At 33.4% G+C, this 72,089-nt stretch overlaps 2 protein-coding genes and 1 non-coding gene across 6 annotated transcripts; 1 reads left to right on the forward strand and 2 right to left on the reverse strand.

Moving 5' to 3' along the window:
- Positions 1–4,690: 4,690 nt before the first annotated feature.
- LOC120073704 (receptor-like protein EIX1) lies at positions 4,691–7,834 on the forward strand. The gene has a single exon (XM_039026502.1). The coding sequence runs from the start codon at positions 4,691–4,693 to the stop codon at positions 7,832–7,834; it is 3,144 nt and encodes a 1,047-aa protein (XP_038882430.1).
- Positions 7,835–18,079: 10,245 nt separating this feature from the next.
- On the reverse strand, positions 18,080–27,721 carry LOC120073807. Of its 4 annotated transcripts, none has more exons than XM_039026660.1 (4): positions 27,312–27,721; positions 24,428–24,499; positions 22,962–23,033; positions 18,080–20,483 (listed from the first exon to the last, which is right to left on the reverse strand). In XM_039026660.1, the coding sequence occupies exons 1-4, from the start codon at positions 27,319–27,321 to the stop codon at positions 18,331–18,333; spliced, it is 2,307 nt and encodes a 768-aa protein (XP_038882588.1). In that variant the 5' UTR covers positions 27,322–27,721; the 3' UTR covers positions 18,080–18,330. The 4 variants fall into 4 exon arrangements, with proteins under 4 accessions (XP_038882588.1, XP_038882590.1, XP_038882591.1 ...); XM_039026662.1 differs by lacking the exon at positions 27,312–27,721 and having other exon boundaries at positions 18,080–20,358; positions 20,445–20,483; positions 24,428–24,497; XM_039026663.1 differs by lacking the exons at positions 24,428–24,499; positions 27,312–27,721 and adding an exon at positions 21,270–21,345 and having other exon boundaries at positions 18,080–20,358; positions 20,445–20,483; positions 22,962–22,977.
- Positions 27,722–61,460: 33,739 nt separating this feature from the next.
- Positions 61,461–61,565, reverse strand: LOC120074846. The gene has a single exon (XR_005481124.1). It is a non-coding gene; the product is annotated as a U6 spliceosomal RNA (small nuclear RNA).
- Between the last annotated feature and the right edge of the window lie 10,524 nt (positions 61,566–72,089).

The raw sequence follows: 72,089 nt of genomic DNA on the forward strand, positions 1-72,089 counted from the left end.
TCAGATACAATAAATCTCCTTTTATTATGTAGGTTTAAATTTGGATCTTATTCAAAATTAACTGTATACTATGATATATCTATATACATTATCTTAATTGTATCATATACATTCATTGAATATTCTCTTAATAAATTTGAACATTTCAAATTCTTTTAAAACTAATGGTCCTTGCTTACCCGTTATGAGCTAGCAAGGGGACATAATGGAACTACATATTTGAAACTCTAATGATCTGAGGTTAATCAATTAAACTTTGTAATTAAATTAACCAGCATTCATTAACAATGGGTCACTCAACTAAAAACCTATAGTTACACTCTTCACACTATAGAATATGTTGCATCTATGGTTTTAACCATTACAAGTAAGTTGTTCCTTCGTGAATTCTTCGTAATTACAGTTGGGTCAAATTATCGTTTTGCCCATGTAATTACCCTCGCTCCTTAAGTACCACTAATCCCTATAATGAACAATTTGTTTTTGGTCATACCATAAATCAAGTCTTTCTCGAGCCAATAACAGAGCAAGTACCCTTTGTTCAAGACCCGGAATCAGAATTTAAGGGAACTACTCATCTACTCACCCTAAAGGCGGGAATGAGTGAATTTCATCTTGTGTAGTTATCTTTCCAACTTCCCATTCGGTCTCGTCCCCAAAAGGATGGGCTTATTAAGTCATAACTCGGACACTCTCATCCATACAAATTGAAAGACAAGCCCTCATAGGTAGGAGTTCATAACTCACTCAAGATTGAGATTAAGTTAAATATGGTTATCCTATTAAATATTAATTTTTTCAGTTAACATTGTTACAAAGAGAGATTAATGATTTCGCAACCCAGTCTTATACAAACTCATTATATAGGATACCCCCACTCATATGTCTTCGCATGAACAAATTGGATCACATCATATTTGTAACACTTACAAAGTGGGTCATATACATATTATTACAAGGATAAGGACCTAACTTTATTCATATACTATAGACCCTTTATGTTATTATTTGAACATGATCCACTTGTATGTCTACTATTCAAGTCTCATAAAATAACATTCGATTTTTTCATAATGAATAACTAATTATTACATATTTAAAATAATCAATTATTATATCAAATAACTAATTAACTACAAGGCTTTAGAGCATAAATCACAACAATAATATTGTGCATGTTTTCTATATTTCTTTTTGTATTTTAATTCCAAACAAAATCGAAGTAAAATGATCACTTGTTTCCGCTGCAAAAATTTGATCCGTTCAAGGTCAATAGATATAGATGAGTCATCTTCTGGTATAAGTATGGTGTATTTGAGTTTGTAGCTTTACATTTTACAGAAAATGAATCTGCTAAATTATTAAACACAATGTAATTATTGTTTATTCTTTTAGAATTAGGGGTATTTTTTCCTTCCATAATTACTAATTAATAATCGATTAATCGATTCTATCATTTTCCTAATTTACAAACATTTTTGCTATATTTACAAATCAACTTTAAATTTTCTTATTCCTCAAGTTGACCATTTGGCTTATTTGGACTTTGGCCCAAATATTATGGCCGAATTGACTAGCTTATAAATGATTGTAATATAAACATGTGACATTATTTAGATCCCGTTTAATAACTATTTGATTATTTATTTTTAGTTTTTAAAAATTAAGCCTACGAGGATCCCTTCCACCTCTCACTTATCTTTTTGTTATTTATTTTTTGTCCATGTTTTTTAAAACTAAACCATAATTTGAAAACTAAGGCCCTATTTCATAATCATATGATTTGTTTTTTTTATTATTTTTATTTTTATTTTTTAAAAATTAAATTTATAGACATTACTCTCACCTCCAAATTTCTTTCTTTGTTATCTACTTTTATCAATGGTTTAAAAAATGAAGCAAACTAAAAAAATAAATCTTAGAAACTTATTTTTGTTTTTGAAATTTAGTTAAGAATTCAACCGTTGTACTTCAAGAATATGAAAATCATTGTAAGAAATGGAAAGAAAATAGACTTAATTTTCAAAAATAAAAAACCAAAATTGAAATGGTTACCGAGCCAAAAAATAGTTTTTAAAAACTTGTGTTTCTTTTTAAATTTTGGCTAAGAATTCAACTCATGTACTTAAGAAAGATGTAAATCATGATAAGAAAATGAGAGAATATAGACTTAATTTTCAAAAATCAATAACAAAAAATGAAACGATTACCAAACGGTGTCTTAGAGTTTATTATTTTCTTGTCATCAATTTTAATTTAAGACACACGTAAATTTATAATTAATCTCAAATTTAATAATTTTAATTTTATCATTAATTTAAAAAATGACACGAAAATTTGTAATAAACTAAAATTTCTCATTCACCAATCTTAATATTAATTTATTTGACGGAATGCCACCTCTATGATTTGGACTGATTTTCTAAATATTTTTAATCCATAAAATCGTATAAGTTTATTTTTCTTAAATAATATTTCATTAACAAAAATTATATATGCAGCTTTTGAGTTTCTGTCCTATATGAACTCTTTTATTTTCAATTTTTTATTTAACTTTTAATTTGCTCAATAATTAGTCAAAAGTCTTGCATCAACATATGAAGTCTTTTGGTAATTGTCATGCCACCTGTTAATTGTGCCAATTATTATTATTATTATTATTTTTCCATTTTTCTGTTAACAATGATGGTGCTCAAGTCCACGCAAAGGCAAGAGAAAAATTAATAATTGTTTATTGGTTGTCTATTTGACGATAGAGATAAAGAGATAAGGAAACAGAATTTCGATCTCATTCAAGAGGTAAGGAATCGAAATTTCGATCTCTAACAAATAAGTTCATACTAATTACTGTTGAGTTAACTTTCATTTTGATTGATTAATGATTTGATGTAATTTACTTTAATTTTTAACTATTTAAGTTAAATTTGAAGGTTATTATCTTTTTGGTATTAAACATATGCATATTACAATAAACAATTTTCAACTAATTTTTATGCAAATATTTTTTTTATTTTCTTGAATTTTGTAATTAATTACTAATATTTTATATTATTATGTTGTTATTTTCCATTTCTTTTTTTCATTTATGTTCTTGCATTGAAATTTACACACTCATAGGCTATGTACATTAGATGTTGTTTTACTTTAAAGAAATGATTATTAAAAATGGTCATATATAGTCTAATTAAGTTATTTAATTGAAGTTTCGTTAACTAAATACAATAATTTCTATCAATTTCTTTAAAGTTTCTGAAATTTTCATCGACATTGATATTTTCATAGAATCAAGACTTAAATGTTTTCATTGACATCAATATTTTGAACTTTGTATTTGATGTTGCTTTTAATACATTAATTTAAAGGTATATGTGATGCGTGTGGTTAAAATCTTTAGAACATAAATTTTTAAAGGAATATATTTTTAATTATAAATAGTGAATATATGACATGAAATATTAAAATCATAAAAAAACATAATCGATAAGACTATATATATGGGTGTTTTATTTGGTTAATTTATAGTAAATATGAAATGTGTTTGGAAACTGTTTGAAAATATTTTTAATATTATTTTCTAAAGTGAAATATAAATGATTGAACAGATGAAATTTCTATTGATTTTGTGTCCACTATGTCCACGAAATTCAAATTATGTATATAATTAGTCATTCGATTATTTACCATTTTTAAAATTCAATAACCTACTAAACATAATTGAAAGTTTAAGGTCTTATAAAACATAAGAGTTAATTTTATATCTAACATATCAATTAAGATTTAAAAATTTGAGTAGGTTAGGAACTTATTAGTCCAAATATTGAATATTTTTAGAACTTATTAGAATATTTTAAAAGTTTGTAGACATTTTAATACAAACTAAAAGTTCAAGAATCTAATAGATATTTCTAAAATGTTTAAGGACTCTTTAGACACAATCTTAAAAGTAGAAGGTCTAAACTTATAGTTTAAGCCATTTTTTTAACAAAAGAAATTGTTTTAAAAGGCAAAATCACTAAAAATATTTTCAAATATAACAAAAAAAAAACAAAAGAACAGAAAGCTTATCTAATGAGCTGAGGAAACTTTATAATAATTTGCTATATTTGTAGATAAATTGGTCATTTAAGTCTTGTTTAGTAATCATTTTATTTTTCGTTTTTGATAATTCAACTTTCTTATACTTATAAAAAAACTTCATTTTCATAAACCTAAATTCAAGACCAAACGATTACCAAATAAGGCGGATAGTGTGTAAAAAAAATTTTATGAATAATAATAATAACCAACCAGGGCAGGGTCATGGCCATAGGTCTTTTTTATTTCTTTATTTTTAAGTACAACTCAAAAAAATTCAACCATTCATTCCTTGAAAAAGACTTATTTAATTTTCTTGTCAATACTTGATTGACAAATATATTTAAATTTATGAAAGTAGGGGCATGGATTAGTACAACATAAACTTATTTATAAATTATAACTATTGTGTGACTTTGCTTTGCAATAATCAAATAATTTTCTTTCACCAGAAATTTCGTAGATGATTGATAGTGATAATTTGTTTGACCAACTTGATTGGGCTTCTTATTAATAACAAGTCGTTCAATCTGTATTGGAATTGGTACATGAAATCAATATGGATAGACTCAAATTTGCAGTAGGCTTTGAAATCCTTGTCCTCATTTCATGTCTCATGGCAACCAAAGGCATGGGTAAGAGAAATGCATCACATGCAGCTTGTATTGAAATCGAGCGAGAAGCACTTTTGAAATTCAAAGAAGTGCTTGTTGACCCATCAAACCGTCTCTCATCATGGCTCGTTGGGACAGATTGTTGTAAATGGGCTGCAATTCGTTGCGACAGCTTAACTGGACATGTCAAACAACTCAACCTTGGAAATAGGTTTGTTAATTGGAATACTTTGAAGGAGATGAATTCTTTTCTCAATGATAAGTTGAAGGGAAGTTTAAGTGACTCGATCTTAAATTTGAGCCATATAAGTCGTATCGATCTCAGTTATAATGATTTCGGAGGGATTCCGATCCCAAGCTTCTTTGGTTCACTAACAAGTTTGAATTATCTTAACCTCACAAGTTCAGGGTTTCAAGGATTGGTACCTTATCAGCTTGGAAATTTATCTAACTTGCAATATTTGAGTTTGCGAGGTAATTTTCGATTTCTCGATGACGCTAAATTATTGTATAGTGAAAACCTTCAATGGCTTCAAGGTCTTCGTTCATTGTTGAGTTTGGATTTGAGCCAAGTAAACCTTAGTAAAGTGTCTAATTGGTTGTTAGAGATCAATAAGCTTCCTTATCTAGTAGAACTTCACATGTCTGGCTGTGAGCTCAATCATATTACACCTTTGAGCCAGGTGAATTTCACTTCACTCTCAATTTTTGATATTTCATATAACAACTTCGGTTTGTTCTCTATTCCAAAATGGATGTCAACTGTTGGTAGCCTTGTTTCAATTGATCTATCTGGATGTGATTTTCTTGGTTCTTTTCCTAAAGGCTTTTCAAATTTAACATCCCTTGAGAGTCTCATCTTACAATATAATAACTTAAATTCCACACTACCAGAATGGTTGTTTAGTCTTCCAAAAATTTCTTATTTAGACCTAAGGTCAAATAATTTTGAAGGCCCAATTCCAAATAATTTTCAAACCTTATCGACTGTTACATATCTTGATCTTTCATTCAACAATTTCACTTCAACCTCCATTCCCACTTCTTTCTATTCTTTCCATAATCTTCAATATTTGTACCTTATCTCTCTTGACTTACAAGGGGAGATCTCACCCCACATTGCCAACCTCACTAACTTAGTGCTTATTGACCTTTCAAACAATAAACTTGAAGGGAGTACACCAAAATCAATGGGATCTCTTTGCAACTTGAACACCATTTATTTGTACCAAAATAATTTTAATCGAAAATTATCTGAATTTTTTGACAGCTTTTCTGGGTGTCTCGCAAATAGTTTGATGAACTTAGATTTAAGTAGGAATAATATTTCAGGTCATTTGACAAATAATCTTCCAAAGTTAAGAAGTTTGAGATACCTCGATCTTTCAAATAACTTCATTTCTGGTCCAATTCCAGAGTCGATACAAAATTTAGGTTCAATGAGTTTTTTGGATCTTGCTGAAAATAAATTAAATGGAAGTCTTCCAAAAAGCTTAGGATCTATGTCGAGATTACAAACACTAAGCATTTCAAATAATTGCATGGAAGGCATGGTATCTGAAGTTAGCTTTGCCAATCTCGTGAACTTGATAGACTTAGATCTATCAGGGAATAATTTAACTTTGAATTTCTCTAATGGATGGTCTCCTCCTTTTAAGCTTTATCGATTACATTTACGTTCTTGCAACTTAGGTCCCCAATTTCCCATATGGATCAAACCACAAAATATGGTTTTTTCTATTGATTTGTCTAATACCGGAATTTCGGGCATGGTTCCACATATGTTTTGGAGCTTTCCTAATCCAAATTTTTCTTCTTCGTACTTAAATCTCTCTCACAACCAATTGTCAGGTCGAGTCCCTAGTTTTGTTCTTACCTTCAGCAACATATACCTCGCTTCCAATAAATTTCATGGCAGCTTGCCTCGCATATCCTCCAACGTTTTGGAGTTTGATCTTTCCAATAACTCGTTCTCAGGAAACCTTGATCACTTCCTTTGTCATTCAAGAGAAACCAATCAATTAAACCTTCTTTTTCTTGGACACAATCGTTTATCTGGAAGAATTCCTGATTGTTGGTCAAAATGGACATCCTTAATGTTAGTGAAGTTGAATAACAATGATTTGTCTGGCAATTTACCAAACTCTATGGGTAGTCTAACCCAACTAATGTCATTGAACCTACGCAACAACAATCTTATTGGAGAAATTTCATCTCACTCACCTCTACAAAAGTGCTTTCAATTGATGTCATTAGATCTTGGTTTCAATGCATTTCGTGGAAGCATACCACCTTGGATTGGTACAAATTTGTCAAACCTCGTGCTTCTTGGCCTTCGATCCAATCAATTTAGTGGTCTAATCCCACACCAACTTTGCAATCTCTCATCGCTTCAAATCTTGGACATTGGGAATAACAATTTAACTGGCCAGATACCACATTGCTTTGGTAATTTTCCAGTTATGGCTACAGAATGGCGTTTTTCAAGTCAAATTTTTTACTACGTTAGTGGTTCTAGTTTTGAAGTTTTTGAGCAAGCATTTGTCACCACCAAAGGAAAAGAATTCGAGTACCAAAAAATACTTGGCCTTATGACTAGCATGGACCTTTCATACAATAATTTATCCGGAGAAATCCCTGAAGAAATTACAGCTCTCTTTGGCTTGATATCTTTAAATCTCTCCGGGAATAATTTAAGAGGAAATATTCCACAACACATTGGAACGATGAAAAGCATAGAGTCTCTTGACTTGTCAAGGAACCAACTTTGGGGGCAAATACCCCAAAGCATGTCCAACTTGACATTCTTGAGTTACTTGAATTTGTCTTACAACAACTTGTCAGGTCAAATTCCAAGCAGCACACAACTCCAACGCTTAGATCCATCCAGCTTTCTTGGAAACCATTTATGCGGGCCTCCACTAATCAACAGTTGCCAAATGGAAGGGAACACTCCAAATGTAGAAACGGGAGAACCAAAAGACGAAGGTGATGAAAATCATATAATTGATGAGTGGTTTTATTTAAGCATAGCACTTGGTTTCATTTTTGGGTTTTGGGGGATTTGGGTTCCTCTTTTGATTAGTAAAACTTGGAGGCATGCCTATTTTAGGCACCTTACTTTCATATGCCACAGGTTGAACTAATGATGTATTATATATGTTCTTCTCAGTAATTTCCAAGCATTCAACATACTATGATGTTTTTGTGTATTTGTGTGCATTTGTGTATGTTTGTGTGATGGTGTAAAATATGAGGAATTAAATGTTGGTTTGTTATATTTTACTATTATGGTTATCTCTTTTATTTCCATCTTCTTTTTAGAACATTACAATATATATGTTGGGTTTTTCAACTTATTTTCTTTATATGAAAGTAGGATTTTAACTTATAAGAAATGTGGATGATATAGGCTTAATTTTAAAAAACAAAAGTGAAAAACCAAATGATTACTAAATGGAGCCTAAAAATTAACTGCTTATCAAATGACCCCTTAATAATTCAACAATTCAAGTGATGAAATAAATGTAAAATAAATAAATAGAAGACATTTGCGAAATTAGTTTGTTAAAATTAAGGGTGAAATTGGATCGAGTCGGGTCGATTTTCAAGGGAAACCGACCTGAAACAAGNCCTTCATCTTTCTTTGCTTTTAAGTTATTACTCCTATTATTAACTTGGAACAATTTTCAATAGTCAACAACTTGGATAACTCATCACAAAATTTCCATCTAAAAATTAATTCATCAATAAATAACAAACATACATGACAACATAAATTGCATATATAATTTTAGGTATAAATCCGAAAATGGTCAACAACAAACAAATCCAAAACTCCACCTGCACTTACAAATTAAAAGAGCACAAAAAATGATCAACAAAAATTGAAAGAGAGGAAATACAAGTTTTGTAAAATGAAAACAAAGTTTTTTAAAGGGGGAAAGGAAAATTCATCAACATTCTATACAATTATTCCCAAAACCCTTCGTCAAGTATTTTATCTTCATCTTCATCACGTACTCTAATTCGATCATCATACTTCAAGATTCTATGGAAAAAAAAAAAGTTGAATACTTAACAAGTTTAGTTTTAATACAAATAAAAAAAAACATATGTAAATAAAATTTAAGAGTAAAAACTTAGAACCATAGAATCATAATTCAAATTCTCAAAGGAAGCTTTCATCTCCATTCATATGTTTATGAATTTTAGATCAAAATGGAAAACAATTAGCTCATAAATGAAAATTGCCAAATAATGAAATAAATAAAATTTGTAGTCATTACGATAACATTATTTATTACCCTCGTCAATTTCTTTAGCCCATCAATTTCTTCAGTCATATCATCCAAATGTTTAGATTGAAGCCAATTTTTAGCACAAATGAGTGTCTCTATAGTTTGAGGAGTTAATGAACTTCGAAAAGAATCTAACACTCATCCTCCAGCATTAAAGGCCGACTCAAATGGCACAGTAGATATAGGAATATTGTAGTTATCCTTGGCTACTAGGCTAATAATCTTAAATCGAGAAGAATTCAACTTCCACCAATTTAGCATATCTAAATTTTCATCTTCTATACGAGTCTCACCTAGATAACGAGTCACCTCTGTTTTAGCATCATCTGGACCTATTTTATTACTTTGTTTAAATCTATCATGAACCGCAGCACGTACCTTATAAGATCCAGTTACACTCAATCCACTAGATGAGATAGAAGGTATTTCACTTTGACTTTGAAAGCTAAATCCTTCAATAGGTGTAGATGATTGTGTTTGTGGATATTGTTCTTTTGGCATTGACATCTTATACAATAATCATCACACAAGCGACTAAATGCTTCTTCAACCTTATTCGTCCATTTTTTTTTTTGCACTTTCTTCCTCCAAAAATTCATTAAAACAATAACTAAAAGAAGTCAACTTGTATCTAGGGTCAAGAGCTACAGCAACATATAACAGTAAATTGGTCTTCTCACTTGTAGTTATACCCCATTACTTGTTGAATTTTGTTTGCATGCGTAATATCATCTGACTCAATAATGCATTCTCATACAACAAGTATTCACGTATTATTTCTTGGATCAAACATAGTTCATGAAAAAATATGTTTGAAGTCACAGAGATAGATGTTGAAAACTTTATCGTTACCTCTGAGAAAGTATTTAGGAACTCTATAAACACTTTTGCATTATCCCAAACTTCAATAGTAAGCATATCATCATTTGGCAAATAACTGGGATCATGCTCTTTGAATCTTTCAAATGTCTTTTCACACTTAATCGCTTTGTCCAACATAGTGAAATTTGGATTCCATTGTGTTGGAACATCTATTGTAAGACATCTTTTCTTCTTTAGCAAAATCATTATATATTTGCAATCTTGCAGGAGATGGCCTAACATACTTCACAGCATTTCTAATTCACACGATAGACATGTGCAAATCTTTTAAAGCATCATTAACTGTTAAATTAAGGATATGAGCACAACATCCCTGAAAAAATTCACCATCTAACACCATTCCATTTCAGCCTCTAAACTTTTTAACCAAATATGCAATAGCTCTATCATTTGAACTTACATTATTGACCGTTATGGTAAAAAGCCCATCAATACCCCAACTTTCTAAGCATTTTCCAATTGCTCTACCTATTGTATCTCCTCTATGATTAGCTATTTGACAAAAGTTAAGAATACTTTTGTGCAAATTCCAATCACAATCAATGAAATAAACCATTATAATCATATAATTAATATTCTACACGGAAGTCCATGTATCAGTTGTTAAACAAACTCTTTGACTACTTTGAGTCAACTCTTTAACTTTTTTTGCTCCCCCACGTACATTTGAAAACAATTCTTTGCAATAGCTACTCTTGATGGAATTAAAAAAAACTTCAAATTTAATACCTAACAAAATTTACAAAATCCTTCACTTTCTACAACTTAAATGAAAATTCATCTAATATGACCATACAAGCAAGCATTGTTCTACAATTTTCTTAAGTGAAGGATGTAGCCATCAAACTACTTTCAAAATCTCCCTCTCCTTCAACATAATCTTTGGATTATTTATCTTCTTCTTACATTTCTCTATATGTCTTTTTAGATTTGTTGTACCATTTCTCTTGGAATCACAGGCATACGTAACCCCACAGTACTTACAAGCAACCTTAGAATATTCATGATCACATCCTTCTACTTTAATAAAATGTTCCCATGCTGATGAAACTAATTTAATAGGTTTTCTTTTCCCTAATAATCTTACTAGACTAGAACGAATTTGATTTGAAGTCTCATTCATAAACAATGAAGTTATCCTATGAAAAATAAAATTTAAGTTAAACACACTACTATTTTATTCTTACTGGACTAGAACGCTTGCACACACATCCATTTTATTCACTAAACAAAAGCCCCCACCTTCATCACACATCCCTAAAACAAGAAGGAAAATAAAAAAGAGGTCATCAAATGAATTGGATTCATAGTTGTTAAATTTAATATAAATATGATTTATATTAAATGTCATATAAAAGAGAAAAAAAATTATAGTTTATATTGTATGTGATACAATATTAAAACTATAGGTTATATGTTATATTTGATATCACATATAATTTAATATATATAATATGATAAGTTAGTTATCATATTTGTATTTATATTATTATTATTTTATAATAAGGAAGAGAGTTACAACTCCCTTCCACTCCTTTTCTCTCCACCCACGTGAGTGGGTAGTGGTTATTTTTGGCAAGGAGAATAAAAGAAAAATATTTTCTTCTTTTTTAAAAAAAAAAAGTTGGTTGGACGATTGAGAAAGAAAAATACAGAAGTGTTCTGTTTGTTTTGTCTTAGTTTTTTTAGAGTTCTCAATCTTCCTCCTTTACATTAAGTTTTCCTTCTTAACCAAAATAGTCAGAGCCCACCACTCCTGGGTTCTCACCTTGAGAATACCAAGGTAACTATTGTGGTAGTGTCTGATTTTGTTCGAGGTTAATCTTGAAGAAGGTCTTGAAGGAGCTCGTGATTTATTCGAGGGAAAACGTGAAGAAAAGTACTTCAAAGGCGAGGTTTCTTGAAGCCCTTTAATTCTTTCTAAAGCATATTGTAATTTAGAAACAAATGCATATCTTGTTTAATTGTTTACTATAAACTATATATTCGATGAAAATGGAATTTGGTCAATCCACTTCTGCCCAAGGTTTTCTCCCATTAGAGTTCCTTCACTTTGTGCATCTTTTTTTGAAGTGCTAATAATTGTTTTTATACAAGAGAGAAAGGCTCCTATTTATAAAGTTTTATTACAAGTGGAGTAAAAAGGGAATTAACTTAGAATGTTATCCAATTAACCTTATACTTCTTACATCAAAGAAATTACTAAAATGTAAAATAAATCTTTCTCATTTCATATACTACATAGTCAGACCTGAAATAAAGAAGAATGAATCACAATGATGTTGTAAGCTAGAAAAGATGTCAGACAAAAACAAAAACAACTGGAAGAGATAAGAGAGAAATAGAAAACATAGATTTCTTAACTCAGTTCGATGTAATTATACCAACGTCTAGGAGGCTCTATGCCTAGGTGAAAAGAAACCCACTAGTATGTAATTAGTTCTACAGCATATACTTTAACTAAAGTTAAATAAAGTTAGCTTACACTGAGTCAAGACGTGATATTTAGTGGTGAACGTATTGAAGATGGTGAAAAACCAATTAGGGCCGATAATGGTGAACAACAAAACATAAGTCAGGTCGTGATATCTATAAGTATAAAAGACGTCCGATCAATCTTCCATAACAAGTGATTTTTTCATCTCTCAGCAAAGTACCAATGTCCTTTGAAAGCTTAATGTTAGGATTCATAGGCAACAGGGTTAGCTTAGCATCAAGGTAATCAGTGTCTTCAAAGATTTATAAGCAATATTCCCTCTGGGAAAGGAAAAGACCTTGGTGGGAACGAGATAACTCTAAACCCAAGAAATATTTGGCTTGTCCCAAATCCTTAAGCTTAAAAAGATCCTTAAGAAACTTTTTAACAAAAGTAGTCTTATGAAATGAGAGTTCTGTCACCAATATATCATCAACATACACCAATAATGCAATAAAGGTTATACCTCTACCACGTGTAAAAGGTGAGTAATCAGACTTGGATTGTACAAAATAACATTAAGTCTAGATATTCTCAAAATCAAAAGAAACACTTGATGTGCCACCAACTGTGCCAACTTCTCTTTAGGAGATTGAAAGAAGTCCGCCACATCCATATTTGTCATTTGAGATGGGTCAAATATGTCATTATCTTGGTATGAAAAATTTGCTTTTACATTTTTATCTTTTTCCTTCAAGGAAGCTTTGATAGAGGTCAACTAAGTGTTTTGACGTACAACAGGTACGTGACCAATGCCCAGTCATTCCACATCGGAAGCATTTATTTTCAACACTCTTTGAACTTTTATCTTGTGGAGTTTTTCCTTTGTGATCATCATTTTGTGTGGTTCTTTTGAAATTTAAATGATTAGAACGACCACCACAAAAATAATAATTATTTCTTCCTTTGCCACGGTCACAACCTCGACCTCGATTATTATTAAAATTCACGGCATTCACTTCAGGGAATGGTATCGTTCCAGTTGGTCGAGATTCATGATTTTTCATCAATAACTCGTTATTTTGTTTGGTCACGAGAAAACATAAAATTAATTCAAAATACTGTTTAAAACCTTTATCTCGATATTGCTGCTATAGGAGTATATTCGAGACATGAAATATAGAAAATGTCTTCTCTAACATATCAGCATCAGTAATGTTTTTCTCCACATAACAACAATTTTGAACTTATTTTAAATAATGCAGAGTTGTACTCACTTACTGATTTGAAATCTTGTAGCCTCAAATGCATCCATTTATAACGAGCTCTAGGAAGAATAACTTTTTTAAAAAAAAATTATGATACCTCTCTTTCAAATTTTTCCACAAGATACGAAGATTTTTTATTGTAAATTACTCCATTTTCAATCTCTCGTGGATATGATGAAAAAGGAAAATCATAGCTTTTGCTTTGTCATGACTAAATGTCGTATTTCCTTCTTTAATTATTTCTCCCAAGTTTATAGCATCCAGGTGAATTTCGGCATCAAGTACCCATGAAAAATAATTATTGTCGTTAATATCAAGGGTGACAAATTCTAATTTTGTGAGATTTGTCATGGCAACACTATTATAAAATATTGTACTTATGTTAAAAATTTAATAAATATTGAATATGCAAAATAACATTAAATTTATTAATTATAACGATGGAAAAACTGACATACTCTTAAAACCTACCTTTAGCGAGAAAAACGACAGGAGCTCATGCTGATAACGTGTTATGAAATTAAAGAACACAACGAGAATACGGATATGAAAAAAATATAATATAATAATATATTTATATAATAATATTAAATATATAAAATAAAATAACTAAAATTATAAATTGGATAATATGTAAATTAGTGGAGAGCCGTGGCTGCCTTGCCTCGCCCCCTGTTTTTTGCTTCATCTTCCGAGACGACAAAGGTCAGATTCGAGTATAGTTAGGGTTTGTGTAGACTTTCTTCTTCTTTGAAATTGCTCTGTTACAGTTTGGTAGTAGGATGGGATTAAGATGGAGAAGAAGAGTAGCAACACAAATTTAGAGATTCCACTCGATATTCTTCATCAATTAATATTCTCCAAACTCAGCATCTTCGATTTACAAGCTTGCCTTCAGGTATGTAAATCATGGAAGAATACTGTGAAGGTTCAGTTTGATTCCGATCTTTTTTCTTTGGGTTGCTCAAACTTCTACTTCTCCTGGCCCCAAAAACATCCAATGTATGGATTTTGACCCTAAATATGTACACATGGGAGTGATGAACAGCAGCCTTGCCGCCATTTACCTTCAATCCTATATATTCTTCTGCATTTTCCAAAATTCTCTGTTGTGTTCTTTTCGCTTTGAACAAATAGAATATTTAGTAATTTGCATATTAAATCCATCACAAATGAGTATCTCCATGTTTCCTCCTATTCTATTACTAACAATAGATTTTTAAAAAATACTATTACGGCTTCGGATTTAGTCTTAACACAAAGTACTTCAAACTCCTTAGATTTACATATAATGACTCTTCTGATGAATCTTCAATCTTTATGGAGATTTCTACATTTGGGACTACTCTTCGTCTTCGTCCTCATCCTCTCGGTTTTCTTCCTATTTTCATTCATACCAAGGGCGCTTATTACTTCAATGGCGCCCTTTATTGGGTTGGAACCGATGACCTACACAAACTATAAACACACCATAACGACGTCATATACCGTTTGGATTTAGAAGATTACAAGTTGGATCAATTTTCTCTTCCCCACAACCAATTCTATTCTGCATATGTCTTCGGATCCCTTAACGATGCTTTGTATCTAACCACTTTTGGCGCTAAAGCTCAGTACCAAATGTGGAAGATGGAACAAGATGATGAATCCTTCTCGTGGATTATACTATTTGCCTGGATGATACAAAATTTCATAGTCATAATCTTTCACTAATTCCAATCATTGGTGCTGTCTCATATTTAACTCCTTCGGAGTGAAAAAGTATTTTAAGCTCTTGTAGTCTGCGAAACTCTGTATTTTCTCTTCATACAAGTAATGTCTCCAAATTTTCAAGGGAAAACTACTGTTGCCAACTCTAAGTCATGAGTAGGATAATTTCGTTCATGGTTCTTCAACTGGCCAGAGGCATAAGCAACCAGTTTACCGTGTTGCATAAGCATGAAAGAATACGCGAATACCCATTACGGAAGTGATCATGTTCGAATTCTAATTTTACAGAACATACAGAAAATATAGAGATGGAAACCGTATATACATAATCTAATAAGCATGCTTTTGTATAGAAATTAATGAGGAAGAAAAGATCCAGATCACATACCCTTGTAGTCCAAAAAAATACTTCACATTCTTCTCGAAATCGCGAATTCTTCAAATTCCTTTCGAACTCACAAGCAACCAGAAAATGGAGCAAATTTTCTAATCAATCGGACACCACCATGTGGAAACCTTGGTATTCTCGGGGTAGAGAATCGTTGAGAGTATGTGAGCTTCAAGATTAATTTAGAATGTGACGAATGTTCTCGATTTTTGAGAAAGTGTTAAGGATCTCATCACATCACCTATATTTATACTAGAATGGAAGGAAAAGATGAAAATTCAATCCTTCCCACTTCTAATACTAGTTAATGAGAGAATAACGGGGAAGGGTATATTTTATCAAATAACTCCCTTCCCTAATAACAAAATTATTTAATTAAACAGAAATTATTTTTTCTTTCATGATATATATATATATATATATATATATAAACTAATTTAATATCATATATTAAAAGAAACATACCTTATATCTAATATAAGGTTGGGTTTTATGTCATAAAACTCATAGATAGAAAATGTAAATAATGAACTATCATCAATAAAGAGTTATCAATGTTATTTCAATAAGTTTCATTGATTGTATTGTATTTGTTTTGTCTTAATAACCCTAAATCCAATAAACTAACATCTTAGGTTGTCTTATGAGTCTTGAACTATATGTGGAGACATACATGATCAATGTTCAAGATATAGCCTAAAGGGTCTATAGTATAGGGATAGGGATGGGTGTCTTATCCTCGTAACACTATGGATATAGCTCACTGTGTATTTGATACAAATGCAATGATCTAGCACGTTCGTATAGGTGACATGCGAGTGGGGTATCTTATGCAATGAGTTTGCTAAGACCGAACTGCGAAAGAGTAACCACTAGATATAACTCCATTGACTAGTTAGATTTCTATTTCAATAGGATGACCTAGGCAATTTAGTATTAATCCTTAGTGTATTATGAACTTTTGTTCACGAGTGATTGTCCTTTGATTTGTATGGTGAGAGTGGTTAGTTCACCGACTCAATATGCCTACCATTTTGGGGACAAGATTGAGTGGGGGTTGGGAACATAATAATACAAGATGGATTTCTCTCCTTCTCGACTTTTGGGCAAATAGATGAGTGTTCCCTTAAGTGATGTCTCCGGGACTTGAACAAAGGGTCCTACCCTCTCACTGGCCCGAGAGAGGTTTCTGTTCAATAGTTGGACCATGAATAGGTTGTTCATTACAGGAGCACTGGTACTTGAGGATATAGAGGTAACCCAAGGGTAAAACGGTAATTTGACCTAGTTGACGTTACGAACACTCGTGAAGGACTAATTTGCTATTATTAGTTTATATCCGTGGACATAGAAATATATCTGCAATGAGAATTGTGCAACTATAGGTCTTTAATGGATACTCACAATTAACAAATATTGGTTAATGTGGTTAATGAGTTTAGCAAATTAATCTTATATCGTTGAAGGTTCTGATATGTAGGTCTACGAGATCCCCTTCCTAGCTTGTAAAAGGTATTGAGGTAATTATGTCTTGAATAGAGTTTTTGAAATGTTCAAATTTATTTTGGAAAACACTATACTGTATAACGATACATTATGATATAAAGTGTATATTTTAATTAAACTTTATAATATACATTTAATTTTGAATATTATTCAAAATTAATTTATGAGAGAATTAAATATTTGAATGAATTCAAATATTAATTTAATATGAATTGGATTCATATTAAAACTGTAGGTTAATATTAAAGCGTATCAGATGAACATTAAAACTATAGATTATGAAAGAAATATAACTAAATATGATTCAAAATATAGGCTAAATTGAATATTTGATATTTAATTTGGTGATTAATTAATTGTAGAATTAATTAATTATTTGATTTAATTAAATTTATTGAATTAATTATATAGATTATGTGAGGGATGTTCATTTAAATATGATTTAAATGGATTTAATTATTTATTTATTTATTATTATTAATTTAATTTAATTTATTAAACTAAATAATAACAACTCCTATATGTGGGAGTTATCAAAAGACCATGGATCACCATCCACATTTAGGATCTCACGCCTAAATAGACCTAGAAAAGGAAGAAGGTGCATTACAGAAACGTTTGAGTGAAAAACTCTCTAATTCTCTCAAGATAATCACACTATAATTGTTATTTTTCTTTTTTCATTTTGAGATTGGTTCTCACAAACCATTAACCTCAATTTTTCAGAGGATAGGAAAATTTCCAAGTGGTGGTGTTCTTGAATTTCATCCCAAGAAGAATTGGCATTTTCATTTAAGTCGTCAACGAAAGTGACTTTTTTTCATTCTAAAAGGTAAAATATGCTTAACCTAATTTGTATAGTAGGTTTTCTAAAACACCTTATTCAAAGCATGAAAACATTAAATCAAATACACACGCAATAATGAAAAAAGCATAAACATGATTTCATAAATTTTGAGCATACATTATACATTTACAGTGGTAACAAACATTGCAATGGCAGCCTACTTCACAAAATCATATTCCTCAGGAGGAGAAAAATGGTAAAATTCATACAATTCAACTCTCATTTTTTGAAAAAAAAAAAAAAAAAATGAATCCCCACTCAAACCTTAGCAATGGAATGTAATAGTTAACCTGAATTCATCAGCCTCATCCAAAAGAATGCAACTTAAGCACCAACTCCTGATGTTCCTGAAGACTCAGCCACATCTTCCGACTTCAATGTTATGGCAACTTCCTCAACTGTCTTGCCTCTATCCGACGAGCCATCAACCGCCCTGCTCAATCTCTTCAACCATATATCGTAGTTAACCGTGTATGGTGTTCCACAAAGGCTATCCACATAATCAGCAAATGCCTTCAACAGGGCCGAAACTTCGCCCAGCTCCTGCTGAATTATCCGCTTTGCCCAACTGGTTTCCCTCCATTGCAATGCAGATTCAATGGAGTCTTGCTGCTCCATTGATCCGCCGCAAATAAAATAGAGGAGATAAATGAGGCTCTCAGCATCTGAAGATGGACAAAGTTTCCCATGCTGGAGAGCATGAGAGGATGAAAATTGTAAATTCACAGCCGGGCTATCCCGGTCTTCCAAAACAGCACGTCCCCAAGATATTGGAATGTATGAGTAACTATTTCTTGATTCTTGCACATCTACAACGCGTATTATATTCTCAGGGCAGATATCACCATGTTGGACACTAGCTAGAGATGCACTTCTTAGAGCAGCTAGACAGTCCCTGCAACAACGGATCGCCTCTTCAGAAGAGAATGGGCCATCCCGAGCAACTATCCATGAAAGCTGCTCTCCAACTGGTGATGTCAAAAGCACTGGCGTCCCACACCAGGGATGATCACATCGTCCCCCCGGGGTCTCCTTCTTACAGAGACCATTATGTAGGATTCGGCCAGAGGCAATTATTTCAGGTAAGTATCTGCTTGATATGCCTTGTGACTTTAAGATGTTCAGTACTTTTGTTTGTCTCTGTACTTCATACCAAAGACTCATATCCTCCCAAGACGGCTCGAGATTTGACACGTGAGCACCAACATAAAGTGTCAACAACTCTGCAGGATAATCTACCGAAACAGCAGTGTATAGAGAACGGTTATTAACACCCACCAAGGATCCCTGCACCTGAAAGCTTTTTTGTCCTTGTCTTTGATCATCAACTACGAGTATTTTCCCAGGACGAAGCTTCAAGCGTGATGTTTGGTTCTTGTATAAATGGTTATCCATATTCTCGAGTTCAACAATCTCTCCAGGATGATCATTAAACTGTTCAAAAGGAACTACTGTATTTTCATTTTCCAAAACTCGACACTCCATCCAACGCTTCTGTAAACGCAAACCATGGTCTGAAGCCAAAGATGTAATTGAATGTCTTGGCAGACCATGCCACTGGATTATCGAGTAGAAAGTTGCCAATAGGATTTGTAAAGTTCCCAAATCTCCCCAGTTTGCATTTCCAAGCTTGTTCCATATACGGTCGACTGGTGAAACACATACTTCAGCATAATTTCTCATCCATTCAACTGCAGATTGGTAGGGGTCAGCTGAGTTAATATCAAGTCTGCTAAGATCTCCACCGAGTTTTACTACACCACCATATTTTGAATCCAATATCAAAACAAAAACAGAATCGTAGTTTTTTATAGTACTGATTTTGCTTAAACTCCTTGAAATAAGTAAATGTAAACCATAAAAGAGAGCTTCACAAACAACACGAGCCGATAACTTTAATCCGTCTTCTGATAGTACACTAGGCTTGAATAAAGCAAACTGCACCACTTGATCCCATCGTGCTTGCAGCTCACCTCCAGCTCTAGAAATCAAGCCCAAGCCTTGTAGTTCTCCCACCTTTCCCCTTGATATCGCCTTTTCCACAGTACAGAATTTCGATCCCAAGTGACGGGGGCAGGATACAAAGAAAGGCAATGGTCTGCTCTTATGCCAAAATGTGCGCCATAAACCGTTGATGATAGCATGAAAGAAGTCTTCAAGTGCAAGGAACTCATCTTCAATTACATCATCGGAGAAAGGTGAACATGGCATGCGGAACAGTTGCTGAAACAAAACTCCTTCAAGTGCCAAGTCGAGCTCGTGAATTTCATCGATTGGAAATGGTGATGGAAAATTTGGTTCCTCATCTGCTGAATGGGATGAAGTATTCTCCACAACCCAATTCTCAAGACTCTGATTAAAGATTTCAAAATCAATAAGTTTTCTTTTATAGTCCTTCATCACTTTATATACTCTTCTTGAAACAGGAACAAACTTGCCTGACGAGGCAGTGCCATATGGACTATATCCTAATTGAGCTGCAATCATAAGATGACCTTTATGTTAATGATCTATGAATATTGGTGCATGAAATACATTAAAAATAAGATAAAAGGCTAAAATATAGGTTTTAGTCCCCAATTTTTGGACTTTTTCCCTTTCATTTTAGTCCCTCATCAAAATTTGAGTTACACCCTCTCCATTCGTGAATAATAAACTCAGTTGATGAAAAGTTTACATGACATGATAAAGCAAATTAGAATAAAAATTAACCTGATATTTCTTGCCAATTACTTAGAAATTTGGAGAAGTAAAGTAAAGAAGTGAGGGACTATACTGAAAACATGCCCAAACGTAAGTAACTAATACATATATTTAACCATAATATTGAATTTCCATCAACATATTGATATTTCCACGTTTTCATGAGTTCGACATCGACATGAATGGTGAATCGATATATTGTAAGAAAATCCAAAATAATAATAATAATGATAAACAAAGAGTCACTAATGTAAATATAATATAAATAATAGACTTGTTAACTAGTTTTAAAATCATAAAATGTTTTTTGTCAAAAAAAAATCATAAAAGGTTTATTTACTACTTTAAATTTATCTTTTGAATCTTTTGTTTTTATTATTTTTTTCAAAAATATCCATCAACATCAACATTTTATCGATATTTCCATCGAGATTTTTGTAAAATTAAGACCTCAATATTTCTGCCAGCATCGACATTTTAAACCACGTATTTAACCAAGAAAATATTGAGCCAATAGTATATGAAAAATGAAAAGAAATTAGCATAGTATCTATACTAACCTGATTTTTTGTCTTTTCCATTATTCACAAGTCTGTCACCTGTTGATCATTCACATCCTAATGGCTATTCTAATTTCTATGTGGGAAAAACAAAAAACTTCAGAAGAAGACACTGTGGATCACACCTTAGCATTATTGTGAATCAGTTTAAATCACTTCTGCAAGGGATAAGCTACAATGGGAAATTATACATGATCTTATCCATACAAATGATGATTAAAATCCTATATTAGTCCTTGAACTTTCAGATTTATTCTAAGCGCTTAGATGAAGAGATTGATATAATAAGATTTTGATCTCTTGAAGATTATATTTGGATGTGAAATACTGATTCTACAGAGTTTTTGTAACCAATGAAAGATAAAAGTATATGTGTAATATATATACAAGGTTAAAATCTCATTTTAGTCCTCTTTCAATAAATCTTCAATTTAATTTGTATTGATGGCTTAAAGTTAATTCTTATCGCACTAGGTAGAAATAAAATAATAAACATAATTTCCATTCAGGAAAAGTCATAATATGAATATGTTCCAAAATTTACTGAGAGAAGGTTAATAAAGACTAAATTTATTTTGGAAAAGTTAACGATAAACTAATAGTGGGAACTAATTTAATTATTTATCGATGTTGACGATCCCACATTGGAAAGATGGAGAGAACTCACAATCTTTAAAAGATACTTATTCCTTCAACTACCAATTGGCTTTGAGATTAAGTCTTCTGTTCATTTAAGCTAGTATTAAAGCTCATAAGACTCAAATGAAAATATGGTCCAACATTATATTGGGATCCAAAAACAATGGTGAACCCAAAGATCTTGAGGAAGCATGTTGAGGATTCCATATTTTGATAGAGAAACCTCACAATTTTTAGAAGATACATGAATTGGTTATGACTCTGAGATGGAACCCTATCTTTGTCTAATATGGGTCTTTGTCTAATATGGGTATAAGTCAACCCAAAACTAGACCTCGCCCAACGTTGTTTTTAGATCTACGATCAATCTGAAACTAGCTAGCCAAAAAACTGTAAATGGAAGAAGGATCCCAAAGGTTAGAAGAAACTCTAAAACATTTTAATCGAAATCGAATAGTCCGAATTAATCCTTACTGCCTAATTCTTACCAAAAAGGCTTTGCATATTATTGGTTCATGTTCAAAAGAATTCTATTTCACTGATTTGAAATCTAAAAGTTATGGGTATTCCAATTTGAGGCCGGTTGGAATATGGCTCTTGAAACTGAAGTGATTCGGAGCCAAAACGAGCGGCTACGTTGCTGAACCAGGGGATATGTTTGAGACTGCCATAAATGTTCATTTTCAAATGTTTGAATGTTGAGGTTGATGTGATTGTTATGAAAAAAAAATGTTACATAATATTAGATTTTACAGACAGTATATTTGATTATGCTTTCAATTAGCTCTGTTTCTAATTAAGTTTATTAGGCTTAGATTTGTTAGTATTTGAGTTTGGTTATTGGATTTACTTTCCCTGTAAATAGTCGTTAGATTTGTATTCATTTATGCAACTCAATTTTCTCTCTTTCATTTCCCTTACTTAAATTTAACAATCAAGAGTATGCAAACTAAATTTGGACATGAAAATGTAGAAATAAAATAGAAAAAGTCCAAAAGTACGAGACCAAAATAGTATTTTAACCAAATATATTAAATTAAATCGAGTACAAACCCGAGTGTGGTTTTCGAAAACTTCCATCCAAACTTTGAGCTGGAGACAAGTCTATACCATTTTGAAGAAAACCTGTAGCATATTGATATAAGATTTGTGACCATAAGAATATAATTGAAGTATCATTTAGTAGCATATCCTATTCTCCCAACACTGACTCAAATTCATGGATAAATGAAAGGTTTAACATTAATGATTTAAAAGAGTAAAAGGAAATTTTTAATGAACTGGAATTTTAAAGAGACAACATAGAGAAGCATGATTCAAAAGGAAAGGGATAGAAACTATTGCCGTCTTACAAACTCATCCAATGTTCAAAATAGTCTCAAATGTAGGAAAAATTAAAAGACGAAAGAGAATGAATGATTGTAGTTAATCAATTGATAAGTTAGTCATCAATTTATGTTAGTTAGTGACTATAATATAAAATAAGAAATTTTTTGCCAAAATGATAGCTCAACTGGCATATGGATATGAATGTGTTAGCAACCAAGAGGTGGGTTCGAATTCCTCCATTCCTATTGTACTAAAAAAAATTATTCAATGATTTGTAGAATTTAAATAAAAAAATGTTATACTTGCAATTATTTTCAAATAATAACTTATTTTTATTTTTTAAAAAAAAAAAATACATATTAACAAATATTCTAGAAAAAAAAGTTACCCAGTCAAATTTCTCAAAAGATGTATGCTTTAGTCCCTATTTTGAGTTTTTTTTTTTTTCAGTCCTATTGTTTAAAAAAATTCAATTCAGTCCATTATGCATTATCAATTTTCAACTTAGTCTATCACCATTAGTGAATGTTAAAACTAATGAATCATACACTTGCATGACACAATATTTAGTGAATTGGCAAAATGTTATTGAAGGAAGAAGCCATCTAGAAGAGACTAAGTGGATTAATTTTCTAAGGAATTGGTAGATATTTCAAGTTTTCTTCACTTCGATGAATTTCCACCTATTCACTAAGCATTATGCCATGTAAGTTTATCATCAACCAATTTTAATATTCACAAACAATGAGGAACTAAATTTACTGTTCAAGTAAGAATGAAATATCAACAAGAGGAGAAAAGCATTTCTGAACTAACAGAATCTGTATTCTTTTGTCCATTTAGCTTAGTTAAAAAATGTAAAAGAAATTTTAGTCTTTTCCATTATCTGAGTCCACAATCAACATACCTAAGCACCATCGAATTTGAAAAGCTTATTTCCTGACCCAGAAATCAAATTGCTTCATATACTGAATTTGATTCTAATATAGAATTAAAGGTTCAATTACAAAACAATCCAGAATCAAGGATCTCGACATAATTTAGAGACTATGTTTATTGTACTTATGACAATGATCTATTAGGAATATGATCTTTTTATGAAAGACTCTGTGAAAGAAACCTTGGGAGTGGGGAATTTCATGTAGACATATCAAGAGGGTCAAAAAAAAAAAAAAAAAAGCAATGGTTACCAGAAATGAACTTTCTAAAACTTCCATCCAAACTTTGCACAGGAGATGTGTCCAAATCACCTCGCTCTACACCTGAAAAAGAGATAGAGAGAGAATTGCTTCCAATTAAATCAAGAGAAAAAATCAGCTACATGAGAAGAAATATGATATCAAAATAAGCAAAGGAAAAAGTGGCAAACTTCAGATGGATATTGTCAAAAGTTCAAAATTTTTAATAAGTACTTTAAACTGGACAAAAGAAAATTGAAAATGACCATAAAAAAGAAGCCTTATACTGAATAAGATTCCTGTCTCTTTCTGAAGTAGTTTTGGAATACTGAATTGTTCCCTTCCACTCACGCTTCTTTTGACTTACAAGGATGACCCAAGGGATGTTGATGAAGGTTTTCGTTTAGATCGATGAAACACCCACTCCAAATTAAACTCTTAGAAACACAAAGATCAAAGCTTCCGAGTTAAGGGGCAACAAAAAGAAGGAATGATTTAACATTATGACTTTCTTTTGCAAAATACATCAGTTAGGTCAAAATCACCAATGAGAATGGATTTCCTCCTTTGGATCATACTTGTAGTATTCATCCTCTCCATTGCCACAGTTCAGATAAAATACCTTTTCATTCATCCTGCTTGGTAAATCACTTTCTAGTTTCTCCCTCTCAATGTTAACAACTATACTTAGTCTTTGAGTATTAATCTTCAAACCAGCCGCAACCTCAAAGATCCTTAGAATCCCGATTAACCTTTTCGTCATAGGTAGTGTTTTTTTAAAGCTCGAGGTGCCACTAGAGCGCCATAGTGCTCCAGGGCTTAAGCACATACTTTTTTATGAGCCGCATGATAGAAAAGTGTAAATATATTTTTTAATATAGAAGAAAAGTAGTACAATGAATAATAAGATGATGAAAAGTTTAAGAAAAGTGAGTTCTTATTCAAGATTGTTAGAACATTCGTGCATTTCTTTATTAAAAATTAGAAAGATTTCTTTTTTCCCTTAAAGTAGGAAATCAAGTTTGAGGTGCAGGTACACATCATAAACATCAAGGCGTGTGCCTTGAGCAGGCTTCAAGGATCCTCGCTTATTTGAAATGAGGCGCAAAGGCTGCACCTTGGGCTTAAGCACCCCTAGGCACATGCCTCAGTAGACTTCTTAAAAAACTAGCCATAAGAAACAAATGTATGAACATCAATTGGAGATGAGGGGGACTGTTTTTTTCATTACCATCTCAGTTTATAATCTCAATTTATGTCTGCTAAAATAGTTTTCTCCATATGAATGAACGAATGATAGTCCCCCCCTTCCTGATTCAACAATTTGGTCATCAGAGCTCTTTTTCTTTTTTCCTTCCTCCATTAGAAAATTTCTAGAAGAATTTCAAATCCTCATCCCCCACTTTAGAGTCTTATCAAGGACATTAATCCAGTGTCTTTGTGGTCCACCCAAAATTTATGAATTGAAGGGTTTGCAAAGAATTTGGGTCAAGAAAAAATTAAGATAACCCGTCATGAGCACGTACTTGACCCCTCTAGGTTAATCATAACTTAACAACATTCACTCCAAGAAAACTTCCAAAGACTTGGAAAATGAAGAAATGTTCCTTTACCTAATTTCCAGATCCAAAACCATCAAACTCAATTAGGATGGAAGCACTTTTCCAATTTTCAAGATGAGAACCTCCTTTTAAGCTTGGACCTTTCTGAAATTTTCTATACTTTCTAAATCTCAAGCCAAAGTGCCAGGCACTTCCAATATCAATAAATAACAATGGAGATAAGAAAGCATTAAAAACAGAGTCAGCCAACTTGGGTTCCTCCAAAATAGGAACCAAAAGGTCCAAAATTTCTAGGACTTATGGTTGCTGGAAAGAGGCAAACCAACCTTCAAGATAATAAGTAGCAAATATGGGCGACATACATTACAATATAGCTTCAACCTGTTTCCATTGGCTGTGATCATAGCCTTGTAAATGCACTTTACAAGGCTACATTGGTTTTCCTCTTTGTTTCTTCCATTCGAATGGAAATCATATTTCACGTTGTGAAGATTATTGAATTTTAATTGCTCCGTTATTCCCTTAGCTGATGTTGTCATGAGCCTTTATCCTAAATCAAGCTGCTGAGACTCATTTGAGTAGCTTCTTTTAACTTTCCATTTGTTGGTTAAACAAGAGTTCTCGTACCATTACAGATTAGCTACTCTTTGGAGCATTCAGATCTAATAGAAAAACCAGAGGATTCGGCCATTTGTGAAGGAATGAGGTTAGGTTTGGGGGGAATAACACATTGGAATCAATTGTTTTAGGTCTCTACTCTTTGAGTATTTTCTTAATGTTCCTGTTTTCTTTGCATCTCTTTTCCTTGCTCATTAATGGGCAACCAATCCATGGAAAGAAATGAAAATTGATCATTGAACTAAAATGTGGAAATGAAGGAACAGATAAAATCAAAATCTTTATAACCAGATGAAACACTAATTGTCAGCATTCTTGGTTACCGATACAATTAACCTCACTGAGAAAATAAAATACATTTTTGAAGATCAATAGACATCTATCTAAAAGTGTGGATCCTTCATATGAAAAAATTGAAGCACCCGAAAACAGAAATGAACAAAATCCCATGCCCTTGAAATCCTACATCCTATTTTTCCCATTTTCTTTTCTCTAGAGTATAAAAATGGATACATACAAACTCCTTTTGAAAATAAAACTCAGAAGAAGATAAACAAACATACATTAATTAAAAAGACGACAAAAAAAACAAGCAAATAAATAATTCCCAAATGTAGAGAGATTCCATTTCTCTTGTCTTTTTCCTCCCTGTTTCTCTTGGAAGCAAAACTATGGAATCAACAATAAGAGTAGAAGGAAAGGAAAAGAAAACTGACCTTGCTTCATGGTATAGGAAGAAGAAGAATGGGAAAATTACATGAAAATGTTGAAAGAGAGAGGAAAATGGAGTGTGAAAATGGCATTTCTTGAAGACCCAGAAGAGGAAAAGAGGTTTAAACAACAATGGTGGAAGAAAATGACAAGAAGAAGAAGAGGGTTTTGCACATTGTGGTGGTTGTTTTCTTTAGAGTTCTCTTCTTGTGATGGGAAGCACGCGAGGAAGGAGTGAGATAAGGAAGAAAAAGAATAAGAAGAAGAAGAGAAAGGAGAGAGAATTGAAAGGAAACACAGCTCCCAAAGGTGAAAAGTGCTCATTGGTGAGTGTTCATCAAATAAGAAAAGAAAAAGAAAAAGAAAAAAGAAAGAGTCCCCACTTCCTCAGGCTTCTGCTTCATTATCATTCACCATCATCTTTTCTTTTCTTTTCCTTCTTACTTCCATTCCCACCTATTGCCATTTGTCCCAATTCCGCGAGTCCTTTACACGCGCTTTCTTTTATTTATTATTTTGTTAGTGTTTATCATTATTTTCTTAAAACGTATGAATTTTTTTAATAAAAAATGTATGTCTTATGTCAGTTGAATTATGTTTATTTTGGCTTCTATCACTATAGATTGTTTTCATAGTTTGAAGTCTATCATCAGTAATCAAAATATATTACTAACATACTTTAAATTCACAACTTAAATTTATTCATGATAGATTATTGTGATGAGGGCATGCACGGTTGGATTTTGTCCAACTTTTTATATTTAATTTTGTAAATTAATTAATTAATTTATGTTAGTTATTAATTATTATAATTAGTAATTAATTTAATTAATAGATAAAGTGGGTGGTTTTTTTTTTAAATCAATCTCACTTCACGTTAAAACATGGAGAAATTTTTCCTTTGAGTGATCAGTGTTTCCAAAATTAAACTCATTCTTCCCCTCTCATCTCTCTTAAGTTTCGACAGAGAAAAATTCTTTGTAAAACTCTCCTACAACAAAATAATTCTCTCTCTATTTCAAAAGGAGGTTCCCACAAATTGACTCCTTACCAAAGAATAGTATGGAAGACTCTATGGAGATGTCATGGTATTGTACATGGGAGATCGATTGCAAAGGACAGAGAATTGCTGTGGAAGTTGAAAAAAGGTTCTTCAGAGGTAAATTTCTTCTTTCCCTATAAATTTTGCATGCTTAACCTATGAACTTACACATATATATGTTATTGTTTTTCTTCTTTCTTGTACTTAATCTTAAAGCAAAGTGATCACTCATTTCCCACTACGAGATTTGATCTCTTCAACAGGGTTGTTTTGTCTAAGTTCACATATTTGTGTTTGGAGTGCAGAGTTAAGTTTATATGTTAAAGATATCTTGTACATTTTTTTAACTCTGAAATAATCTTACCCATGATTTTTTAATAAAATGTGAATTGATTTTTTTTTTTTTAAGTATAGAAATATTTCTTATAATCCTAAAATATGATCTAAGGTTTAATTTTGGATCTTTCATTCCAAACATTCTTTTTAAACAAAAGCAATTATTTTATAAATTTGATTTTTATTAGTTGATTTGTGAAGTTAGACAAAATTATTTGGATTCATTTAATAAAGAAAAATCCATACAATATATATTACGTGGAATATATATATATATATATATATATAATAGGATGCTCCTACTGATGGCCATTATACATGTTGATTAAAAAGTAAGTACTAGTTTATATAGGGATCACATTCTATGATCCGTTTACAAGATGCATAGAAAAAATATATATAATGTGGACCAACATTTTGCCAAGTTACTTATAAAAAAAATAATTCATAGACATCTATAACATAGCTCCAAGTCAGTCAGTCTTGCCCAACAAACACATGCAATATCTTCTTCTCGACTGTGGGAAATGGCTAAAAACTAATATGTTTTATGAATATCAGTCACCACAAGATCTATAAGGGCCACCAATCATCTTCCTCTAAACCCTCAACCTGGTAGATTTGCTCGACGAATTCCTTTCGCCTCTCAAACTCCAGCTCATATTTCTCTCTTTGCCATCATACAAGCCTTTTCATTTGAGTTTGATAGACGTCCAATGATGTTTGTGTTGGGTTTTATATCCTAAAACTCACAGTTTGTAAAAGTTAAACATATTCTATTATCAATAAAAGATGTTATTTAACACATCTTCAATAAAGCTATTGAATTTATTAATTGCATTTATATAGTCTAAATCCAATAAACTAAGATCCATGGATAGTATATGAATACATGAACTTTATGTAGAAATATAAAGATGGATCAAGTTCGAGTAAATAGCCAAAACGGTCCATAGTACATGATTAAGATTGGGTACTTTATTCTGGTAACACTATTGGATGCGGTCTACTCTGTAGCTGTTACAAGTTGTTGTAAAGATACTACAAACCAAGTGATCCAGATTCGTTCATGTAATGACATGAGGAGTGGGGGAGTCCTATGCAATGAGTTTGCATAAGATCGGACCAAGAAATAAGTCACTCTTACCTTTTAACATTGTTTACTGTTTAAGACTAACTATTTCGCTTAGATGACGTAGGTAACTCGATCTTAATCTTGAGCTAACTATGAACTCCTGTTTATTCAGGATTATCCTTAGATTTTCATAGGTGAGAGTTGGCTCAACAGCACTGGCTTAATAAGCCTCCCAATTCAGGGGTAAGACCGGGTAGATAGTTGGGGACATAGGGTACAAGACGAAATTCATGCCTACCCAATTTAAGGATAGGAGAAAGGTTGTTCTCTTAAGTACTGTATACAGGTCTTGAACAAGGGGCACCACCCTCTCACTGGCCCCAGAGGGATCCGATTTAGTGATGGGATCATAAACCAATTGTTCATTAGAGGATCAGTTGGAACTTAAGAAACAAAACATAATATCGAGGGTAAAATAGTACATTGACCCAGTCGGTATTACGAACAACCTTTGAAGGGTTGACTTACTAGTTATGATTAAATCATGTGGACACAAATATATCTACAGTGAAGAGAGTGCAACTATCAAGCTATATTGGTGTGACTCGATAGTTAACGAATACTAATTAATTTGGTCTAAAGAGTTTAGCCAATTAATCTTAATCGTTGGAGCTCATGATCTGTAGGTCTACAGGGTCCCTCTACTAGCTCGTAAAACATGAACACCTTATTAAATTGAGTGAATTTAGAATGACATCAATTTGAATCGTTCAAATTGAATTTCAATTTGAAAATGTTCAAATTGAAATTAGGGTTTTTGAGTTCGAATTAGTTGAAATTCAAATTAGGGTTTGCATAATTATATTCAGTATAATTAAGGTTTAATTTATTGAAATTAAAGGAAATTGAAGAGTTTATAATGTTTAAATATTGATGTAGATATCAATTACATGAATAGGATTCATGTTTAAAATTTAGTGTGTGATTAATTTAATATTTGATATTAAATTAATTAATTAATTAAATATGTTTAATTAACTATAAATTCAAAATAATTCCAATTTTAATTCAATTTGAGAAATTGGATTTTTATTTAATCAAATTATGAATCGATTAAATCAGGTTTTAATTTAAAATTAATTAAAATAAACTGAAATTTTGAAATAAAAGAGAAATTTGAAAATTAAAATTCAAAGTGGGTTTATCCCATCTTTGAAGCTAGTAGGAGGTGTCCTAGTACACATACAAATTCATCTTCCAATTTGAAGTAGCTGCTGGCTAATTCCATTATTGAGGTTGCTTGCATGCAGCTAAGTAATAAAACATTACCAATTTGCTAAATTGGTGATGGATGGACGAAGATTTGAAGCTGAAAAGTTGGTTTCTGCTTCATCTTCTGCTTTCTCTTTAAACCCACAAATTTACTTACCAAATTCACTCAAATCTGAGTTCCACCACTCAAATTCAAGGCTGAGAATAGTAGAGAAGACCTCTTGATGGTTCACGGATTGATTTAGAGCTGAATTGGAGTGAAGAGCAACTTGGATTTGAAGATTTCATCACAAAAGGTATGTAACGTGAAACCCACCTGAATATCATACTTTAGAACTCAAATTAAATATAATTAGAGTGCTTATTGATTCTGTTTGTTTTCGTTGCATGCTTATGTATTCCATCAATTGGTATCAGAGCGTGATTTAAGCACTCAATTAACGTTAATTTGAGTTTTGATGGGTGAATTTCTGAAAACTGTATGTTTGGACTAATATGGCTGGTTTTATCAACTTAGGCTTAGATTCCTCTTTGATTTCCAAGTTAAATTTGTAATCGGCTCTTGATTGATGAGCTTTGATGTGAGCTCTAGAGTCTATAATTTATTTGGAGTCGTTAGAGTCCGTTTTAAGCTGTAATTTGGAGATTGAAGCAAGCAAGGTCGTGAGAAAGATACTGCAAAATTTTCCAATACCCAGGCAGCGTTGCAACACTACGTCCAAGCATTGCAACGCTGTTCTTGAGGAAGATTGAAGCGTTGCAACGCTATTCATCCCAACTGTGCAATGCGCAGTTCAAGTCAGTTCGCACGACAGACTCATGGTTCAACCGGTTCAACTCGGTTTCAGTCTGGTTCAATCCTATTTAGACTGGTTCAACACATTTTGATGCTCTGGATGTTCGGTTCAAGTGGTTCGGGTCGATTTGGGTGGTTCTACACCAAATTGAAGCTGTTTTGGACTTGTTTTTGTAATAATCTAGTTATTATGCTTGCTTAGGATGTCAAAGTTGAACCATATCAGTGTTTATTTAAATAATTATGCATGTGATGTATGTTGTATTTAAATTCAAACATGTTTGGGCATATAGTATGCCATTTAGATTTAAAAACCCACCATAGGAAGCATGTTACATGCATTAAGTATATGTTATAAATTGTTATAATGTATAGAATGCTTGTTTAGGGTTTCTGTTTTTAATATAATTATTATATTAAATTTGAATGCCTTCGATGCATGTTGTGGATGTATAAGCATGTCTAAGTTTTATAAGTTGTTATAAAATTGAAATAGGCATTAAAATCCATAACGAAGATAAGTTGCATGCTCGTGTAGGTTAAACACTTCTTTTAATAGTTAAAATATGTCACTATCTTATAAATCACGGTTACAAACTTAACCGGTATAAAATCCTGTTTGAGGCTGAGGGTACTTAAGTTGACGATCTATGGAACACTTTCTACTTGGGGATTATGGCCGAATAATTGAATGTTGTTAACCGGTTTTATAAGCGTATGTGAGCGATATGAGGTAATAAAATGGTTTATCACCTAGACATTGTAGGTTAAAATCCATTTATAAGTGTTATACTTGGATAAACTACATAGACTTAGGGTAGTTTATTTAGCCGAAATGAACCTAAGTATAAATTTACCCAAATTAATAGAAAACTTCAGTGAGAGTTTAATAACTTATATGATAAAGTTATTAGAACACTTTAGTAGGAGATTAATAACATATACGATACGTTATTTTTAGCTCTCACGTCCCTAAAAGTTTACAATCAAGATTTAAGCGGTACTTTGTGTCGATTATACCTCAACTACTTCATTCAGAAAGTATTTGCATAAATCTGGATTTCGGTAAATAAGGGGAAGTCGGTCAAATATAAAAATCAAGTATATGATACATTTGGTTTCAACTTTCATGTCCCCACAAAATTCACACTGTGAGATCCATATAACACTTCGTGTCGATTATACCTCGATTGCTCCATTCGGAAAGTGTTTGTATGAGTCAAGAGCAAGGTAAATGAGGAAAGTAGTTCGTAGTAAGTGGGTAAAGGATATGTGTCAACATATCCTGCGGTCTCTTTCGTTAGTTTGGACCATGAGATTCCTATGTTGTGCCTATTGGTTTGCTTTAAGCGGCCCTTGCTAGTTGTTTAACGATGGTTATCCACTCGGATGATTGTAACATAAGATTCGGAACAACTCAAACTCCAGAAATGGATAGAATTTCTTAGGTCCATACCCAACCTTGACTCTTCATTTCGGTAGCATAGTTGGGGTCGACCTCTGACGTCTAAAAATAGAGGGTTACACTTATAGAATTACTAAAGTGTTAATAATTTCAGACCGAAAATGGTAACTAAACGACTATAAGAATAAGAGTTATTCTGGAGATAGTATTTGGTCAAAATTGTTTGCTTTAGTGAAGGAGTATCTGGCTGCCCCTCAATAGCACGTATTCTGACTCACTATAGTATCGTTACAAATAAATAATGGTTATGGGTACATTATTACTTGTTTTGCTAAAACTTGATTTTGGATTTAGTTGCAATTTGCTAATTAGAATTTGTTTAAAATTTTCAGCATGTCGAAATCTTCTAGAGTACTCACTTGCGAATTAGTTAACGGTAAAATCGAATCGACATACAAATTACTAGCGGTTAATGGTTCTAAAAGGGTTTTAACAGAGGATTGTCCTCGATCTCCCAATTCATCTAAAGTTTTGAACTATATAAATGAGAATGCAAAATTCAAAAAACAAGATGAATATGATTTACTTGTTATCAAAGCATGTTTAGTGGAAAACGATAAAACCTGGACAATTGATTCAAGTGTCGCTAATTATGTCTGTACTTTCTCACGAAAAACAAGTTCCTGGAGATAGTTGATAGAAGGTGAAACAATCTTTAAAGTAGGGACCGGGGAGGTTGTTTCAGCCAAAGCAGTGGGAGATATGAAGTTATTTATAAGAGATAGATACATTTTGCTTAAAAATGTTTATTACATTCCTTCTATGAAAAGGAATCTAATATCTGTCTCTTGTTTGCTGGAACAAAATTATAAGGTTTCTTTCGAAAATGATGAAGTGTTTATTACTTCGAAGAATATTAAAATTTATTCTGCAAAATTAGAAAATAATTTGTACTTATTATGACCGACTGAGGTAAAGGCCATTTTAAATATAGAAATGTTTAAAATAGCTGAAACTCATAATAAGAAAAATAAAGTTTCTCCAAATACCTATCTTTGGCACCTGAGATTGGATCACATAAATCTCAACAGGATTGAGAGAATGGTTAAGAATGGTCATCTAAATAAGTTAGAAGACAATTCATTACCGCCTTGTGAATCCTATCTTGAGGGTAAAATGACTAAAAGATCTTTTTCTAGAAAAGGTCTTAGAGCCAAAGAACCCTTAGAGCTGGTACATTCAGAACTTTGTGGTCTTATGAATATTAGAGCTAGAGGAGGGTATGAATATTTCATCAGCTTCGTTGATGACTATTCTAGGTATGGGCATATTTACCTGATACATCAAAAGTCCAAAACATTTGAAAAGTTCAAAGAGTATAAGGCTGATGTTGAGAACCAATTAGGTAAAAAACTTAAAACACTTCGATCAGATCGAGGTGGTGAGTATGTGGAATTGGAATTCCAAAACTATTTAATAGAACATGGAATCCAATCTCAACTCACAGCCCCTGACACACCTCAGCAAAACGGTGTGGCAGGAAAAAAAAATAGAACCTTGTTGGACATGGTTCGTTCCATGATGAGTTATGCTCAGTTACCAAGTTCTTTTTGGGGTTATGCAGTTCAGACTACAGTATATATTGAACATGGTTCCCTCGAAAAATATTTCTGAAACACCTTACGAGCTCTAGAGAGGACGTAAAGGAAATTTATGTCACTTTAGAATTTAGGGTTGCTCGGCACATGTGTTGGTGCAAAATCCTAAAAAGTTGTAACATCATTCAAAAGTATGCCTATTTGTAGGCTACCCAAAAGAAACGAAAGGTGGTTTCTTTTATGATCCTTAGGAAGACAAGGTATTTATATCGACAAATGCAACCTTCTTGGAGGAAAACCACATAAAGAATCATCAACTTTGCAGTAAGCTAGTAATAGATAAAATGTCTAGAGAAACGACAAATACATCAACAAGAGTTGTTGATAGAGCAGGTTCATCAACAAGAGTTATTGATGAAACTGGTATTTCACATCATTCTCAAGAGTTGAGAATGCCTCGTCGTAGTGGAAGAGTTGTGCAACAGCCTAATCGGTACATGGGTTTAACTGAAACTTAAGTCATCATACCAGATGATGGCTTAGAGGATCCATTGACTTTAAAACAAGCAATAAATGATGTGGATGAAAATCAATGGATTAAAGCCATGGATCTTGAAATGGAATCTATGTATTTCAATTATGTCTGGATCTTGTAGATCAACCTGAAGGGGTAAAACCCATCGATTGCAAATGGATCTACAAGAGAAAATGAGACCAAGCAAGTAAGGTACATACCTATAAAACAAGACTTGTGGCAAAAGGGTTTACCCAAAGAGAGAGGGTAGATTATGAAGAAACCTTCTGTTCGGTTGCCATGATAAGGTCAATTAGAATACTCTTGTCCATAACTACATTTTATAATTATAAAATATGGAAAATGGATGTCAAGACAGCCTTTCTGAATGGCTATCTTGAAGAGAGTGCCTATATGTATCAACCAGAAGAGTTTATTGAACAGAGTCAAGAGCAAAAGGTTTGCAAGCTTAATCAATCCATTTATGGGTTGAAACAAACATCTAGATCCTGGAATATGTGATGTGACACTGCAATCAAATCTTATGGCTTTGAACAAAATGTTGACGAACCTTGTGTTTACAAAAAAATTGTTAACGAAATGGTCGCTTTTCTGGTGTTGTATGTTGATGATATTATACTCCTTGGAAATGATGTAGAATTTCTAGTTGACATTAAGAGATGGCTGACTACATCATTCCAAATGAAAGATTTAGGAGAAGCACAGTATGTTCTTGGGATCCAAATAGTTCCGAATTGCAAGAACAGAACATTAGCACTATCTCAAGCATCTTATATAGACAAGATGTTGTCTAGATATAAAATGCAAAATTCTAAGAAAGGAACATTGCCTTTCAGACATGAAGTTCACCTGTCTAAGGAACAAAGTCCTAAGACACCTTAAGAAGTTGGGGATATGAAACGAATTCTATATGCATCAGCGGTAGGGAGCTTGATGTATGCCATGTTGTGTACACGTCCTGATATATGCTATGCAATTGGAATAGCCAGTAGATTTCAGTCTAATCCTAGATATGATCATTGGACTATCGTTAAGAATATTCTCAAGTATCTTGGAGAACGAGAAATTATATGCTCGTGTATGGTGCTAAAGATCTAATCCTTACTTGATATACTGATTTTGACTTCCAAACCAATATAGATTAAAGGAAATGAACTTTGGGGTCAGTATTCACTCTGAATGAAGGATAAGTTATGTGGAGAAGCATTAAACAAACTTGTGTTGCTGACTCCACAATGGAAGCTAAGTATGTAGTTGCAAGTGAAGCAGCAAAAGAAGCAGTATGGCTCAGAAAGTTCCTGACTAACCTGAAAGTAGTTCCTAATATGCACACCTGTCTGTCACCCTCTATTGTGACAACAATGGAGTAGTTGCAAATTCAAAGAAACCTCAAAGCCATAAATGAGAAAAACACATCGAGCGGAAGAACCATCTTATCAGAGAGATTGTACACAGAGGAGACGTGATCGTCATGCAGATTCACAAGACAACTTAGCTGATCCATTTACGAAGGCCCTCTCAGCTAAAGTGTTCGAGGATCACCTAGTAGGACTAGGTTTACGAGATATTTATCATTAGGACAAGTGGAAGAATATATGGGTATTTAATGCCCTAGTTTATTGTATTTATACTTTTTGTTCTCTTGGTGTAACTCAACATTGTATATATTTGTATATATTGATCCACTGGAGTTTTAGTCCAAGTAGGAGTATTGTTGGGTTTTATGTCCTAAAACTCGCAGTTTGTAGAAGTTAAAGATATTCTATTATCAATAAAAGATGTTATTTAAAACATCTTCAATAAAGATATTGAATCTATTAATTGCATATATAGAGTCTTGATGACGGGCAGAAATGTACGTCATTATTTAACACACAAATTCATTTTCCAATTTGACCTGCTGGTTAATTCCATTATTGAGGTTGCTTGCATGTAGCTGAGTAATAAAACACTACCAATTTGCTGAATTGGTGATGAATGGACGGAGATTTGAAGCTGAAAAGTTGGTTTCTGCTTCATCTTCCGCTTTCTCTTCAAACCCACAAATTTACTTATCAAATTCACTCAAATTTGAGTTCCATCACTCAAATTCAAGGCTGAGAATAGTGGAGAAGACCTCTTGGTGGTTCACAGACTGATTTGGAGCTGAATTGGAGTGAAGAGCAGCTTGGATTGGAAGATTTCATCACAAAAGGTATTTAACTTGAAACCCACCTAAATATGCATGCTTTAGAACTCAAATTAAATATAACTAGAATGCTTATTGATTTTGTTTGCTTCCATTGCATGCTTGTGTATTCCATCAGTTCGGACCATGTTGAGAAATTGAGATTGGAATGTATTCCTCTTTTGCTTGCTTTCTCTTGAAACGTTGTTGGGTCTAAGGAAAACCTCATCAATGTCGTCAATAGTCGGTATGTTGGGTCTAAGGAAAACCTCATCAATGTCGTCAATAGTCGGTATGTTAAACGGTTGATCTTCTGCTTGCTCATTATCTGGTGATCCCAACATAGAATCATCCATATTTTCCACTAATTTAGATGCCTAATCAATAAAAGTCTAACATCTCACTTGTAGCTTTATTCTTCCTAAAAGTAAGGGAAAGTTCATCAAAGTGAGGGAATAGTTTGTACCTCATATCTTTCGTGTTGGGATATGACTATAAATGGATATATAATACGTTAGAAAAAGTATATCAATTGTGATAATATACTATAATGTATTAGCTTACCTGAGCTCATAAATTAAACACATCATTCTCTGCGTCCACATACTTGAACTCCTCATTCCAACTGAAGCTGCTACATGCGTTGTCCAACATCTCATTAATTGATGTATACTGATGCTTTTAAGAAGGCAACCTTTCACTATATAATTGATCTTCGATGCCATAGTTAGTAACTTTCTTATGCAGCGTATGTTCAAGTTGTTGTAAAAAACAAACTTGAAAGTTCTATTATCAGCTTGCCACCCACTCTCAACCAAACGCATTGACGATTTAACCAACTTTGCATCTTCAACCTTCGACCAAGTGTGTATTTTTTTTATCTTGTCATGGCCTGGCATTAAGCTACATGCATTTGCATATCCAATTGAATTAAAAAAAAATGAATATTGTTCGCCTCATGATTTGTATCTAAAAAGTGTTTATGAATTAGGGTAAAAGATGATAACTAAATGAATAGAGATGAAAGACGAATTGTTTCTCCATGTGAGAAGAGTAGGTGATGCATCGAAGTGGATGTGACACACTTATATAATGTGTACAAGCTTTCCTGAATATGACCTAAGTATAATTAAACCACTCTTAAACACTTCAAATCCCACTATAATTAAGCCTCAATTTGTTGTCACTTTAAGGTCATTTTACGTTGCATGATTTCTTCTTTAAATAGAAAAAAAATTGCTAGAAATTGGGTTAGAAGTGCTGGCTTTTGAAGTTGCATTTTTTTTCTAAAACATCAAAGCTCCAAAACTCTCTCAAACTCTTTTTCCCTTGAAATTCATCACTATTTTGGATCCTACAATCCATTCTAAGATTGAAAAATAGCAGGAAAAACTCTAGTGGTGGTCGACGAAGTGTCCGTGATCAAATACAACCAGTGGATAACTTCAATTTTGAGCTACATCAAGGTTTGGTCTTAAAAACTTTGTTTTACAGTTTGAACAAGCATGCTTAATCATTAAATTAAAGTAATTAGAGTGCTTTAGATCCTAATTGTTTCCGTTTGCATGTTGTTTACTCTTAGTAAAAAAAAAAGAAGAAGAAGAAGAAGAAGAAGAAGACAATTCTCAACGTAAAAGTTTAAGTTGTCGAGAAAAACAACAGAAATATGTAAAATTTTGAAACCTTTCCCACTGTCAAACTAGATTAGCGTTTGAAAAGGTAACCTATCCCCACGCTAAATTAGATTGGCGTCGGGAAGGGTACCCCTCTCCTGATGTTGGGAAAGGCTTTTTTCCCACATATTCGACCCTTTGCCGACGCCAAAGAAGTGGTGTTGGCATAGGGTATTTATCCCGACACCAATAAACCAATTGTTGGTGTTAGGAAAGATGACTTTTGCTGACACTACCATTTTGGCGTCAACATATCTTCTTCCAACTTAAGTGTTTCGAGATCAATTTTTTTCGATGAAGGAACTTTTTTGCATTAGGATAAGGTTTTCTTCATGAGGCTTTCCCGACGACCTTGCCGATGGTCTTTTCCGACGCTTTTTTTCCGTCAACAAAAGCATAATTTCTTATAGTGATCACCACAATTGCTATGATTTATGCTCCTTCAAGATCACCATGACTGCTATGATTTTTGTTTCTTTAGGATCACCATGACTGCCATGACTTATGGACCTTTGAGTACACTACTTATGTCTATGCCTATGTTATGTTTGTATGCCCGTGCTCAGATAGGAAGGCTAACAAATTCACCTAGTGGACCCAGTAGTAGGTCACTTACTAAGTATTTTTATATTCACCATTTCTTATGACATGTTTTTTAGGTAAGAGCAAGGACAGACCGATGAATGACAAGAAAAATCTGTAACCGTGCCATTGGGATTAGACAGAAGCTTCTGCTCATATTTTTATGTTTTCATGTTTCATACAAGTCTTGGTATTTGAAATTCTATAACTTTTTGTGTTAAACTATCAAGTTCTTAAATGTTTCTAATTTTAAACTTATGTTTTTAGGGGGACACCGAACAAATGTTTTAAGTTGTTTTAGTGAAAAATTTATTAATTTTATTTGACATATGAAGTCATTTTATTTTTATTTAAGCAAAGAATTAAATTTTTGTTTGAGGTCTATGCATGCATGTAGTAGCGTCCTGTCAATAAATGTTGAAGAGTTGAGTCGTTAAAAAAACTAACATCTTTTTCAAAAACTACTTTTTCTAATATCTTTCTTATTTTTTGAGGGGCGTCCCACATGGTGAAAATACCATTTTGTCCCTCATTCAATGTTTTCAGTTTTACATTTTTCTAATACAACTTTTCAAATCCAGTTTTAATTTTAAACTTTAACCTTCATCTTTTTATTTTATTTTTCACCATGGCAAGCTTCAATAGATGTTTGTAGTAGATTTGTTGTTATTTTTAAAATTAAAAAAAAAAAATTCATTTAGATTTCTTGCAAGCATTGAGAAATTTCTGGTAAAAAACATTTATTACGAGAAATTTAAAAATTAAAGAAAATTCAATAAATCCAATTTTTACCAGAATTTTGTGGGAGTTTTTTTTTTTTCAACTCAAAACTAATAATGATAAATAAAAAAAATTAAAATCTAAAAAATATTATCTCCTTACAAGAATTCCTGTAAATTTAAGATTAAAAAATTAAATTAAACTTATGAGAAAAATTGGAATTGAAATTTCTCATAAGAATTGAAAAATGTAGAAATTTTCGTAAAATTTCAATTGTTACGGAAAATTCGTGGGATTTTTTTTTCTCCACGTTAAGACTAAAATTGGTGAATAAAACAATTAGAAAAAAACTTAAAACTATTCCTTACGGGAATTCCCATAAATTAAATTGGAATCGAGATTGGTTGGAAGCTTAGGTAATTGAAATTGGTTAACTTAAGGGGTACTTGCAGGTTTGACCAAAAGAAAATAGGAAATTGCATGCATGTCTTCCATGTTTTCTCTTTTGCAGTTTTAGCAAAAAACGTTGGCACAGCCCAAATAAAATTTGGGAAAAGTCCAAATTGTCCTTAAATAAATGTGTGCAGAATTAGTATATCAATAGATATTATTGATATATTAAGTAGCAAGTATACCATACGGTCTAATATACTCAATTTTTGATATATCAATAACATCATTGATATACTACTTATTTAGTTTAAGGTTATACTTTATTTTAAAAATTAAAATATTGATACACTTTCCATTGTTAATAATTTTAAGAAATACATGAAGGAATACAAGAAAAAAAGAAGAAGATCAACCTACACAATGAAAATATCGATATCAATGTTATATTTAAAATTGCATTTTGAATTACTGAACACCCTTAATAATACATTTTCAACTATTATACATAATTAACTTACATGCCTATCATCATTGATATATAACAAAAAAAAAAAAAATTAAAAAAATTTCCCTTCCAAGCTTACTGGCAAAATTTCTAATAAGCTTCTTAATTACCAGGAAATTAGTTTATTGGAAATTTTTGAGTAGCTTAGCTTTTATTTTTCCTTCTTTTTTCCTTTTTACCAATTCTATTTTTCATCCTTAAACGTGAGTTAATTTAATTTTTTTACCCAATTCCAACTCCAATATTTTTCAGGTAAGTTTAAATTAATTTTTCATAAGAATTGGAATCTATTGATTTCCCCCAATTTTCAATTTTAAGAACTTTTTATTTACCAGAAATTTTTCAATCCTTACCAGAAATTCAAATAAAATTTTGTTTTCAATTATTATTTTTTTTAAATAGCAATAAGTCTATCACAAATATTGGTTGAAACTTGCCAAAAATATGGTGAAAAAACAAAATGGAAAAATGAAGTTTAAGGTTTAAAATTGAAATTGGATTTGAAAAGTTGTATTAGAAACAAATAAAATTAAAGACACTTGAATGTGAGACAAAATGGTATTTTCACTACGTGAGACCCTCCCGTTAAAATATCAAAAAGTAAGTAAGAGGTTAGAAAAAGTATTAAAAAATAGGTTAGTTTTGTAAGGTGAAAAGTTTTGTAAGATGAAAATTTTTTAACGTTAAAAATAGCAATTTTCCGACTCTAATATCATAAACAAGTTTATTTTACAGGGGTAATACATCAGATAGGTATGCACAAAATAATCAACAACAAAGAAAAGTATTACCTAATCATTAAAGATTCTAATTAGCTAGAATTAACCCCATACACACAGAGTTTTATGAAAATGTGCATATTATATCAATAAATAATTCCTTTCAATCACAGTTTTATGAAAAGTACCTTTTGCAACATTTGATTTATTAATCATTATCCTTAACAAGTGTTGTGAACTTAAGAAATACAATGGGAACACAAATACCAATAAAATATAATATTAAAATAAATATAATATAATATAATAATAAAATAAATAAATATTAAAATAAATTAAACATAACAAAATAAATAAATAATAAAAAGTAAATAAAATAAAAAGGATGAATTTCTTCACTTTTTTCGATCTTTTTAGATTTTGCCCAATGTGTGATTCCAAAACTCACCAAATGCAATTTGATAAGTAAGAGGTATATTACATGGACACTAATAATGTGTAATGTTGAGACACATGAACAACAGTTATAGAAATGAGGGCATGACACGTGGTCAATGGACACTAAGTATGAACATGCATCTATTATCATAATATTTATAATAACAACATTTTTTTCCCACTATATTTTAGAATATTTCATTTTTAAATATCCATTACAACATTTTCCTTGTCCTCAAATCTTCCTTTGCTAATGATATCAGATCATCTCCTGCAGCAATTGATTCAACCAGAGCCTCTTTCATATTGTTGGCATCATGTCCTTCATACATTTCAAGTTGTAATAGTTTACGTCCTCCTCGACGAATATTATCTTCATCTAATGCTCGATAGTCGATAAATGTTGCATTTGTAGTCTCAATCAGTTCAGTACAAACCAAGAGAATGACAATAAAAATGATCATACTTCCTTTGGAGATGGCCATCATAGTTAGTTAAAGAATATACAAAATTTAGGTTAAAACATAAAACTTAGAATGATTTGATAGAAAAGACTTCAAGCTTTATGAATATTTATATGTGTTAATTTCTTAAATTTAGAGTTTTTTTCTTTTTTAGGTTTATATTTATCCATTTAGAATCAAAACCATAAAACATAGGTTCAAATTGAATGGTTAAAACTTTGCCAACATTTACATTCCACCAATTGACAAGTTCTATTTTTATTTCCTAAATATGAAATAGTAAAAGGAGTCGATATAATTAATATATTTATCAGAGATAGGCTATATATGCATAAAAATAACTCAATGTAATTTACCTTGAGTGTTGCTACTTGATTATGTTGAGATAAACCGAACTTTGGGTTATTTTTTGTGGTTCAATCATTCTTTGCTTAGTTATTACTATTTTTTTTCCCTAAGTGTTTTAGTCTTGTTGAGTTAGATGTTGCTGATATTTAATCATGTGAGAATCTATGATCTTTTAACCGATTATGTTATATGCACAACTTGATGAATGCACCATTTTAGTTGATGACATGTGAATAATAATGATTAAAGTAGGCATAGACCTGGTTTTGGTCGAACCATTTAACTTAGATGTTCTTTTCTTCTTTGTTTATCTTGTAATGCCTTGACCTTTACATAACAAGGTCCGACCACTACGACATGCATAACTAAACTTTTCTATCATGAGATGAGTTTTGGTAAAAAAAAAAAAAAACTTAAAGGAACACATTAAAACTTTTATTAAGTTGTAAAAACTTTACAAAAGGTTCCTTCTACAAAACACTAGGATCCATAAAATATTAGTGTAGTGGAACAAAATGCCTATATGACCAAAACATTGAGTTTGATGCTTGGCCCCTTGAGCGACGTCCAGTCATGCCAGCTACATCGTGTCCTTACTGTTGGGTTGTATGTCCAAAAACTCGCAGTTTGTGAACATTAAACTTATTCTATTTTCAATAAAAATATTATTGAGGTTTATTCAGTAAAGTTGTTATTGAATATGTATGTAAATCGCACTTGTAAAAGCCTAAATCCAATAAACTAACGAACCTCTAGCTATAACATAAATACTTGAACTTTATATGGAGACATAAAAGAGGATCAAGCTTGAGTATATAGCCAAAAGGTTTATAAGTAAAGATAGGGTTGTTTCCTTAAGTACTGACTTCTAGTCTTAAGCAAGGGGTAGATAGTTAGGGACATAGTCATGCAAGATGAAATTCACTCCTACCCGATTTCAGGTTTAGTAGATAGGTTGCTCTCTTAAGTACTGACTCTTAATCTTGAGCAAGGGGCCTCACCCTCTCCATGACTAAGAGGCACTTGGTATAGTGGTAGGACCATAAACCAATTGTTCATTAGTGGATCTGTGGAGATTTAAGGAGCAAGATGTATTACAAGGATAAAACGGTAATTTTAACCCAACTGTAAATACGAAGAACTTGTGAAAGATTAAAGTGTTGATCATGGTTAAATCAAGTGGATAGAAATATATCTACAGTGAGGAGACTGCTGCTACTAGGCATTAGTGGAGTGTCCCAGTAGTTAATGAATGTTGGTTAATTTGGTTAAAAGAGTTTAGCCGATTTATCTCGAATCATTGAAACTCATGATCTGTAGGTTCATTAGGTCCCCCTACTAGCTCATAAATGGACTAAACCTTAGAATAGTGTGATGAGAGAATTTGAAACGTTCAATTTCGATTTAAGAGAATTAATAATTATGTACGATATAATTAAACGTTTACTTATCAAATTAAACGAAATTGGAGTTTTGGAAAATATTTAAATAAAATTTAAATATTATATATTGATGGAACGCGAGACATACGCAGCGGAATAAGGATCTAATTACACTCTAATTGCTTTTAATTAAAAGGAAATTAGCATGCAAATGAAGGAAAAACAGTAAATTAATAGGGATAGAATACAATCTTTGTAGCTCCTGAAAAATGCTTTTCCTCGCTAAATCTCGATCCGAACTCTTCCGGACCACCACTAGAGCTGACCTACTATCCTCTAGACTCAGAATTGGGTTGTGGGACCCGATGGATGAAGAACCTGAGAGAGAGAAAGAGATGAAAATAGAAGAAGGATTTGGGTTTGGGTTTGGGTTTTTTTTAGCCCTATTTTGAAAACTAAATTTGGCAAAATGTCAAAAGTTTTTTTCATCCAATTTGAAAGCCCAAATTTATAGAAAAAAGTCATGTAACATTTGCATGAAACAAATTCATAAAAACTCAATACTTCAAAATCCACTATCTAAGTGGCTTTGATGTCTCCACTATAAGCCAACACCTAGCCCACTATTTTGTTAGTGAAATTATCTAACAAAAGTTTGGATTTTCCCACTAACTTTAGTCAAAGGGCAAAATAGTCATTTTGTCAAAGTCAAACTTTGACCGAAAAATCAACATTTTGACTTTTTATGATTTTTTCATGTTGACTGATTTTGACCTCCCGAGCATGAATCCGCATTCATTTTCTCGAAATTCAAATCACATTTGAATATAAGGTCAGTCAAAGTTTGACTTTTCAAGGTCAAAAGTCAACTCTTTGACTTTTTACATCTTTGACCATTTCCATTATTTCCGAGCTTTCGAATATGAACGTATTCATGTTCTTGATATTTAAATCACATTTAAATTTTAAAGCTGTATCTCTAAACTGAAAAACCGACCACTATATCACATATACTTGTCGGTTTCTCTCTTTTCACCTAATTCAAACAATTCAAATTATTCTATCATATTCTTCTAAGTTTATTCCATATGAACTAGTAGGGGAACCTAATGAACCTATAGGTCATGGGCTCCAACGATCCGAGATTAGCTGGCTAAACTCTTTAGATGGAGCTAATCAACATTCGTTAACTCACGGGTCATTCCATTATAGTCCCGTAGTTGCACTCCCCTCACTATAGATATATTTATGTCCATATGATATAACCATGATTAGTAAGCTAATCCTTCATAGGTTGTTCGTAATCTCGGCTGGGTCATAAAAACTGTTTTACTCCCGAGACCACATCTTATTCCTTAAGTTCCATTGATTCTCTAATGAACAATTGGTTTAAAATCCAACCTATAAACCGAACCCCTCTCGGGCCAAGGAGAGGGTGGAGCTTCTTGTTCAAGACCTGGATTCAGTACTAAAGGGAACAACTTATCTACTATCCCTATAACGGGTAGGAGTGAATTCCATCTTGCACCCTATGTTTTCAGCTATCCACCTGATATTACCTCGGAAATGGGAGGCTTATTGGGCCAACGATAATGAGCTGCCCTCACCTATGCAGATCTAAGGATAATTCCAAGTGAACAAAAGTTCATAGTTAGCTCAGGATTAAGATTAAGTTACCTAGGTCATCAATTAATGAAATAGTCAGTTATAAAACGGTGTTTATAACGTAAAAAGTGACTATTTCATGGTTCAGTCTTATGTAAACTCTTTACATAGGATGCCCCCACTTTCATGTCTCCACATGAATGGTTTAGGATCACATCATTTGTACTAACTACAAAATGGCCGCATCCATATGTCCCCAAAATAAGCGTCCACTTGTTCATCATACTATATGACAATTTTGGCTATTATTTAAAACTATCCCACAATTGTAATGTCAACAACATAAAGTTCAAACTACATTAAATAGCCTCAAGGACCTTAGTTTTTGGATTCATAGATTACAATTAATAACAATTTTATCGAAAAACAAACAGAATATGTTTATCCATTTACAACTAACGAGTTTTGAGGACATAAAATCCAACATATATAATGAATAAGGATTCATATTAGGAAATTGGTGATTTATAATTTAATATTTGATAGTTAAGGAATTAAACAAAATTGGAGTGTTGAAAATATTTAAATATGATTTAATATTTATATATATATATATAATGATAGGGATTTATATTAGGAATTAGTGATTTCATGATTTTAATATTATATTAATTATTTTAATTAATTAATTATTTAAAATTAATTTTATTTCAAATTAGAATTTCTTTTTTTAAATATGAATTTTTGAAATTCTATTTATTTAAAAAAGAAATTTGGTCTGAGTGGAAATTTTTCACTTTAGACACCACCTCATTCTACTAATTTCTTGAGATCTTGGTGTCAACCCATTAGGCAATATAATTGCATGTGTTTCTTAAAATATATGGAATAAAAATAGACTGAGAATTGATTGAGGTACTCTGTCAATTTGATAAAGAAAGTTCTTCATCATTCATGCAAAACCAATTTTGCCAATTTGATGAAGAAAGGTTCTTCATTATTTATGCAAAAACTCTTCCGACTTTCCACGTTTCCCTTCAAATTACTCTCATTTTGGATCCCAAAATTCAACTTAAGGTTAGAGGATAGTGAGGAAGACTCTTGTAGTAGTCTATAACTTGTTGAAGAGAAGATGAGTTCTTCAAAGGTATTCTCTTGAAACCCTAAAATTTTCTTTTATAAACTTGCATGCCTAATCTCTAACATTAATGGAATTAGAGTGCTTAAGATCCCACTCACGTCCACATGTTAAATTTCAACTCTATCAACTAACTCAAGCGCTAAAGAGAGGTGGGGCAGGACATCGATAGACAATAGACCCACGGTATAACTTCGATTCGCGCATAGTTCGTAGTCTACTGGTTCAACTCCATTCGTGGGTTCTCTGATTCAAGCTGTTTGGGTTCATTTGGACCGGTTCTTGGTCTGGTCTGAGCGATTCAAGGCCGTGAGCACGGTGGGAACCGGCTTCCCAAAAAGCCAGCCCGGTGACGGGAGGCAGGAAACTCCGTCTATACCACAACTTGAGACGAGCTAAATGGGGCACTCGATTCGGACCGAACTTTTTGTCAGGCTACTTTTCTCTTGTTGTGTTCCCTAAAAGTAATAGAGTAAGACATCAATTTCTCAATAAGATCAACTTTTTTGATTACATGATGTACCTTCTGCCTTTCCGCTCCCTGAGCCTTAGCAGTACTAAGAGTGACGAGCGGGCAGAAGCTCGGCGTGGTATTCATTCAACTCTATTAATTGGTATTAGAGCATGTTTTAAGCATTCATTTCACATTAATTTTCGTTTGGTGGGTGATTTTCATAATATGTATGAAATGGGTGCTATTATGGATATATTATAATTCTGGCATTAGATTTCTCTTTAATTATGTTGTAATTGACTCCTTATTTATGAGCCGTAATGTGTGATTAAGAGTTTATAAATTTATTAGAGTCATTAGAGTTGAAATTAGGATGTAATCAAAGAAGAAATGAAGCAAGCTACATGAACAATGTTGCAATGTTGTTCTTCAGTCGGTCCAGATGAGGTGCGCACAATTCGTGGCAATTTGGGCTGTTCGTGGTTCAGGCCAGTTTGGGTAGTTCAAGAGCCTGTTTTTAATTATTCTTGTAATAATTTGTGATTTTACTTGCTCAAGATGCCAAACTGGTCCATGTCAGTGTGTGTTTAATTAGTTATACAGTATGGAATATATGTTATAATTAAATTAAATCTTGTATGTGCATAATATAAGTCATGTAGCTTTAAATTTCCACCATAGAAGTATGTAACATGCATCAAAAGTATGTTATGATTAGTTATATAGTATGCATGTGTTAGGATTTCATGTGTTTAATATAAATGGTTATATTAAAGTATGAAATGCTGGATGAATGTTATGGATTGGAAGCATGTCTATCTTTTATAAAAAATTATAAAATGAATTAAACATTTAAAATCTATAATAAAGATAAATGCATGATCACCTAGAGTTAACAAATAAATACTTGTTTGAATTAGTTAACATAGGTCATTATCTTGTAAAACATCGGTTACAAACTCACCAGGGCTAAATCTTGTCTAAGACTGAAGGTATTTAAGTTGATGCTTTATGGAACACCTTCCACCTAGGGATTTTAGCCAGTTCTTGAGTGTTGTTAACCCAGTTTTATGAGGCATAAGCGACGTGAGGTAATAAAATGATTTATCACTTAGACATCGTAGGTTAAATCCAAATATAAACGTTATACTTTGATAAACACCTAGACTTAGGTTTTATTTATTAGATGGAATATACCTAAGTAAATATTAATCCGAACATATAGAACATTTTAGTGGAAGATTAATAATATATACAATATATTATTTTTAGCTCCTATGTCCCTAAGAGTTCACACCGTGAGATCAATGCTCGGTTTCGTGTCGCTTTTACTGCGACTGCTCCATTTAGAAAGTGTTTGCATGGGTCAATAACAAGGTGAATAGGGGAAGTAGTTCATAGTAAGTGGGTGAAGGAAGTGTGTTAACATATCCTGCAGTTTTTTCCATTAGGTTGTGAGATTCCTATGTTCCACCCGCGTGTCATTTTTTAGGCAACCACCCATTCGAAGGGTTATAACATAGGGATCGAAACACTGCAAACTTAAAAAATGAATAGGGTTTTTTAGTTCTATATTCAACATTATCTTTCAATTCAAGAGCTTGTTGATACCGTTTTCTGAAATCCAAAAATGGAAGATCACACTTACAAGAGTTATTAAGTGTTAGTAAGTTCTTGACTGAAAACAATAGCTAGATGATTATAGGAATAAAGAGTTGTTCTGGCATTAGTATTTAGTCAAGAATGTCCTACTTCAGTGAAGGAGTATTTGACTACCCCTTAGTAACATCTATTCTGACTCACTACAGTATCGTCGCAATTAATAATGAGATATGAATACATTATTACTTTTGCTAAATATTAAATTGGATTTAAAAAGTAGTTTACTAATAGAATTTGTTTATATTTTCAAAATGTCGAACTCTATCATTTAACTTTTAGCTCTCGATAAATTTAATTGCTATGGTTATTGAACCTGGAAATCAAATATCAATACTAGTAATAGATGATTTGAGGTTTGTTTTAACGGAGGAATGTCCTTCAGTTCCCAACTCGACTGCAAATTGAAACGTTGAGGATGCATATGATAAATGGGTTAGGGCAAATGATAAAGGTCGAGCCTATATCTTAGCAAACATATCGGATGTTTTGACTAAGAAGCACGAGAGTATGGTCAATGCTAAGGCAATCATGGATTCATTGCAAGCGATGTTTGGACAACTGTCTACATCCATTAGACATGATGCTTTCAAATACGTTTACAATTCCCGTATGAAGGAAGAGACCTCTGTTAGAGAACATGTCCTAGACATGATGGCCCACTTCAATATTGTGGAGGCAAACGGGGTTGTCATTGATGAAAAGAGTCAAGCCAGTTTTATCATGGAATCTCTTTTGAAGAGTTTCCTATAGTTTAGAACAAATGCAATGATAAAAAAAATAGAATATAATCTTACTACTCTTCTTAATGAGCTTCAGACTTCTCAGTCTTTGATGAAAAATAAGGGACAGAAAGGGGAAGCAAATGTTGTAACCCTTAATAAATTCTAGAAAGGATTTCCCTCTAGGACTAAATCCATTGGAACAAAGTCTGAACCTTCAACTTCTAAGGATAAGAGTATCTAGATAAAGAAGAAGGGAAAGGGGGAAAAAAAGCTCCTGCAAAGAAGAGCAAGGCCAAAGTTGCTAAAGGTAAATGTTACCATTGCAATAAAGATGGGCAGTGGAGAAGAAATTGCCCAGAATACCTTGCTGAGAGGAAAACTGAAAAGCGAAACAAAGTAAATACGATCTACTTGTTGTTGCATGTTTAGTGGAGAATTCTAATTTGACTTGGATATTAGATTCGGACGCCGTTAGCCATATTTACACTTTCATTCAAGAAACTAGTTCCTAGAAACAACTAGCAGAGGGAGAGATGACTTTCAAAGTGGGAATAGGAGAGGTCGTCTTAGCCAATGCAGTGAGACATTTGATTTTTTTTTTTTTTTTGGTAGATGTATACATTTTTCTAGAATATGTTTATTATGTACCTGATATGAGGAGGAGCTTAATATCAATCTCTTGTTTATTAGAACATATGCATAAAATTACTTTTGAAGTCAATGAAGTGTTTATTAGTTCAAGAGATGTTCAATTATGTTAAGCTAAACTTGAAAATAACTTGTATGTGTAAAAACTAACTGAGGCGAAATCTATTTTAAATATAGAAATGTTTAAAATAGCTGAAACTCAAAATAAAAAACGAAAAATTTCTCCTAATGTCTATCTTTGATACTTAAGACCTGGATACATAAATCTCAATAGGATTAGGAGATTGGTTAAGAATGGACTCCCAAATTAGTTAGAAGATAACTCTTTACTTCCGTGTGAGTCATGTCTTGAGGGTAAAATGGCCAAAAGACTTTTACATGAAAAGGTCTAAGAGCCAAAGAACCCTTAGAGCGTTAGAGTATATTAACGTGCTACGAAGGAAAAAATAATCAATAAGCACTCTACTCATACTTAATTTGAGTTTAAAACATGCTTCAAAGTAACTTTTAGAGAAGAGGGTTTGTTGAACACAATACATTTGAAGAATCCTCTTCAAGTCCAACTGAGTTCCACGTGAAAGAGCTTCAATCTTCAAGTAGACCACCACGAATATCTTCTCTACTATTCTCTTGCAAGGATTGTGTGGTGGAAACACTAAATTGAGCTAGATGTATATAAGATATGAAGAGGGTTTGGAGGTTTCTGCAGAGTTCTTCAAGAAGTTCTTGTGAGCATGAATCCATTATTCAGCTCAACACTTCAATTTATAGAGCTTTTACCACGCAAATTCATGGCTTGCATGAAGGCCAGCTCCTACTTCATGGAGAAAATGGAGTCGAGTGAATAAGGTGATTTAAATCATAGTGGAGATTTCCAACTTTTGGAAATCTCCACTTTGATTTTGATTTTCAAAATGAATTTTCAAAAAAGATTTTCCAAAAAAAGATTTTCTAAATTAAACTTATTTAATTTGATTTATTAGTTTTATAAAAATTTATTCAATTAATTAATTGTTAAATAAAACTAATTAATTAAACCTTTTAGTTAATTTTGTTAATTTAATATCTAATATTAAATTAATAAAAAAAACAATTCCATCATAATGAAATTAATATTATACAATTACTATTTAAATCATATTTTAAACATTAATCATTTCTCCAATTTCATTTAATTTCGATAAAATTAAACATTTTAATTGTATCAAATACAATAAATAGAAACCGTAATTGAATTTGAACATTTCAAATTCTAAACCCTAATTTCAAATCTTATCAAGATTACTCAATTTACTAATCCAAATTACGAGGTAGTAGAGGGACCTTATAGACCTACAGATCATGAGCTCCAATGACTTGTAATTAATTGGTTAAACTCTTTAAACTGAATTAATCACTATTCGTTAAATACCAAGACATTTCACTATAGCTTGACAGTTGCACTTTTCTCATTGTAGATATATTTCTGTCCATTTGAACCATAATCGGTTAGTCAATCCTTCACAGGTCGTTCGTATTTACAGTTGGGTCAAAAATTATCGTTTTACCCTTGTAAATACATCTTGCTTCTTAAGCTCCCATTGATCCTCCATTGAATAATTGATTTATAGTCCAACTTATAAATCATAACCCTCTCTTCCATGAGAGGGTATGGCCCTGTTGTTTAAAACAAGGCATCAGCGCTTAAGAGAACAACCCATTTGCTAACCCTATATCGGGTAGGAGCGAATTCCATATTGCAAAGCTTTCCCCAGCTATCTATCCAATCTTATCCCCAAAATAGGAGGCTTATTGAATAGTGCTGTTGGACTACTCTCACCTATGCAGATCAAAGGAAAATCCCGAGTAAACAAAAGTTCATAGTTAGCTCAGGATTAAGATCAAGTTAGCCAAGGTCATTGAGTTTGAGATAGTTAGTTTTAACAGTAAACGGTTGTTATAAAGAAAAGTGACTATTTCGAGGTCCGGTCTTATGCAAACTCATTGCACAAAATGACCTCACTCACATATCTCTACATGAATGACTTTTTGGATCACATCATTTGTATCATTATACAAAATGGGCCACATCCAATAGTGTCACGAGGATGAGGTACCCAATCTCATCCGTATACTTATAGACCATTTTGGCTACACACTAAAACTTGATCCATTTTTATGTCACCACATAAAGTTAAAGTATTCATGTTATAGTCATGAATTTGTTTATTGGATTTTCATAGAAGGATGCAATATCAATAGTAATTTATTGAATAAAAAACTCAACAACATTTTTATTGATAAATAGAATATATTAACAACATTTACGAACTGCGAGTTTAGGCCATTCCCAACATTGAGCTTGTACATTCAGACCTTCGTGATCCGATAAATGTTAAAGCACGAGGAGGATCTGAATATTTCATCAATTTTATTGTTGATTATTCTAGATATGACTATATTTACCTAATGCATTATAAGTTCGAAGCTCTTGAATAGTTCAAGGAGTATAAGGCAGAGATTGAGAACCTATTAGGTAAAAAGATTAAAATACTTCGATGAGATGGAGGTGAAGAGCTAAGCAATGCGTTGTACTGCTATATGATGGCACTACACGATCGTGTAGCATTGGGTGGGAGCCAAGCAATGCGGTGAAGAGCTATACAATGGCGCTGAGTGATCGCTTACCACGATCGTTTACCTTTGATCGGGAGCTAAGCGATGCATTGAGTTGCTATGCGATAGCACTAAGCGATCGTTTACATATAAGTGGCAGTTGGGCGATGCGTCGAGAGCTATGCGATAGCACTAGGTGATCGCTTACCTTGAGCGCACGCTAAATGATCAAGATGCGGTGCTAGACGATAGCGCTTGTCTCTTATACACATCTAGATGTGTATAAGAGACAGTTCGATCGCTTACCTTTGATCGGGAGCTAAGCGATGCATTGAGTTGCTATGCGATAGCACTAAGCGATCGTTTACATATAAGTGGCAGTTGGGCGATGCGTCGAGAGCTATGCGATAGCACTAGGTGATCGCTTACCTTGAGCGCACGCTAAATGATCAAGATGCGGTGCTAAACGATGGGAGTTAAACGATCGTGTAATAAATTTTCCGTGCTAAACGATGAAGCTATATAATAGTGTTGGACGATCGTGTAACGTCCTTCAGCACTAGGCGATGACACTATGCGATAAAAGGAAACACTACACGATCGTGTAGCTTTGTGAAGCGATAGGCGTTGGTTGCTACACGATCAGGCAAACGCATGACAATGGTCATCATTGCTAAATGATCAGCCGTATCGAGATTTTGAGCGAGAGCAAGAGCAGCCGATTCGATCGGTTCTCTTGAGGTTTGGTCCGATTCAGCTTCAAATAGTTTATGGCTGGTCCAGTTTAGACTCTACTGGTCCGGTTCAGACGGTTCAGGTCTAGTTCAAGCGGTTTTGGAACGGTTAAAGCAGTGTTGAATCTGTTTTTGTAATAGTTAGGCTTTTGTTTGGTTGTTTTTTCCAAAACTAAAACCATATCACTCTGTGTTTAATTATTTATGTATTGGATGTATGTTATAATTAAATAAATCTTGTATATGCATATAGTATGCTATTTAGATTTAAAATCCCACCATAGGAAGCATGTAACATGCATTGAAAGTATGTTATAATTTGTTATAATATATAGTATGTATGTTAGGGTTTCTTGTGTTTAATATAAGTGTTATATTAGATATTGAATGCCTGTATGTTGTGGATGTTTAGTATTTCTATAGTTTTATAAGCTGTTATAAAATTAGGTAGACATTTAAAATCCATAACGAAGAACAGCTGCATGCTCACGTAGGTTAATCACTTGTTTTAATTAGTTAAAATAGGCCGTTAAAACTTGTAAAACTAGGGTTACAAACTCAACCGGTATATAATCCTGTCGAAGGTTGGGGGTATTTAAGTTGAAGGTCTACAGAACACCTCCTACCTGGGGATTGTAGCCAAATAATTGAGTGTTGGTAACCAGTTTTATGAGTATCCGTGAGCGATTTGAGGTAATAAAAGCGTTTATCACCTAGACATCGTAGGTTTAAGTCTTTTTATAAATGTTATACTTGGATAAACCACATAGACTTAGGGTTATTTTTATTAATCGGAAAAAGAACCTAAGTATTATTATACCAAAAAATTAGAACATTTCAATGGTAGTCAATAACTTCTATATGATAGAGTTAGTAGAAAAATTCAGCGAGAAATTAATGACATACACGATATGTTATTCTTAGCTCTCGCGTCCATAAGAGTTCATAGTCTGGATTTAAGCGGTACTTCGTGTCACCTGGAAGTGACCTCCCTACGGAGAGTATTTTTTAGCTTAAATTTAGACTCTAGTGAATAAGGGGAAGTTGTTCGAACAGAAATCCAGTGTACGATTTCAACTGCCATGTCTCCACATAGTTCACACCGTGAGATTCATATGATGCTTTGTGTCACCCTGGAAGTGACCTCCCTACGGAAAGTGTTTCGTATGAGTCAATATCAAGGTGAACGGAAGAAGTAGTTCATAGTAAATGGGTGAAAGAAATGTGTCAACATATCCTGCGGTCTCCTTCATTAGTCTGGACCGTGAGATTCCTATGTTGCACCTGCTGGTTAGCTTTAAGCGGTCCTTTGCTAGTCGTTTAACGACGGCTATCCCCCCGGAGGGTTGTAACATAGGATTCGGAACAACTCAAGCTCCAGAGATGGATAAGATTTCTTAAGTCNGTTTAACGCCGGCTATCCCTACGGAGGGTTGTAACATAGGATTCGGAACAACCCAGGCTTTAGTTAAATGAATAGGGGTTTATAGTTCTGTCTTGGTATTATCTTCTATTTCGGAGGCATACTCATACCGTTCAGTAAAATCCAAAAATGGCGGGCCTACAATTACAGAATCATTAAGTGTTAATAATGTTTGACCAAAAGCGGTACCTAAATGACTATCGGAATATGAGTTATTCTTGAGATAGTATTTAGTATCGTTGCAAAAGAATAATCTCGGATACATTATTAAAATTTCTAAAACTTGATTGGATTTAAATTTCAGAATGACGAGTTCAATAATATAAGTGTTGGCATCGGATAAACTTGTTAGGGATAATTATGTGAATTCGAAATCAAATTTGAACACGATACTTGTGATAGACGATTTGCAGTTTGTCTTAACAGAGGATTGTCCTCCCATTCCTAGCTCTAACACAAACTGAAATGTTCGGGATGTATATGATAGATGGGTCAGGGCTAATGATATAACCTGTGCTTATATCCTTGTCAGCTTATCTGATGTGTTGGCATGAGGATATGAGTACTACCAAAGAGATTATGGAATCTCCGCGAGGGATATTAGGACAACTTTCCTTCACCCTGAGGCATGATGCCATCAAGTACGTTTACAACAGTCGCATGAAAGGTGGGACCAATGTTCGGTAACATGTCCTAGACATGATGGTCTACTTTAATGTGGCAGAAGTAAACAGTGCTGTCATGGATAAGAGAAGTCAAGTTGATTTTATTTTAGAATCTCTTCTGAAGAGTTTTCTGCAATTTTGAATTCATTAATGAATAAAATTGAATACAACTTGACTACTCTGATGAATGAGCTACAGGCTTACCAGACAATGTTGAGAACAAAAGGTCTGGTGTTAGAAGTAAATGTTACAACTGTCGAGAAAAGAGGAATGTCCTCCAAGCTTGAAGTGTCCTCTTCTTTGAAGAATAAGAGTATTCCTGTGAAGAAAGGAAAAAGGGAAAGGGAAGAAGAAGCCTATTGGAAAGAAAGGCAAGGATAACGCTGCAGATAAAGGGAAATGTTTCCACTGCAACGAAAAAGGGCACTGGAGGAGACACTGCCCTCAGTATCTTGCCAAGAAGAGAGCAGAGAAAGGTAACCGGGCTAACTGGACCCTAGGACCATTTGTTCAGCTCATCCAGTGGGAGAAGTTGCTACTTTATTTTACTTGTTTTGTAAATCTTGTAAAGAACAAATTGTAAATATTTTTGTGATAAATGAAATGTTCACTTTAAAAAATTATGTTTGTTCAAGCAACATCTATTAAGAATAAAATTGTTAAATGCCATTTGAATATATTCAGATATTTAAAATGGCTAGATCAAAGTATAGAAAGTTTAAAGATTACTAGACTTGACTGTTAACAAAGAGTTGTTGAGACAGGTCAGATGCATCTTACTCAAAGAGTTGAGAGTACCTCAATGTAGTGGGAGGAAAGTGTGCTTCCTGGCCATATTGAGATTAAGATGCAATCCTCATATAGTTTTGTCAAAAGTCCATTGTATACTAATCAATGTTTACAACGATTCTCTCGGCTAAAGTGGTTAAGAATTACCTAGTAGGACTAGGAATACCAGATAACCTAGGGAAAATGGGAGAAATATCAGGTATAGAGATACCGAATGGTGAAAAATGGGTATGGGATGCCCTAGTTTATTGTATTTCTCTATAAAACTCAAAAACTCAGTCTTATATATCGAATATATAAGTTACCACTGGATTTTTAGTTCAAATGGAAGTTTGTTGGGTTTTATGTCCTAAAACTCGTGGTATATAAACAATGGAACTTATTCTGAAAATTCAATAAAGGTGTTATTGAATAGATCTATTGCTTGAATGGAAATCCAATAAACCTAAAAGTCCCTTGACCATTGGATGAGTACTTGAACCTTATGTGGAGACATAAAGGTGGATCAGGTTCGAGTAAATAGTGAAAATGATCTATAGTATATGGATAAGGTTGGGTACCTTATTCTGGTAACACTATTGGATGCAACTTGCTCTGTAGTTATTACACGGAGTTATAAAGTGCTACAAACGAAGTGATCCTAATTCATTCATGTGAGAAGTGGGGGTGTCCTTGTGCAAAAGGGTTTGTACAAGATCGGACCACAAAATGAGTCACTCTTACTTTATAACGCTGTTTACTATTTAAGACTAACTATTTCAAAGCGATGACCTAGGTAACTTGACCTTAATCCTGAGCTAATTATGAACTCTTGTTTGTTCAGGATTACCCTTAGATTTGTATAGGTGAGAGTTGACCCAACAACACTAGCTCAATAAGACTCCCATTTCAAGGGTAAGACCGGATAGATAGCTGGGGACATAGAGTGCAAGAGGGAATTCACTCCTACCCGCTTTAAGGATAGTAGAGAGGTTGTTCCCTTAAGTGCTGATTCTGGGTCTTGAACAAGGGATCCCGCCCTCTCATCCTGCCCTCTCATTTGGCATGAGAGGGACTTGGTTTTGTTGATTGGATCACAAAACATTTGTTCATTAGGGGATCAGTGGAGAGTTAAGGAACAAGAGGTAGTTTCGAGGGTAAAATAGAGATTTGACCTAGCCGTTATTATGAACAACCTGTGAGGGTTAACTTACTAATCATAGTTATATCGAGTGGACATAACATATCTACAGTGAGGGGAGTTCAACTATGGGCTTTAGTGGAATGACCCATTAGTTAACGAATGGGGGTTAGATCGGTCTAATGATTTAGCCAATTAATCTCGAATCGTTGGAGCCCATGATCTATAGGTCCACAAAGTCCCCCTACTAGCTCGAAAATGGAATAAAATCTATTGGTTGTAAATGAACTTGCAAGAGGAAACGAGACCAAGTTGGCAAGCTGAAGACCTACAAAGCTCGACTCTTGACAAAAAGGTTTACCCAAAAATAAGGGGTGGACTATGAAGAAACCTTCTTTCCGGTTTCCATGATTAAGTCAATTAGATTACTCTTATCCATTACTGTCCTTTATGATTATGAAACATGCAAGATTTCAAAACGACCTTTTCTGAATGGTTATCTTAAAGAGCATATCTATATGTATCAAGCAGAGGGGTTCATTGAATAGGGTCAAGAGCAAAAGGTTTGGAAACTTAAACGATCCATTTATGGATTGAAACAAGCATCTTGATCCTGAAATATAAGATTTGAAATTACGATCAAATCTTATGGCTTTAAACAAAACGTTCACAAACCTTGCATTTATAAGAAAATTGCCGACAAGACTGTAGCTTTCCTGGTGTTATATGTTGATGATATCCTACTAATTGGAAATGAGATAGGATTCCTTGTCGATGTTAAGAGATGGCTAGCATTACAATTTCAAATGAAAGATTTGGGAGATGCTCCATCTGTTCTTGGAATCGAAATAGTTTGAAATCGCAAGAAAAGAACGCTAGTCTTGTCTCGGACATCTTATATAGACAAGATGTTGTCTAAATATAAAATGCAAAATTCTAAAAGAGGTCTGTTACCTTTCAGGCCTGGAATTCATATGTCTAAGAAACAGTGTCCTAAGACACCTCAAGAAGTTGAGATTATGAAACGAACATATTGAGCATCTCCCAAATCTTTCATTTAAAATTGAAATGCTAAAAAGGTCTATAAGTATATGGATGAGATTGGGTACTTCATCCTGGAGACACTGTGAATGCGGCCTACTTTGTATACTGTTACAAATGATGTGATCTCGAAATCGTTCATATGGAGACATGCGAGTGGGGCATTCTATGCAAAAGAGTTTTGCATAAGACCGGACCAAGAAATAGTCACTTTTTCTTTATAACGACCCTTTACTATTAAAACTGACTATTTCAATTCAATGATCTAGGGTAACTCAATCTTAATTCTGAGCTAACTATGAATTCTTGTTTATTCGGAATTATTCTTTGATCTGGATAGGTGTAGTAGTTCAAAACACTGCTCAACAAGCCTCCTATTTTAGGGATAAGACCGGATAGATAGCTGGGGACATAGTCTTGCAAGATGGAATTCACTCCTACCCGTTTTAGGATTAACAGATAGATTATTCCTTTAAAGTACTGATTTCTGGTCTTCAACAAAGGGGCCCCACCCTCTCATGGCTGAGAGGGACATAGTTTATTAGTTGGACTTTAATCAATTTGTTCAATACAGGATCAGTGGGAGCATAAGGAGCAAGATGTATTTATAGGGTTAAAACTGTAATTTTGACCTACTGTAAATACGAACGACCTGCGAATGATCAACTTAGTGATCATGGGTAAATCAAGTAAACTGAAATATATAATACAGTGAGGAGAGTGCAACTATCGAGCTATAGTGATATGTCTCGATGGTTAATGAATATTGATTAATTCGGGTTAAAGAGTTTAACTGATTAATCTCAAATCTTTGGAGCTCATTATCTGTAGGTCCATAAGGTCTCTCTACTAGCTCGTAAAACATTACACCTTGTATTAGAATATTGAGCGAATTTGAAGTGTTCAAATTCGAAATTAGGGTTTGAAATTTGAAATGTTCAATTTCTAATTTAGGGTTTGGATAATTATATCGACATAATTAACATTTAAATTTATCGAAATTAAATGTAATTGAGGAGTTTAAAATATTTAAATATTGATTACATGAATAGTGATTCATGTTTAAATTGGGTGTTTTATTAATTTAATATTTGATATTAAATTAATTAAATTTGTAAATTAAATCAAATTTTCTTTTTTAAATTCAATTTATGGAATATGAATTAAAGATTTAAATTATTTTAAAATTAAATTAATTTAAATTGAAAAATGGAAATGTAAATGGATTTATCCAAAAATGAGATTTTGAGTGGATCAACCACTTTTTAACACCTTGCACACTATCTAAGTGCTAATTGAAGTGTCAAGTAGCTAATTAACTTAGTGCTTGCATGTATCAACTGGTAGAAAGGTTCAGTTTTTGAGATTGAAGATTCATGCAACCAGTTTTTTTTGACAAAAATTGTGAAAAATCCGTTTTTCACTCTAACTCTTTCAAACCCGTCTCAATTGCTCTCAATTATGAGTTTCCACCACTCATTCCAAGGTTGATAATAGTAGAGAATTTCCTCTTGATGGTCTACTAGAGATTTGGAGATCAAATTTGTGGAGTTAAGCAAGGATTGAGAAGAAATCTACAAAGATATATATTCTAGAAACCCTCTTTTGTGAGAAAATTGTTTTAGCATGTTTTGAACTCAAATTAAGTGTAATTAGAGTGCTTAATGATTTTGTTAGCTTCCACTTTATGCATGTTTACTCTAACACCATCAAACTTGAAGATGGAGAAGCAATGATGCAACCATCGAACATGAAGATGGAAAGGCAGTAGTGCAACATCAAACTTGGAGATGGAGGAACAACATCACAACCATCAAGCTTAGAGATGAAGAAGCAGCAGTTTATCCATCAAACTTGGAGATGGAGAAGCAGCAACATAACCATTAAACTTGGAGATGGAGAAGCAACAATGCAACCATGAAACTTCCCAATTCCTCTTTTTTAATTTTAGTATGCCCCTCTGCTAGAGGTAACAAGCCCACACTACCGAGCTTAACCTACGTATTCTACCACCTCGAGGCATGAGTTCCTACACGATAATGCATAACATACTTTTATTATTTAAATTTAAGATATGCAATGCAATGCCTTTTAACATGATGTAGAACCCAACTTGGGACCATTTCTCGATTTGTGCATGTCATCCTTGCACAGAGGCCATGCTAATCTTCTATGTATCGTTCCGATTTTATTGGATGTCCCTGAAAGGCAGCAGTGCAACCATCAAACTCGGAGATGGAGAAGCAACAACCAACCATCGAATTTGGAGATAGAGAAGCAGTAGCGCAACCATCAAACTTGGAGATGAAAAAGCAACGATGCAACAATCGAACAAGAAGATGGAAAGGCAACAACGCAACCATTGAATTTGGAGATGGAGAAGCAGTAGCGCAACATCAAACTTAGAAATAAATAAACCGCAATGTAACCCTCGAACTTGGGGATGAAAAAGCAACAGTGTAACCATCGAACTTGGGATGAAGATGCAACAATGCAACCATTGAACAAAGCTTGACATGTGGCAAAGCCAGCTGTATCGGACTTGACCTTGCATATGTGACAAATTCAGCCAAATTGAACTTGGACTTGCATATGTGGCAAACTTAGGCAAACTAGACTCAATCTTTCAGATGTGGTAGAGTCAGGCAGACCAGACTTAATCTTTCAGATGAAACAGAGCAAAGTAGAGCGAACTTGATCTCGTGGATGAAGCGGATCCAGACAGACCTTAATCTTTCAGATGAGGCGAAGCCAAGCGGGCTGAACTTGATCCTGCAGATAAAGCGGAACCAGGAAGGTCGATCTTCATCTCGCATATGAGGCCAATCCTCCAAACTTGAATTTGATGAAGCATCAATCAATCTTTCGAACTAAAATTTGATGAAACATTGAAAAATTCTTCAAAATTGAATTAGAAGAAGCATAAAAAAAGTCTTTGAATTTGATTTGATAGAAGCATCAGAGAAGCCTTCGAACTTTCAAGGAAGCATCAGTGAAACCTCTAAATCTGATTTTGTGGAACCTCTGTACTTGAAGATGAAGCGACGCGTTGAATATGAAGCAAGCGACGCCGAACACTTGAAGCTTATTTTAGGGAATGAAAGGATTGATTTTTTTTTTTTTAAAAAATATAATGAAAACCTTTTGACTAAGCATCTAACTTGTATTGTCTCATGCAAAGTAGCATGTGACTTCAATTTACATAACATTGCCTTAATAAGGGTGAACTAAAGGAACTCTTAAACAAGAGTGCCCGTGAGCAGAAGTGGATCTTTCCGATTTCATTGTGACAGAATTACCACACATACATTCTAAGAAACAGATACACATTATAACACTAATTACCGACATGCTTTAACAAATAAAATACAAAAGACCGAGTAAACGTACCAATTGAAGTCTTTCTTCAATCAAACTCAGTCCAACGGAAGCGAACTCCTCTACGTTTCTTATCGTCTAGCAAACAATCACCTACCAGCACCACGGTCGTCTACACGATCGATAGCGTATGAACCAACAGCAACCGGGGACGACACCACCACTTAAAACCCTCGGTATTCTCAGAGTGAAAATCCAAAGGGTGGACTTTGATGGAATTGGTAAAGGGAAGGAGGAAAAGACGATCGTGTAGTACGGACAAGTAAGTGGGAGATAATAGAAGACTATCGAATAGTCGGGTGCTTGTCATTTAGAAAAAAGGACACGACCGTGTAGGTTTAGCTAAGTGATCGTCTATCAAAAGGTAAAGGATCGTTTAGGTTTGCTCGGCGCACTAAGCGATCGTGTAGTAAACGTAAGCGATCATTTGGAAATCACGGGCGATGATTTAGCGCGCGAGTGTGCGATCGTTTAGGAAGACGGGCACTATCGCATAGGCTCTCAACGCTAAGCGATCGTATAAATTCACACCGTGAGCGATTTTTCTTGCATCTCTTACGTGTATTGTAAAAATGAAAAAAAAAATTTCATTTTATTCTTCAGTTACAAGAACTGAATTCGATCTTCCCACTTTCGCACGATTTCGGAGAAATACTCGGCCAATTATCTCATAATCGCCTAATTAATTAATTAATTAATATAACATATTATATTCTTAACTTATATTTTAATATCATATATCAACTATAGTCTTTTCTCCTCTACTTGATATAAATCATATTTATATCCAATTTCCTCCAAAATAGTGTATCTCATACATTTAGTCAATTATATCATATATAATTAACTAGTTCAATTATATCATATATAATTGAACTCCCTCTTGTCAATTTGAACATTTCAAACTAACCCAAAAACTGATTCTCAACTTTATCCCAGCTACCAAGGGGACCTTATGGACCTATGGTTTGAAGCTCCAACGGTACGTGAATAACTGACTAAACTCTTTAGCCACGAGATCCACCATCCGTTAGCTACCAGGCAATCCACTAAAGACCGACAGCTGAACTCTTCTTATCGTAGATATATTTCTGTGTCCATTGGATATAACCAATCATGAGTACGATAACCCTTCATAGATGCTCGTAAGTACAGCTGGGCCAAAATACCATTTTGCCCTTGTAGTTACATCTCACTCCTTAAGTACCACTAACTCCTTGAATGAACAATACAACATAGTCCAACTATGTGTGAACACCTTTCGGGCCAAGAGAAGGTGTGTGGTGCCACATCGTTCAAGCCCTTGAAACAACCTTTAAGGGAGTTATCTATCTACTTGCCCCTGCTTTGAGGAAGGAATGAATTCCATCTTGTGTAGATGAGTTCTCAACTCTCAAATCAGAAGAATCTCTAAAGTGGTAGGTTTGAGCTGGCAGCCTGGCCACTTGCACCCATGTAAATCAAAGGACTACCCTCAATGACAGGAGTTCCCAACTCACTCAGGATTGAGGTCATGTTACCTATGGTCATCCTAGTGAAGTGAAGTCTCTGTCATGAATGGTGTTATATAACGAGACATTAACACTCTTCTGTGGTCAGGTCTTATACAAACTCTTTGTATAGGACGCCCTCGCTTGCATGTCCCCTATACGAATGATTAGGATCAGACCATCTGTGACAAGTCACAACAGTTGTGACCATCCCACAAAGCGGGTCGCATCCGTAATGTTACCAGGATAAGGTTTCCCTCCTATATCCAAATATGACAGACCATTTTGGTTATCACTGAAGACATGATCCAATTGTATGTCATCATATACATGCTTAAGTTACATATAAACAACCAGATTTTAGGTTGATTGGTTTGTGGTAAAGCAAATAAAACATTCAACTAAGCAAAATCAAGAAGTGAAGTAAAATATCATATATTATACATCAAAAGCGTTCGTACAAACTGTTTACAAACTACAGGACACGAGACTTTAGGGCATCAACCCCAACATGAACGTCTTGAATTTTTTGCTTTTCCCCTAATTTGTTATGTTCCCCCCGACAGAGAGGAATGTCTTCAATTTGGAGTTTCATTATTCATTGGGGATGATCAATTTTGTAGAGCCACATGTAGGTGGTTGTGGTGCCCCAACTTTTTTGATAATATTAAATAGACTGAACTTAAAGTTTCTTTAATATGCCTGTGTACCCTTATAATGGATAGGAATCAAGTCATAACGTAGTTTAACATTTTTTTTATTGTTCAACTTTTAAGCTCTTTGTTAGGTTTTTAAAGGAGGTGTATTTTCTATGTTAATTCCCCCAAAATTGTGTTGATTATTTTCTTTAATTGCTAACGTTGTAGGTAAAATGATCCCTAAAGCATGTTGGAGTGTTGCTCTTCCGTCAATTTGTTATGTTCCCCTCGACAGAGAGGAATGTCTTCAATTTGGAGTTTCATTATTCATTAGGGATGATCAATTTTGTAGAGCCACACGTAGGTGGTTGTGGCACCCCAAATTTTTTTATAATATTAAATGGACCAAACGTAAAGTTTCTTTAATATGCCTATGTACCCTTATAATGGATAGGAATCAAGTCATAACGTAGTTTAACATTTTTTTTTTGGATTGTTCACCTTTTAAGCTCGTTGTTAGATTTTTAAAGGATGTGTATTTTCTATTTTAATTTCCCCAAAATTGTGTTGATTATTTGCTTTAATTGCTAATTTTGTAGGTAAAACGATCCCCGAAGCATGTTGGAGTCATTACAAGAAAATTGTGCCAAAAAGACTAAAAATGATGAAGAAAATCAACAAATTAAAGAGAATTAAGTAAACACCCAGGAGAGCATCGAGTAAGGCTGTTGGATCATCAAACATCGAGTATTTAACAGAATATTATTAAAATGCATCAAGTAAAGACTATCGAGTATCCAATCATTTTCCATCGAGTCATCGAGTTTCGTTTGATTCATCTTGCATCGCTTACTTATGTCGAAATTCCTAGATAGCTTAACTCAACGAAAGTCTTATGTCCATCTGAAATTATTTTTCCAAAATTACAACTGTTCGTCAAACTAAACCCAACTCTTTAACTTCAGACTTAACATCTGAAGAAACTCTTATCAAAGAGACCGGTGAGCAGAAGCGAGATCGTTCCAAACCCTATTGTGACAGAACATATACATTTAAAATCAAACAGTAATAGTTATACATAAACTCTAAATTACAACATGCTTCAAAAGAAAAACAACTAAGGATTAAGAGAACTTACCCTTGAAGAACTTTTCTTCTTGTTCCCTCGATCTTACTGCACGGTCGTTCACCAACATGAACGTCACGCCTCAACAATCTCCTCAAACAAGAACAAATCTCACTCGACCCTTGAACAGGAAGTAGACACCACCAGAAGGCTACCTTGGTATTCTCGGTGTGAGAATCCAGGAGTTATGGGCTTTGTATGGATTTGGTAGGGGGTAGGAGGAATGGACAGATCGTATAGACGATCGAGTAAATGGGAGATGATTAAAGTTATCGTATAGACTGATACTCGATCGTTTAGAAAACAAGTGACTATCGTATAAAAAACTTGTTGCACGTATGCTCTCAAGCTATCGTATAGCTATATCTTGTGATCGTCCGATTCTCAATCGCTTAATGATCGCATCGTGAAGAAATGAAAACGATTTTCATTTTATCCATCAGTTACCATAATTGATCACAACTTTCCACTAAGTTGGTTATTCGGAGAAAAAACCGAAACCAATTCTCTCATAATTGATTTAATTACAAATAAATAATAAATTTATAATCTATAGTTTTAATATCACATCTCATGCAATATATAAACCATAGTTCTTTTTCTCCTTTATAACATTTAATAATAATTCCTCCAATTAATGTATCTAATACGTTAAGTCAATTATATCTCATATAATTGATGCAATTTAATTATATCATATATAATCAAATTTCCTCTTGTTAATTTGAACACTTCAAACTAACCCAAAAACTGATTCTCAACATGAATCCATTGAGCTACCAAAGGGACCTTATGAACCTGTAGCTTGAATGCTTAGCTTGGGTTTCATAGTTTAATTCCATTATGTTTCATTGTTGAGACTTGCTTTGTAATTCTCTTGAGACAATTCTGAACTTATGAGATTTATCTTGAATTTATTTTCAATTTCTTGTATGGGATAATCTGACAAATTGACTATATTTCTATAATTGATTGCTTTGATTGGCCATAATTTGTAATCAGTAGATAGTCGTCATCTAGAAGCAAGGGTTAAGTAAGTTTGTGAAGTTAAATTGGGATTCCATTTAATAAGCATTACTTTCTAACCTAGATAAATTTCGCTCAAATAATTGATTAGACGATGGAAATCGATTATTTGGCTTAGATTTTCCTTCAATCTTAATGCCTGTTGATTTATTGATAGTCGAGGATTCTCGCTTTTCCTTAAATTAATTTGATCTTATAGACTACCTGTTAGAATCCTAAACGAGTAGGCTAAGTTTTAATTGGAATTTCTCTTATGATCTTTAGAATAAGTCTATGATATAATTTAAAAGGAATGGAATAAACTGGAATAATTCAAGCTAAGTGTTTTGTTCAATTGATATTTTTACTCATACTTTCAAACTTGCGTTTTCCCCCCCGGTTACATCCTATAAGCTTCAAACTTGAGAAATCTAAATGAGCTCTCTGTGGGGTCGACTCTGTACTTCCCTTGCTATATTTAGTGAGCAAGTCACAGAATTTGATTTGGGCGCGATACGACTTAGCGCGCGGTTTAAACCGTACACACCACAAATGAAGGAAACTTCGTAGCGTCGCAATGCTCCGAGATGGAGTTTTCACGGGGTTCAGCTTTGGTTTGCGCATGGTTCGTGGTCTTCTGGTCCGATTCGATTTGTGGGTTCTTCGATTCAAGCTGTTTGGGTTCATTTTGACCGGTTCCTAGTCTAGTTCGAGCGATTCAAGGCCCAGTTCACCTGTTTCAAACCAGATGGATAAATAACTTGTAATAGTTAGTTTTTTTTTAATAGATGTCCAATCCTGGTCCATTAATTGCTTTTATATTATGTATGTGATGTATGATTTAATTTTATTATTATATGCCATAATGTATACCATATAGTATAAAATCCCACCATAGCTTATACATTTAATTTCATGCATCATATTATAACTGTTATAATTTTAGATGCATGATTTAATTTTAAAGGATGCTCATGCATCATATAATATAAATGTTATAATATATGTATGCATAAATAGCATACCCATGCATAATTTAAATTATAATTGTTATAATATATAGTGCAATGTATGTATAACCTATGCTATAGTTTGTTTCATTAACTAATTATATAAATGTTATACATGTTAGCAATGAAATGAAATTGCATGAAGCGTGAAACACCTTAGATAATTTATAAATGTTATAATTTACTAAAGTATGTAAAAGCATGTAATGTATGTTTTAATTTGTTTATAATGGTTATAACTAAATCAAATTAGAAACTAAAACATGATTTAGATAGACCTAAGATCACGTTTCTAATGAGATTAGAAATTTAAGTTTAATCTTTTAATTGGTTTAATAGGATTAAATTGATTCTTAATAAAACATTAACTTTGTAACAAATATACCTATAAGGAACTTTTGTCTAAGGCTAGTTTTGTCTAGGCTGGGGTATTTAAGTTGACAGAAATGTAACACCCCTACTTGGGAACTTTCCTGGAAAGGTGAATTGATAGATTTGTTATAAGCATGCAATGTTTGATTAAAGTTTGTTAAAGTGTTTAATAGACCTTAATCAAATTGTTTAACTATCCAAAGGTAGGTGTTGTTTTTTTGGCAAATTAAACTTTCACTAAGTTAAATCAGTAGTCGGATTTTCCTAAGTTAATTAACCCTAGGTAAATACTCAATGGGAGGAAAATGAGTTATATGATACTTCATTTTTCTTCTTCACGTTTCTCCCTAAAAGTTCACACTGTGAGATCTATACTCTACCTCGAGGCATCTTGAGTGTCCTCCTACGGATGGCATTTGTATAAATCAATATCAGGGTGAATGGAGAGAGTGCTTATAGTAAGTGGGAGCGGAACGTGTGACAACACATCCCTTAGTCTCTCTTATTAGTTTGAAGAAAACTTTCTTGCATGGCCTCGTGACACCATGAGTGTCCCCCCTAAAGGATGGCATTTTTCCGTGGCGCTTTATTCGAACTCTAGAAATCGATATGATTACTTTGTTTCATGTCCCAATTGGCTTTTCCCTGTGGTTGGCTCATTGGGGCGGAACTTTAGAATCTAAAATGAGAGGTTACATTTATAAGAAATGTTAAGCGAGTTTAACAATTTCTGGACCGAACAATGGTGGCTGATAGTTACAGTAACAATAAGTTGTCCTATCTATTGGTTGAAATTGTCTCATTTGAGTGAAGGGACACCTAATCACCCTACGGTGGCTTTTGTCTTGCCTCACTAAAACATCAGTGCAAAATATATGTCACTTAGGGTACATTAGATTACTTTGCTAAAGATTGATTGGTTTGTCTTAAGTGGTTTATTGCAAATAGATTAATATAAATAATTGGTATAGTTTCAGCAAATTTTTTCAATATGACTTCCGTAATGCTTAATTACTCGCTGGTGACAAATTACTGAGTGAAAATTACACTTCTTGAAAAAACACGATCAACACAATCCTAATCATCAATGACCTTCATTTTGTCTTAATGAAGGACTATTCTCCCTTTCCAACTCTCAACAATGCTCGAAATGTTCGAGAAGCATACGAGCAATGGACACTAGCAAATGAGAAGGCCCGAGTATACATCTTGGCAAGCCTTTCCAAAGTCTTGGCCAAGAAGGATGAGCCCATACTCATGGCTCGTGAGATTATGGAATCCTTGAGGGGAATGTTCGGACAATCGTTCGCACAGCTCAGATAGGACGCTCTCAAACATATCTTCAATGCTCGTATGCAAGAAGGGGCATCTATTCGATAACATGCCACTTCAATGTGGCAGAGATGAATGGGTCTGTCATTGATGAAACCAGTCAGGTTAGCTTCATTCTGAAATCTTTACCTGAAAATTTCCTATAGTTCTGTTGTAATGCTGTTATGAACAGGATTGACTACAACCTAACCACTCTGCTCAACGAGCTACATACCTTCCAATCCTTGATGAAAAGCAAGGAAAAAAAAGGGTGAAGCAAATGTTGCTTCATCCTCTAAGCAGTTACATAGAGGTTCGACCTTTGGGAAAAAGTATATGCCTTCTTCTTCCGGCACCAAAAAGTAAAAGAAGAAGAAAGGTGGAAAAGGAAAAGCTGACCTACCAGCTGCTGCCCTTTGGCAAGAAAGCAAAGATTGCAAAGGGAATCTGTTTCCATTGCAACCGGAAGGGACATTGGAAGAGGAACTATCCTAAATACTTGGAAAAAAAGAAGAAGACCAAGTTAGGTAAATATAATTGGCTTATTTTGGAAATCTATTTAGTGGAGAATGATGATTTGGCCTGGATAATTGATTTGGGCGCCACTGACCACATTTATTCTTTATTTCAGGGAATTAGTTCTTGGCGGCAACTGGAGGCTAGAAAGATGATGATGCAGGTCGGAACAGGGCACGTGGTCTTAGCTGTGGCAGTGGTAGGTCTCTAGTTAACTTACAGAATAAATATATTTTGCTAGAAAATGTATATGTAGTTCCTTATTTGAAGAGGAACTTAATTTCTATAAAGTGTTTATTAGAACAAAGTTATTCTATAAATTTCTCTGTAAATAAAGTGTTTATTTCAAAGAATTATGTCAATATTTATTCTGTTGAACTGGAAAATAATATTTATGTGCTAAGAACGTTAGAAACTAAAGCCTTCCATAATTCTGAAATGTTTAAAACTGCGGTAACTCAAAATAAAAGACTTAGAATTTCTCTTAATGAAAATGCCCAACTTTGGCACCTGAGATTAGGACATATCAATCTTAATAGGATTGAGAGGCTGGTGAAGAATGGACTTCTAAGCGAGTTTGAATAAAATTCTTTACCTGTGTGAGTCATGCCTTGAAGGAAAAATGACTAAAAGACTTTTTACTGGAAAAGGTCACAAGGCCAAAGTAAACCTAAAGCTAGCACATTCAGACCTCTATGGTCCAATGAATGTAAAAACAAGAGGAGGGTTTGAATATTTCATCACCTTTATTGATGATTATTCAAGATATGGGTATGTTTATTTAATGCAACATAAGTCAGAATCCTTTGAAAAGTTCAAAGAGTTCAAGGAAAAAGTTGAAAATGCATTAAATAAAACAATTAAGTCATTTCAATCTGATCGAGATGGAGAGTTTATGGACCTAACATTCCAAAACTATTTGATAGAGCATGGAATTGTATCCCAACTCTAAGCACCTGGTACACCTCAGCAGAATGGTGTATCAATAAGAAGAAATCGAACCTGGTTGAACATGGTTCGATCCATGATGAGCTTGTTAGAGTTAGAAAACACGTAGCGGAAGTAAAATAGATCATTAAACATTCTAGAAAAGGGCCAACGCCATTAGCAGCAGAGAATTTAGAAAAGGGCCAACGCGTCGCGAATGTCAGAATCAGAGCAGGTCCATTAATGCTGTTAGCGATCCAGCTCTATAAATAGAAGCCAATGAGCAGAATTTCATTTTATCCAAGTTTCGGAATTCAGGCGGATCTTTGTGATCCAGACTAACGCGTGAGATGAAAACTTGAGAGTTCTTCATCTCCTTCCTCCATTCCGAGTGACGACCGGAGCCTTCGCGGAGTTAGATCTCGAGAGAGTCAGCTTCACCGCCCTTCCATGACACCACCGGCAGCCTTGACACACATCTGCTGGAAGCAAGACATTGCTTCCAGCTAGCCTTTTCCATATCCCTTCGTTTCTTATATTGTATTGTATTACATTTTGGATTAAGAAATTGATACATTGTGTGTTCAATGCATTTCTATTTTTCCTTCAATTCCATCTCCATCTTCATTACTTAGTATCCTTAATCTTCATTGCATCGCTTAGTGAGATTGTTAGAGTATCGCATACTTAATCATGCGGCATAGGAATATGAAGCAAGTAGCAAACCACCAGGAGGTGTGTGTTGCGTGAGTGTTGTGAGAAAACCTTATTTGCTTAGTGTAAAGCTGAAGCAACACTTGTCTATAAGCGAACGCAATGCTTGTCTATGAATAAAGTCAGCAACAACTAGCTGCTCGAGAGGGTAAGTGGTTGGTCGCATTAAGCAATGTAAGCTAGTATTCACTAGAGATAGGAATAATCTTGCGTCAGCCAAGTTTATGCGATTACCTTGTCTTATGAGTGC

Source organism: Benincasa hispida, chromosome 3 (assembly GCF_009727055.1).
Source record: "Benincasa hispida cultivar B227 chromosome 3, ASM972705v1, whole genome shotgun sequence".
Classification (NCBI taxonomy): Eukaryota; Viridiplantae; Streptophyta; class Magnoliopsida; order Cucurbitales; family Cucurbitaceae; genus Benincasa; species Benincasa hispida.

Coding starts and splice junctions, on each gene's coding strand:
- LOC120073704 (XM_039026502.1), top strand. CDS start 4,691: ATGGCAACCAAAGGCATGGGTAAGAGAAATGCATCACATGCAGCTTGT.
- LOC120073807 (XM_039026660.1), bottom strand. Junction 23,034..24,427: donor TTTTAGAAAGTTCATTTCTG/GTAACCATTGCT, acceptor AATATGCTACAG/GTTTTCTTCAAAATGGTATA. Junction 20,484..22,961: donor TTTTCGAAAACCACACTCGG/GTTTGTACTCGA, acceptor TTATGATTGCAG/CTCAATTAGGATATAGTCCA.